Source organism: Berghia stephanieae, chromosome 10 (assembly GCF_034508935.2).
Source record: "Berghia stephanieae isolate SIO BIC M18660-M18661 chromosome 10, UCSD_Bste_1.3, whole genome shotgun sequence".
Classification (NCBI taxonomy): domain Eukaryota; kingdom Metazoa; phylum Mollusca; class Gastropoda; order Nudibranchia; family Aeolidiidae; genus Berghia; species Berghia stephanieae.
In genome coordinates, this window is record NC_088369.1 from 698,284 (window position 1) to 770,372 (window position 72,089).

General features: G+C 36.3%; 6 protein-coding genes across 6 annotated transcripts; 4 read left to right on the top strand and 2 right to left on the bottom strand.

Annotated features, from left to right (window-relative positions):
* Positions 1-5,592: 5,592 nt before the first annotated feature.
* On the bottom strand, positions 5,593-8,604 carry LOC144955965 (uncharacterized). Its single transcript, XM_078886228.1, has 2 exons — positions 8,105-8,604; positions 5,593-6,217 (listed from the first exon to the last, which is right to left on the bottom strand). Exons 1-2 carry the CDS (start codon positions 8,602-8,604, stop codon positions 5,593-5,595), a joined length of 1,125 nt encoding a protein of 374 aa, XP_078742354.1.
* Positions 8,605-21,134: 12,530 nt separating this feature from the next.
* LOC144955890 (uncharacterized) lies at positions 21,135-22,936 on the top strand. Its single transcript, XM_078886148.1, has 2 exons — positions 21,135-21,307; positions 21,626-22,936. Exon 2 carries the CDS (start codon positions 22,071-22,073, stop codon positions 22,896-22,898), a length of 828 nt encoding a protein of 275 aa, XP_078742274.1. The 5' UTR covers positions 21,135-21,307; positions 21,626-22,070; the 3' UTR covers positions 22,899-22,936.
* A 292-nt stretch (positions 22,937-23,228) lies between these two features.
* On the top strand, positions 23,229-24,862 carry LOC144955966 (uncharacterized). The gene is made up of 2 exons (XM_078886229.1): positions 23,229-23,663; positions 24,740-24,862. The coding sequence occupies exons 1-2, from the start codon at positions 23,229-23,231 to the stop codon at positions 24,860-24,862; spliced, it is 558 nt and encodes a 185-aa protein (XP_078742355.1).
* A 17,118-nt stretch (positions 24,863-41,980) lies between these two features.
* LOC144955967 (uncharacterized) lies at positions 41,981-46,017 on the bottom strand. Its single transcript, XM_078886230.1, has 3 exons — positions 44,718-46,017; positions 44,012-44,567; positions 41,981-43,850 (listed from the first exon to the last, which is right to left on the bottom strand). Exons 1-3 carry the CDS (start codon positions 46,015-46,017, stop codon positions 41,981-41,983), a joined length of 3,726 nt encoding a protein of 1,241 aa, XP_078742356.1.
* Positions 46,018-48,841: 2,824 nt separating this feature from the next.
* LOC144955888 (uncharacterized) lies at positions 48,842-51,539 on the top strand. Its single transcript, XM_078886146.1, has 2 exons — positions 48,842-50,292; positions 51,510-51,539. Exon 1 carries the CDS (start codon positions 48,952-48,954, stop codon positions 50,227-50,229), a length of 1,278 nt encoding a protein of 425 aa, XP_078742272.1. The 5' UTR covers positions 48,842-48,951; the 3' UTR covers positions 50,230-50,292; positions 51,510-51,539.
* A 5,401-nt stretch (positions 51,540-56,940) lies between these two features.
* On the top strand, positions 56,941-59,043 carry LOC144955968 (uncharacterized). Its single transcript, XM_078886231.1, has 3 exons — positions 56,941-57,809; positions 58,158-58,427; positions 58,944-59,043. Exons 1-3 carry the CDS (start codon positions 56,941-56,943, stop codon positions 59,041-59,043), a joined length of 1,239 nt encoding a protein of 412 aa, XP_078742357.1.
* Positions 59,044-72,089: the final 13,046 nt, after the last annotated feature.

A 72,089-nucleotide genomic window follows, 5' to 3' on the forward strand; every position in this document is an offset into this window, starting at 1 on the left:
GGAATTCAGTTAATTGAAATATTAAAACTAAAATGGTGTTATATAAAATGGTTGAGATCTGTTATGATATTATGCACAATAAAGACGATGTGTTTGAAATGCATTTGTCTAAAACGGAAAACCCTTTGAAGCATGACAAACATTGGATGTTGTAAAGAGGTAGGTGTTGGGTCACGAAATTCAGGTCAAAATGCCAAGTGAGTAAAAGGTGTAAATGTAAATTAGTGCCACAAAAGGTCATAAGCCGATATTTTCTGTTAACACAAATGAGATGTTTTGCATAAATCCTGTTCTTCATTGATGCATGGGCATTAAATCGTTATGCAAAACATAAGTAGATTTTTTGAAATCACGCCTTTCCGCCATGACATCATAATTTACCGTCGCCTTGCCATTCCACGAAGAAATAATATATATATTTCATCAAACAAGATGTCTGATGTCAATAGGAATCACCCATGTTGTCCAAGCGCGCAAACTGGGGGTTAATAATCTTGCCGAAGGAAAAAAAGAAAATACCTAACGAATTCCTTCAAAATGGATAAGCGGATATTTCCTAATTTTGATACTATAAACTTTAAATCATCGATGAGTTACGATCCTTACCAGTTATCGATTTTAATATATCTGTTATAAGCGAAATCCTTTCCTATTGTTTTACAATTAATGAAAAAATATTGTTTGATAAAGACAAATTGATTCAGAGGGTCATACAAACTTTTGCAGTTGTGCATTGAGGGACAGTTGAGAAAAAGAAGATAAACACGCGCCACTTATTAAAAATCTGACTATAGTATTTACCCCTAGCCCCTCGGCCTACCTTTTTTTCTACGCAACCACATTCCACAACACCACACCACACACAACACACACACACACACACACATACACACGCACACGGAATGAGAACACACTACATCATATCATTACACAACAACACTGATCACCGCTAAATCAACAACACAACGGAAGTAAGGACTCAAGAAATAAACATCGACCCCTCGAATGAAAAAGCACACGACGGACAATATGCCCACTGGCGACATGGAGATCATCGAAACATTTGTATTGGCCAAAAAAATGTGAGAGACTTTATATATATATATATATATTATATATATATATTATATATATATATATATATATATATATATATATATATATATATATATATATATATATATATTATCCTCACCTCATTTGGTTATTTCCTCCTACAACGCTGTTTCATACATCCGTTGTTATTTCGATGGATTCGTCAGGGAGGTATTCTGTTTAGTTATCTCCGGGAGGAATGCTGTTGTGATCAGTTGGCGAACATATTGTTTCCGGACGTAGGATTGTTGCGCATGTATGTGTGTGTGTGTGTGTGTGTGTGTATGTGTGTGTGCGTGTGTGTGTGTGTATGTGTGGTTTGTGTGATGTGGTGTTGGGGAGGCGGTGCTGGGGCTCGTGGGCTCTGGGGCTATGAATGCTTCATTGGGTTGTGTAATGTGTATTAGAAAGTAAGAATTTTCTTTTGTCCAAGCATGTGTTGAAAAGTTCTCCCTTTCTGTTTAGTGTGGCGTGTTGGGGTATTTACTATGTGAATTTTCTCTTCTCCGCGTAAGTTGCATTGTTTTGGTGTTTATTGAGTAACTTTTTTGTTTTGAGACGATGTCCCATGTGAAGTTGTATCGAGTCCTTTAATTTCCAGATGTTGTTCTCTCAATGTAGTCGGTGTTCTTTTTCTGTCGTGTATGAGGCTGAGGTGTGTTGATTGTACAGCGTTTTGAAGTGGCCCTCCGTGAGTCCGATGTAGTTTTCCTGTCTGTCTGTGTCGGTGCGTAGCCATCGTAAAGCTTATAGCCTGACACCGACCATATAATGACGTCAAAAGACCGCAAAAGAAAACAAAATCGTGAGTTGTAATCTAGAGATCAACCAATGGAATCACTTGATTCTTTGAGCACTATTAACGACAACTCACTTGTCGCTGCACAAACCTAAAACATGACGTCAAAATATAAATTCTAGTAGATTCTAGTGTCCGGCTCAAGTTAACGATGGCCATGGTTGGTGTGGGTGACGGTTGCTTTCTATACAATACATGATTGGAGGACAAGAATTTATTCCTGCAGTTGCCTTAATTTTTTTTTCTTGGGAGCGAGGGGTTGGGGGTGGGGTTATTCTGTTGGTTATGGATATTGTGGACGCTTTTGTTATAGAAAGTGTCGGAGTCTTTAAACGATTTAGATATACGTTGCACGATGTTACTGAAATATTTTATATGATCGAAAGGGGAGAGAGGGGGGTGGGTGGGTGGTTGCTATCTTTATTTATGTAGTTGATGACGTTGTTGGGTGTTCTGTAGGGTTTGTGATTGTCTGCAGTAAGGTCGAAGGTTACGTCGAGGAAGTCTATGATTTTCTTGTTTCAAGGAATTAAACCTAATTATCTTTCCCAAAGCAGATTGAATAACTTACAACGTCGTTGGACCAAGGTAGAGATAAGATTAGTTTCGTAAGCCAGACCGAGTGTGTGTTCGTGTGTGTGTGTGTGTATGTGTGTGTGATAGAGAGAGAGAATAATCAATGAAGAAGAACATCCGTTATTTGAAAATGGCATGATTTATAATGGATATACATAGACAACAACACATAGGTGTTAACTCGTCTCTGAATATTTTTCCTTATGTTTAGTTAGCGTTGTCTATTCTGAAATGAAACAAACTAAAAAATAAACAAGAAAACAAATCAAAAAAGGAAAAACCATCTCATTTTATTTGGTGAGTTAAAAATGTGATATGATGAAAAAAGAATTTAGTTGACCACTTCATCCAAGTTATAATACACCATTGTGTATGCCGAATTTCTTACGTGGGTGTCGACCATAGAGCCAGTGTCGAACTTAGATCAATTGTGAGTGAAAATTACACACCTAAAGAAATTCAAATGCAAACGTAAATAGAAAGATAGAATAGATAAATTGTATAAGTACTTAATATTTTAAAACCATCAAACCCACGTCAGTAACTTGAAAACAAAACAAGTGTCAATGTTTTAAACAAAGAACAATAAACCAAAGGCAAACAATGTCAATCATAGGGCACACTGCCTGAATATAATTTGAATAAAATACCAAAAAAATGATAACTCACTCCCCAATTAAATATTAAAGTATTCTATAACTATAATGTTTATGTAATAGAGTCAGAAAACCGGGTAGCTGATGAAAAGCGAGTGGAGTGGTAGACAACCGGGTAGTTGATGCCGGCGAGTGGAGTGGTAGACAACCGGATAGTTGATGCCGGCGAGTGGATAGGTAGACAACCGGGTAGCTGATGCCGGCGAGTGGAGTGGTAGACAACCGGATAGTTGATGCCGGCGAGTGGAGTGGTAAACAACCGGATAGTTGATGCCGGCGAGTGGAGTGGTAGACAACCGGATAGTTGATGCCGGCGAGTGGAGTGGTAGACAACCGGATAGTTGATGCCGGCGAGTGGAGTGGTAGACAACCGGATAGTTAATGCCGGCGAGTGGAGTGGTAGACAACCGGATAGTTGATGCCGGCGAGTGGAGTGGTAGACAACCGGGTAGCTGATGCCAGCGAGTGGAGTGGTAGACAACCGGATAGTTGATGCCGGCGAGTGAAGTGGTAGACAACCGGATAGTTGATGCCGGCGAGTGGAGTGGTAGACAACCGGATAGTTGATGCCGGCGAGTGGATAGGTAGACAACCGGGTAGCTGATGCCGGCGAGTGGAGTGGTAGACAACCGGGTAGCTGATGCCGGCGAGTGGAGTGGTAGTATTGGCAGAGTGTAGGGGCTGTGGGAGCGGATGGATTCGGTCCCAGGGTCGACTTAGGAGTTCCAGACTGTAACTGCGGCGGTGGTGCTCAAGTGAGGAAGGTTGAGATAATGAAGTGACAGTTTAGTACTATAATAGCGATAGTAGCATGACTTCATGTGTCAGAAGTAGAAGTAGGGAGTTGATTTCATGAGCGAAGAGCACACACCACAGTCCAGTCCAGAGATACCATAGTCTACCCGAGTCCTAGCCCATCCAGTCCACTCCAGGGTAGTGGAGGCGATCAAACAACAAAGGCCGGGATGTATAATGACAAAGTCTTTATTCAGAACAATGGAACAGATCATTCTTTTGTATCGTATTCTATAGACATGTGGCAATGAATGAATGAATCAATCAATGACATAATATTAGCTGTAGCAGTTAAAAATAGATTTAGCGCGGACCTCATGAGCTCAGAGGAAGCACCTACGTCACTGGTCCAGGTAAAGTGATGCATTCGACTGAAGTGAGTAAACCCGATCGAGTTGTGTGCATCTTCATGATTAAAACAAATTAATGCAAATAATATAGGACGTGTATGAAGGAACGAATTAGTCTAAACTAAAGTGTTATGGTACAGATCAACCATAGAAAATTGCAGACATAAAGAGTAAATGATTAGCTCGTAATTCTTAATCCAAGGCGTCAATGCTTTGGCTGTATGAAATATTTAAGTAACAATTATTAAGTATTCAGAAGAACAAAGTAGATTTCGACGAGGCAAGGAAGGTGTCTAAAAAGCTATGATTTGCCAGAATTAGTGATATAAATTTGTAAATTATCATAGTTATTAAAATGAAGTTATAATGATGTGAAGTAGTGAAAAAAAGCACACAAAAATATATTATCTTGCCAGAAGTTACACCCAGCCGAGGATAAAAATAGGTCCTACATTGAGAGACTACTGTGTAGTAAGGGCTTAACACACAAACACACAGCGTACTATTGGTCAGAGTAACACACACGGGTAAAGGAATGTTGATATCAACCACAGAGGCACACAGTCATGCATTACTTGCATACGATTAAAAAGTGATGGTAGCGACAAGTAGTAAAGAGTACATAATCAAATAACGTTAGATAGAATAGAATGGTCATTCTATTACATTTACATACGTTTTAAACCCCAGTGATCAAGCACTGAATAACACTGAACATGGATGGAGGAAAGTGTCTGCGTCATGAATAGGGTTTAACAGTCGTGACGTCACTTCCTCCGTAATTACGCATTCTAACTTAGTAACTAGTTCTAAACTATGGGAACAATGGCGGACGCCCTGATGAAATACTTCTCCGACGAGCATAAAAGTGTATCCAGAGGAGAAAACCATTACAATTCTGATCATGTTTTGACTTTTATACATTCTGATCACATGACATGTGAAAAAGTTCTAGCAAGCATGAAGAATAAAAAGTACCGATTTTCTTTGTTTAGAACCAAGCTACCCGTTGCTGGGCGGACGTGACATCAGCCCGTTATCGGAGGAATATATTATCCAAGCCTTTCAACTGCCTGGAAACGTAACCTGACGAACCTGACATTATATCATCATAAGTTACGTAATATATTCACATTTCTATTTGTAACTGCCACAATCACTATTTATCTCTTTTAATTAAAATTCATCTTTCTTTTATTTCATCTTTAAAAAATCGTTAATTGTTTTTCATTTATAGTAACTAGTAAATTCTGGGGCCTCATTCTACATATCTTTATGCATAGTCGAGTAGCTCTTTACTCACTTGAGACCATGACACATATCATTGATGTCCAAAATCTGTTGCAATAACAGCAATTATTCCAATTAAAATAAGACAACATGGGAAAAGAAATAAACAGTTCCAGCCCAGTGGAATTAGTATTTTCTCTAAGACTAAAGGCGTTACCAAAATCAGGATATTGCTCGATAAGAAAATAATCCCTAAATTGACTGCATAATGTGTCTTTCCAAACAGCTTTGCAACAGCAATGTTGTAAATAGAAAAGACAGCCCCCATCATACCAAAATACATAACAGTCAGAGTAGAAAACGCCCAAATGTCGACTGTTGCTGTATAAGGGTAGATCAATCCGATAATCGTGAATGAGCTGTTATAGAATAGAAAAAAATTCTTGATGCTGATATTGTCTTGTAAAATGCCCAGAAATATTGAGAGTATAAGTGTTGAAATTGTAGAAGCTGTGCCTACTCTGGCCAAGAAAAAATCATCGGCGATCAAGAGCTGTCCAAATTCTTTGTAGTAGTTGTTGATGGTGACGAGACTAGTGGAGGTGGTTGTGAGAATAAGACATACGGTGTAGAATTTCGGAGTGAATATCGTCTGACGTGGGCTTAAATTGGTGGATTGATTTACTGGTTGGTTTTCTTGGGACCTGTTGCACTGACTTCAATAGTCATGAAATCTTTAGAAAAACTTGTTCTTGTTAAAATTAGGAATCAGTTTATGCCATTGAGTGATAGTCATCAATTTGCTTACAAACCAGGACGTGGCGTAGAGGATGCCATTTTGCTGTTTACAAACAACATCTACAGGCATCTAGATCACGCTAGGAGCTATTGCAGATTGCTTTTTGAAGATTTTTCTTCAGCGTTCAATACAATGCAACCTCAGTTGGTTGTTCAAAAATTGACTAGTCTGAATTTAAACAAGTATATAATTGCTTGGGTGCTCGAATTTCTTACGGAGAGAGCACAATATGTTCAATTAGGGCAAAACAAATCTTCCTGTATAACTACAAATACTGGCGCTCCTCAAGGTTGTGTATTGTCCCCTGTATTATTCACAATATACACGAATGACTGTAGAAGTCAAAACCTGAGTGTACCTTTAATAAAGTTTGCAGATGACACCGCTCTTCAAGGCCTCATAACAAATGGCAACAAAGTGGCTTATAGGCAAGAAATTGATAGATTTGTGTCTTGGTGTGATGCCCACCACCTAGAGCTTAACATAAGCAAGACAAAGGAGCTAGTGATTGACTTTAGGAGAGTGAAGGAACCGATAGAACCGTTAAAATTAAAGGACCTATTCGTCCAGCGAGTTCCTCACTACAAATACCTTGGTGTAACGATTGATGACAGGCTCAAGTGGGATGAACACTTGAAAATAATTAGGCATAAGATGTGCATACGTACATATTTTTTTATCGAAACTCTCTCTGTTTAGAATAGATAAAACCCTCTGCACATTATTTTATAGAGCAGTAATCGAAAGTGTTTTGTCATTTTGTATAACAGCTTGGGGAGGCAATTGCTTAGCAGTGGAAAGGAACAAAATAAATTCAAATATTAAAAAATCCATTAAACGCTATATAAATGATGTTGACGATGTAGATCTTTTATACGAGAAATTTTGTATAAATAAAATAACTAAAATATTAAATGACCAGTATCATCCACTAAGACCATCAATTATTATGTCAGAAAGAAGTGGTCGCCCTTTATCTATTTCAACGAAAACAGAGAGACACCGAAAATCTTTTCTGCCGTCCAGTATTAGGCTTTATAACAACAAGCAATAATCATTTTATATAATTATTTCTCATTTTTAATTTTTAAAAATATAAATATTAATTTATTAATTTATTTGTTTTGCAATCTTTTCAATTTTCAATTTATAGTGACAGTTTTAACTATTTTACAGTGTTGAAATTATTCATATTATAAAGCGCAGCTCTGGTTATAGAGCTGCTCCTTTTTTATGTATATACATCCTATTTCCATTGTATTTTTATCTTATGTGTAAATTATAACACGTCTGTACAAAAAATTTCCTTTTTGGGATGCAATAAAGTATTATTATTATTATTATTATTATTATTATTATTATTATTATTATTATTATTATTATTATTATTATTATTATTATTATTATTATTATTATTATTATTATTATTATTATTATTATTATTATTATTATTATTATTATTATTATTATTATTATGTTATTATTATTATTATTATTATTATTATTATTATTATTATTATTATTATTATTATTATTATATATTGGTGAAGACAATAATGATGTTGATGATGTTGTAGATGAAGAGGAGGATATAGCGGATGATGATGATGATGATGATGATGATGATGATGATGATGATGATGATGATGATGATGATGATGATGATGATGATGATGATGATGATGATGATGATGACGACGATGATGATAACAGTGAATGATGAATTGTTGAAATTGACGGTGGTGATGACAGTCGCAGTGGAGATTTCGATGGTGAGTTTTGTTTTGTCTTTAGTAGCAAATACGAAGACAATGGTTTTTTTCCAGCCTGAGTGTTTGTCAGAATCTTGTTGCTCTCTTCATTAAGATCATTATCTTCAGCAGAACTTCTACGATTTTTCGAGTTCTGCTCCTCTTCCACTGGTCTGATTTTAACCAAGAAGTACCCTATGATTTGTAGAGTCAAACACAAGGTTCCTAGAATTACAAAAATGGATGGCATTTTATCTATAATATCCACCTGGGTAAAATATAGAACCCATCCAACTTTCTTGTCTGGAACCTTGTTATCTGGATTGACATACCACGTGACAATTAAGGTTGTAATAATCGCTTCTATGTCAACCCCTGTTCTTGCAATGGAAATATATGTTCCAGATTTATATCCAGCCCAATCAACAATGAGCTGCAAAGATGCTCTGACGACTAAACCACTTGAAACACCATTCAACATCCCGAAGGTAAAATTCATCAAAGCGTTAGACTTTTGGATGGCAAAGTAGGTGAGAAAATAGCTAGCACCCATTGTTATAACACCGGAAATGACGAGCGGTCTTGCGCCTATTCGTCGGACTGCAAAACCGGAAATTAAACCAGATACACAAACACTAATCAGCCTCAGCGTCATTAGCCAGGGACCTTGGGCTGTGGGAGGCATTCCAGTGTAGTGAACCAGGTAAGAATTTGTGTAGACCAACAGGCACTCGCACGTGCTGGTCAGTACTGACGAATTGGGTGCTGGCGCCTATTGGTCGGTATTGAACAAGTGCCACCCCACCACCCACAGACAACTCTCTTTGGTCTGTGCCACCGCCCGCCATTGATCAGCACTGACGACCATAGGGCTTGTTCGTCAGTGAAGACAAAGACCTCTTCGCACTTATTCGTCACTACCTAAATTGTTCCATTAAAAAAATTAAATCCCAGGCTCTCAGGCCAACTAGTAGTAGTTTCTTATGGCTACACCTCCAAGTGAACCGTTTCACTCCAGTCCAGGTATTTTTGTCCTCCTTGACGGACGGTATCATAGCCCCCTGGCACGGCTGTGGACGGGCAGTGCAGGACCAAGTGGTCCATATCTTGTTTGGCACCACCACATGCTGTGCACTTGGGCGAATCTCGGTATCCCCAGCGGTACAGGTTTGTCGCTGTCGTGCCGTGTCGGGATCTGATCCTGTTTGCATGTACCCACTCCTTTCTTGTCAGCTCGTGGAATCCCGGCAGTGGTTGGATAGAGGGGTCGTTGATTATTGCGCTACCCTTTGGCGGGCAGTCAATCCATTCCTTTCTCCAGGTCTCGGCGATATCGAAATCTTCTAATTTGGAGTCATAAAAAGGTTTCCTTGATTTAAGGCGTGAGGTTTTCGGTGCCATTTCCGTGACTTGTTTGAGCGGTGTTGTGTATGAGATGTTGTCAAGGCGCTCATGTTGTTTTTGTGTTGCTTCTTCTCTACGGAGGTGAGGGGGTGCAATGCCGCTTAAGGTTGGTAGCCATGCTATTGGTGTGAATTTTAGGGCTCCCGAGACGGTTCTCATAGTATCATTAAGTAGAGTGTCCACTTTATGTACATGGGCATTGCGAGTCCAAACCGGGGCACAGTATTCAGCGACGCTATAGCATACGGCTAGTGATGATGTTCTTAGGACTTTTGCAGGGGCTCCCCAGGATGTACCAGCGAGTTTCCGTATGATGTTGTTTCGTCGTTGTAGTTTATGTGCAGTGTTCTCCACATGGTGTTTATAGGTCAGTGACCTATCCAGAGTGACCCCTAGGTATTTTGGGTTTGCATCATATGGTAGAATGTTGTCATTTGTAGTTACTTTAAGTTGGTCCTTTGATTTTGCATTGTTGAGGTGGAACATGGTTGACACTGTTTTTGTAGTGTTCATCTTCAGGAACTATGTTTTGAAGTATTGGTGTAGAGTGTCTGAATCTTGACTAAGTACTGATTGTATTTCTTGTTTGTTCTTTGACTTCAAGGCAATGGCTATGTCATCTGCATATCCAAACTTCACGGATCTTGTTTCAGGAAGGTCGCTGATGTAGATGTTGAAGAGGCTCGGGGCGAGGACTGATCCCTGTGGGACGCCATTTCTAATCATCCTACATTTGCTGGTGTTATTACCTAGGCATACAGAGAAGCTTCTTTTTCTGGCCATTTTGTTCAGGTGTTTTTGTGTTTTTCTACAGTCTATTATTTTTGACAGTTTAAAGATGAGGCCTGTGTGCCAAACAGTATCATATGCAGCTGAGAGATCGATAAATACAGCCCCTGTCTTCATTTTCTGTTCAAATCCTGTTTCTATGTAGGATGTCAGTGCCAGCTCTTGTTCTGTAGTATCTCTGTTTGGTCTGAAGCCTGCTTGTTCTGGTGGGATGCTGTTGTCAAATTTAGGAGATAGTCTTGTGAGCATTATTCTCTCTAACAGTTGCGGTGATGATGAAGAGATCATAATATTATGATGATATCTAAATCTAATGGTGAGGGGACAGTGATCGTGAAATGGCCATGCCGTAATGGAAGTTGTAATGATGCCTCGCTTTCTTGGTCCTACGCGATGACAAGGCCAGATTTAGATATCAGGCCAACTTATCCGATGACACTCAGTAACACTTAGTCACTTAGATAAGTTTGATGTCTAACGCGTTAGATGCCCTTGGGGAAACGGAATGGCTCTCGTTGTTTCAAGCCACCATGACCTTCTTTTTACTTTATGTTGACCATTCTATTCCTTTGGGGTATTTTGTTTTTTGATTTAATTTTTTTAAATTATTTTTTAAAGGTTTTTTCTTTTGCTTTTGTATATTTTTGTTATTGCTTTATTTTTTTTAAAAGAGGAAAACATGTTATATCTATAATATTTCTTGTTACGAATCTTTTATAATACTTTGTCCATTCTATTGATGAGGGTTTAAATTTTTTTTTTTTTTTGTTATGCAAAAAGAATCACGGAAAGAAGGAGAAACTTGATCACGAATGGATTATTCCATTATTGGGCAGCGTGGCTCAGTGGTACAGTCTTTGCTTCGTACCCGAAAGGTACCGAGATCGATCACCCGCCGCTGCACTGCGTGGCCTTGAGCAAGTCACCTCGCCCTAGCTCGACTTGCGGCGCTGCATTGCGGCAGATACCTGGGTTATTCCAGCCTTCCCTTGGTATAGACCCTGGATACAAATTTCCTATGAATAAAGGGAAATTTATTTTATTTATTTATTATTATTATAAGAATATACTGAAAATAACTAAACTTGTGAACGCAGTTTTAAAGTACGGATTCTTCAATCGTAACACGGACTATAAGTATAAGACGTGGGTGGGCACTTCGTATTCATATTCATATTAGGATTGATTGAATTAATGCGTTGACGCTTCCACGTCTTCATATATTATTTCATTTCTGCCACTTTATCATTCATCGCTTAAACGTTTTCGCAGTCCTAGTGTCAGACTATATTACTGATGCTGTGCGTCAAGGTAAAGCGCTCACAAGATCCGCCAGCCGGATATAACGTACCAACACACAAAACTATGTGTAACTTTAAAATTTATAGTCTGACTGATATAATTTAGTGAGTAGTAATCATAAGAATTGCTGGCTAAAAACAATAACAGAGTCAATTTCGTTCCATCAACAAGTTAATGAAGGTTACGCGTTGATTGACTAAAAATAAATCAATCAATCAATCACAATTTCGGGCGACGGTCACGAAAAGTGAGGTGCCATTAGTCCTGCTCAAGCCAAGGAAGCAATACATAATCTCATTGTTCTATTGAATAATACAACTCTTTCTGGTGGTCATCGCGTAGGACCAAGAAAGCGAGGCATCATTACAACTTCCATTACGGCATGACCATTTCACGATCAGTGTCCCCTCACCATTAGATTTAGAAATCATCATCATATTATGATCTCTTCATCATCACCACAACTACACCATCATAAAAGGGAACAAACATGTGATGTTAAAAAAAACTGGTTCCAATCTCAATTGAAATGTAAAACAACTCATCCGGAGGATTGGGTACCAACCTTGTGTAATTGATTTTCTGGTTTCAGAGTCATGGCATTTTATTTTCTAAATAATCCTGGTCGCCAATCAAAGATTATAATCTATCCTCTTTTACGTCCCGTAATCCTCCGGTATATACATCCTGCTTCTAACTGAAACTTGGTTACATTTACATACACTTCTCGGGAGTTTGGAACAGGAAGAGTAGGTGTGACGTCACTACATCTCAGCCCTATTACGATCGCAACTATACTTTCTGTACCTATTACTGCCTCCGCCACCAATAAAGATTGCTACTACACACTAGCACTATCATACCGTAGGTCATGGCCGACTGGAGTAAGTAGGGCTATGCGTTAGGTGATTCCCTTAGCACAAGGACCAGCTCGCCCCTCCTTCCAGTGCATCCTAAATTTTGGCAAAAAGTGTTCTCAGAGGTCAGACTTTGCCTCAGTTGGACGGTGCCAGTGACAGGTTTTATTTCTTTCGACGACATAAAAATAATTGACAAAAGATGACAGATGTTGAGTGGACTTTAACATCTGCTTAGAAAGGAAAAATTCTAAGGGGATAGAATAAACAGCAAAATACCCCCCCCCCTCTCTTCAGAGAGGAAAACTTGTTGCCGACAGCGAGTTCCATCTGTACCTTTCTCCTGTCTCAGTGAGATGCGAGCAAGCCGAATTTTGAATGAATAACGACGGACGAAGAGATAAGACACAATGAAAGAGCTTTCACTTTCAGTTCTAGATCAAAACCTTGAAGGCGTCACGTATCAGTGAGCATGCGCGATGGAGACCAGGATGAACCGCAATACTGGGTTGCCAGTTTGGCGTTTCACCACTAAATTTGGTCTTTATCTCTGGATTGAAAAATTTTACTGGCTTAATTAATTGATAAATTTATTAAACAAATCTCACGTAAACCGACAAAACCTGTGACTAGTATGGGACAGGAAATATGGATTTATTTGTCGCAGAACAAGTTTTTTTTTAAATGTCATTTTCCCATAATTTTGGCATCGTCAGTACAAGCGCCAACGCCCGTGGATCGGCAGTACGACAGACCTCTCACTAATCTGTGGTCAGTACTGACCAATAGGCATTAACCAGTACCTATTGGTCAGTACTGACATCCGGGCGCTGGCGCCTGTTCATCAGTACTGATCAGCAGGTGCCAGCGCCCGGGGTTCAGTACTGACAAATAGTCATTCCGTTTGATATGTTAAATGAATAAATATGATTCAACAATTGAGGACAACCATGGACCATCACCTTAAGAACGTATTGTATTATTATATCGTGGTGAACGTGGTGCCAAATAGGGGAATTTCAATTGATTAAATAAGACCCCCAGAATTTTACTAGTTATTTTTTAAAAGAAAAAACACAGATGGCGGTTATTTATGATGATATGAATAGAAAGAAATGGGTCTTCATATAAATGAATGGTGATCACATTTACAATTAAAAATAGGATTATATTATTACGTATCTTATGCGATCTTGCTGAGATGATGATAATATTAGAAATTGCTCGAGGTTTTGTGGGGTTCCACTTCCGGTCTGAGAGTTGTTGCAGTTCTTCTTTTGATCGAGACTCAGATTTGATAAATTATTTACAGTTGTCGAGCTTGTAAAGGTGATAAAGAGAGCTCGAGTGTCTTGATGGCGGAAATAAAAAAAATGAAGTGCCCCACAAAGTACGGAGGGTAAGATATAAATATATAAAATATAGACAATATGAGGAGTTGAATAGTGTGGCCGTCAAAGCGTAATTTCTTGAGAGAAATGAAAGATGAATATTAATTAGTCGTTACGTGACAAAAGCTGAATAAAAAGTATTCACAAATTTGAAATGAATTAAAATAGAAAGTTAATAAAGGAATGATAATCTAATATTATAAGCTAAAGTTTGTCTAAGCTTACCGAAACATAATTGGAGTGAGATGAACTCCGTTTTCATGTATGAAATACTAAAATAAAAATTTAGAACATTAAGGTGAATCGATGTTACGTGACACTTACCACTTCTCAGATGCACATACTGAATAATGAGAGAACGTTCTTTTTGTGCCCAACATTCTGAACGACGACATTATACAGCTATAACCATGCTACGTGGCGTGCAGTAACAGGGCGCTTGTTGTCAATTCCCGACAGAATTTGTTATAACCTAAAATAAGCTATAGATTAAAATGATCATCACCTTAGCATGCCAAAAAGAGTTACACGAGGTTTAAGCAAAACAATCGTTGTCTTTAAGAAATGTCCAGCTTTAAGAACATTCAACCAGGTTAAAAGTAATCTTATTTTTTATGGATGTTAGAAGTAAAAACTATTTTGGTAAAAAAATGCTGAAGGATGTTTTGTCGGTTGGACACTAACATTGTGATAACGGAATCCATAAACGTTTATTAGTAAGAACAATGGGTCTAAAAATATTGAAACTAAACCGATGTATTCTGAAACTATGAACAATACAGACTGTTTTTAATATCCATTTGTCTAAAAAAAACAACCTCTGAAGCATAACAAAACATTGATGTTGTATAGACGTAAATGGACGCAATTCAGATCCAAATTATGTGAGTTAAAGGTGTAAATAAACTGTACATTAGGGCCACAAATGCTTATAAGATATCATCGCCTAGGCATTCCACGAAGGAATATGTGACCCTCCGGCTCGAAACGGTATTAAGTCGGATTTTTCAATTTTGGGTTTTTGGTACCCAATCATAGCTTATATTATGCTTAAAATTTTGATACCAAATTTATAAAATTCTGATTTTTCATTGCCCAACTATGACCGTTTGAAGTAGGGAGAGTGAAAAAAACAAGTTTTGAGAAAATCGACTTTGAAGTGAGGCACCGTTTTCACACATAATCAAATCAATGGGCAAAGATAACTCCTCAGATACGGGCATTGAAAATTTGACGAGAATAGTAAAATTTGCAGAGACGCCAAGTTTCAATTTGACTCACAGGAATTTCAGACACCACTAGGAGGAATTTCAATGCCGAAAGAGGAATTTATAATATATATATATATATATATATATATATATATATATATATATATATATATATATATATGTGTGTGTGTGTGTGTGTGTGTGTGTGTGTATGTTGAATCTTGTTATGATACAAATATGGTACAAATAGTGCTCTACATGTAACAATGGGGCGAATTATTATTATAATATTTACGACAATAATGGAGTCAGACTACATCGATGTTTCAGGACAATATATATATATTATATATATATATATATATATATATATATATATATATATATATATATATATATATAAAAGTGACAACCTTTATGGGTAACAAATTCTTCAGCCTATTACAAAATTGCTTCCGTCAAGGTCACGTTCTTCACCCAATCATAAACAAAACGCAATCAAAATAGGATACACTTGCATGCCAAAGAAACGAAAACTATCACAGCCAGCTCATCCCAACAACAACCTAGAGAAAAAATGGAACTGCAAGACCCAGACAACATGCCCACAAAATGGTAATTGCCTGACTCAAAAGGTTATTTACCAAGACACAATTGCACGCCCAGACACACCAAAACAAGAAACATACATAGACCTCACTGCGTGTTCATTCAAAACCGGATACAACCTGCATAGTGCTCGACATGTAACAATGGGGCGAATTAATAATTTACCACAATAATGGAGTCAGTCTACCTGCATAGTGCTCGACATGTAACAAGGGGGTGAATTAATAATTTACCACAATAATGGAGTCAGTCTACCTGCATAGTGCTCGACATGTAACAAGGGGGCGAATTAATAATTTACCACAATAATGGAGTCAGTCTACCTGCATAGTGCACGACATGTAACAATGGGGCGAATTATTATTATAATATTTACCGCAATAATGGAGTCGATCTACATCGATGTTTCAGGACAATATATATATATATATATATATATATATATATTATATATATATATATATATATATATATATATATATATATATGTATATATATAAACATACTCAAACGACATTCTACTACACTTAGCGAACATAGGAACCTGAAATAAGAAAGCATACAATATATATATATATATATATATATATATATATATATATATATATATATTATCCTCACCACATTTGGTTATTTCGTTCTATGCTCTGTTTCATACATCCGTTGGTATTTTGATGGATTCTTCAAAGAGGTATTCTGTATTCCTCAAGGAGGAATGCTGTTGTGTTCAGTTGACGCTCATATTGTTTCCTGATGTAGGTTTGTTGCTCATATATATGTGTGCGTTTATATGTGCGTGTGTGCGCATATGTGAATGTGTGTGTATGTGTGGTGTGGTTTTGGTGAGGCGCGGCTAGGGCTCGTGGGCTCTGGGGCTATGGATGCTTCATTGGGGTGTGGAATGTGTATTGGACAGTAAGAATTTTCTTCTGTCCAAGTATGTGTTGAAAATCGATTTCTTTCTGTTAAGTGTGGCGTGTTGTTTTTTTTTACTATGTGAAATTTCTCTTCTCGACATAAGTTGAATTCTTTTTAGGTGTTTACTGAGTAACCTTTTTGGTTTTGAGACGATGTCCCATGTGAAGTTATATCGGGTGTTTGAGTCCTTTAATTTCCAGATGTTGTTCTCTCAATGTAGTCGGTGTTCATTTTCTGTCTTGTTTGGAGGTTGAGATTGTGTTGATTATACCGCGTTTTGAATTGGCCCTCTGTCTGTCCGATGTAGATTTCCTGTCTGTCTGTGTTGGTGCGTAGCCATCGTAAAACTTATAGCCTGACACCGACCATATAATGACGTCAAAAGATAAGTCTTTGACAGCAAAAGGAAACAAATCGTGAGTTGTATTCAATAGATCAACCAATGGCATCACTTGATTCTTTGAGCTCTATTAACGGCAACTCACTTGGCGCTGCATAAACCTAAAATATGACGTCATAATATAAGTTCTAGTAGTAGTAGTCAGTGGTGCCAATAACTACTACAAAGAATTTGGACAGCTCTTGATCGCCGATGATTTATTCTTGGCCAGAGTAGGCACAGCTTCTACAATTTCAACACTTATACTCTCAATATTTCTGGGCATTTTACAAGATAATATCAGCATCAAGAATTTCTTTCTATTCTATAACAGCTCATTCACGATTATCGGATTGATCTACCCTTTTACAGCAACAGTCGACATTTGGGCGTTTTCTACTCTTGACTGTTATTTATTTTGGAATAACGGGGGCTGTCTTTCCTATTCATAACATTGCTGATGCAAAGCTGTTTCGAAAGACACATTATACAATCAATGTTGGGATTTTTTCTTTTCGGGTAGTATACTGAATTTGGTAACGCCTTTTTTCGTGGAGGAAATACTGATTCAACTGAGCTGGAACTATTTATTTCTTTTCCCAGGCTGTCTTAATTTCTTTGGAATAATTGCTGTTATCGCAACAGATTTTGGACATCAATGATATGAAATAAACTGTAAATTAGTCTAAAATATATTTTTGAAACAATGGACTATGTCATAATAATTTTCACGAATGACCAGATAAATGTATTCTTACAAATAAAATCCTCCTGTATGAATAATATACATACCAAACAATTAGTTCTCATAATAATCGGATATAATTATCTGAAACTTTTATTAATGTGAACTAGACGAGCATATTTGCAGGTTTGATATCTGAATCCATTTTGTCATAAACATCTTCTGTCATTAAGATAATAATGGCTTTCTACATCTCCACGCTGGGAGTTTCCAGCCAGTTTTTGAATTCATCTCTGCAGTTGAGGACAGCCTCGAAACCTCTCACCATGTAGAATATCTGTATCACGGGCCAGTGGAGTCGGCTGACTCCCTCAGACCCCATCGATGCATGTTTGCAGCAGTCCAGCCGTGGCCTGTCAGTTGTCGGTTTGATGCGACCCACTGTTTCCCACTGATATTCCTGAAGCCTGGCATAAGTTCTAACGGGTCTTTGATTACCTCACCTGTTTTGGGCATGATATTTGTCCAGTATTCCTCCAGGCTTCCCCAATCTGGAAGTTTTTTAGTTCTGAATGGTAGAAGGGCATTCTGGATTTGAGTCTTGATTTTCTGGGAGTTTCATTTATGATTGTTATTGAAGGGGTAATTTGGGTGAGTTTTTCAATTTGTGGGTTAATTGTTTGAATTCCCTCTTCTCGCCTGAGTTCTGGTGATGCTATAGCGCTTTTAGTTGGAAGCCAAGGGGTTGGTATGGTGTTAATTTGAGGCATCCTGTTATTATGCGTATGGATTATCTGAGTTTGATGTGGAGAATTTTCGTGTGGGGGATTCTTGTTTAAACAGGAGCACAATATTATCCGACGCTGTAGAATAGTGCTAATGCTGAAGTTCTTGGGACTTGTGTTGCTCCCCAGGTGGTCCCCGCTAATTTTCTAAGCAGACAAACGTTATTAAGTTATTCTTCCGTTATACTTTTTAAAGATTAAAATTTACAAAACATTTCGTATATCTGTACACTTTTGTCCAGTTTAATAGTACGATTCTTATACCTCAAGTAAAAATTTTGACGATAGCAATTACTAGAATATTTGTTTAGACGATTTTAGTGTGTTGTAATTCACAACGCAGACAACACTTTTCTCCATCCATGGTCAGTGTTATTTAGTGCTTGATCACTGGGTTTTAAAACGTATGTACTTACTCATTATAGTTATAACATACTTCTGTCATAGCAAAATATGGTGATGTGCATTGCGGCCGATAAATATGCAATTTTTTTGCACATGTTTGCAAATTTTCGAGATTTTGCAAAAAAAAAAAAAAAAAAAAAAGTTTTAACATTTTTGTGGGGACCAGTGATGATAATCTTCCGCGGAATTTTTCATAAATGCTACGTTCTTTTTTGTCATGTCAAACATTTTCTGCTAAGTGGTAGTTCATGAAAAAATATGCCTTCTATCATTTTTTGACACCTCTGCTCAGTTGCATGAATTTTGGTGACACTCCTTTATTTATGACGTTAGTCTAGACACACTGGCGCCAAATGTCAAAAGTAGCACAAGACACATGGTGGCCATGGATGAGAAGATGATCGAAAGGGAAGGGGATGGAGCAAATGGGTGTAAATATTTATGTACCTTTTCGCTGTAGCATTATAGTACATTTGGCGATTTTATAAGTTTTATAAGCCTGACTTTTTTTTCTCCCTTTTTGATTTTTTTTGTTTTGTTTTTGTTTGATTGTCCTGAATTTGTTAATAGTATTCAATACAACTTGTGTCTAATTATAAAACAATTTAAAAATAATAAATTCATCAATTCTCTCTCTCTCTCTCTCTCTCTCTCTCTCTCTCTCTCTCTCATATCCATTTTCTCTCTCAACCACCCTTCTATCTTCCTATTATGTTTATAGGTATCATTTGGTAATAGAGAGATATTAAGTTAGGCTGATCGATTTAAGTAATGATTGTTTAAAGGCTAATTTAAATTTGATTTGTTGATGGAATATGTTTTGCAATTAATTAAATATTCTTATTTATAAGCTGCATCATCACAATGTTGCAATAATACAGACACTAACCGGGTTTGTTATGTACAAATACCTCCTGGTCTTTTGGCCAAAAGTTTATCATAATCTCCTGATATGGAGGGCGACATTATAGGCCTCTAAAATGTTTAATTGGAAATGACAATTCATTAAATTATATTTGCAAAAGGTCAGGATGTGACTAATGATCAGAAGTGCTTTAGGACTAATAATATATTAAATAACTATGAATAGCGATGTTATATTTGCATTAGACTGACGGGCCGGTAGGTTTTCCTCCTTTTTGACAAATTTTCATTGTCATCACTGGGGGACCTGTGCTTGTGTCAGGATGAAACGGTTAGATAATCTCAAAATAAGTACACTGATAGAGTGTTCTTCCTTTTCTTAGGTACTTTAATTGTAATTCTAGAATTTTTTTACTAGATCCCATTTTCTTCCTTTTTGCTGGCGCTGAAATGACTTTCCATTTGTTGCAAGCGCCGTGAAACCCTTAAAAACAAACAAATACTTTTCTCTTTCATGAACGAACTATGGGTTTTTAGGAAAATTAATCGCAACTTTTAGCAAAATTTTTGCAAATTTTGCTGTTTTTAGCTTGCAAAATTGGGGATTTTTTTTCAAAAAACGGCCATGTTTTATATATATATATATTATATATATATATATATATATATATATATATATATATATTAGACGGTCTAACCTTGATTAGAATACCACAATTACCAGCTGTTGAATTTTACAGCTTGTATAAATTGCAGAACAAGTCTGCAAAATTAATTATCCACAAATCTACTTAGGGGAGCGAAGTGGCCGAGTGGTTAAGGCATTGCACTGTGACCCGCATGGTCCCGTATGGTTCGAGCCCCACTTCAGGCGCTTTCGTGTTTTTTCCTTGGGCAATAATCTTAACCCCCAATTTGTCACTTGAAGAACATGGGTGTTTCCTGAAGACATCAGACATCTTGTTTGATGAATTAACTATAATATTCCTTCGTGGAATGCCTAGGCGATGATATTTTATAGGCATTTGTGGCGCTAATGTACAGTTTATTTACACCTTTAACCCACATAATTTGGATCTGAATTGCGTCCATTTACGTCTATACAACATCAATGTTTTGTTATGCTTCAGAGGTTGTTTTTTTTTAGACAAATGGATATTAAAACAGTCTGTATTGTTCATAATATCAGAATAGAAATGTAAATCAACCATTTCAGGTAACATCGGTTTAGTTTCGATATTGTAATTACCTGCATTCCCGACCCATTGTTCTTGCTAATAAACGCAATAGTCACTTTTATGGATTCCGTTATCACTCTGTTAGTGTCATCCGACAAAACATCCATCATCATTTTTGACAAAAATAGTTTTTGATTCTAACATCCATGAAAAATAAGATTACTTTTAACCTCGTTAAGAAAAAAGATAACAATGTTTGTTTTTAAACTTCGTGTAAGACTTTTTGGCATGTTAAGGTGATGATTATTTAATTTATAGCTTTTTTTTAGGATATAACAAATTCTGTCGGGAATTGACAACAAGCGCCTTGTTACTGCACGCCACGTAGCATGGTTATAGCTGTATAATGTCGTAGTTCAGAATGTTGGTCACATAAAGAAAACTTTCTCTCATTATTCAGTAAGTGCATCAGAGAAGTGGTAAGTGTCACGTAACATCGATTCACCTTAATGTTCTAAATTTTTATTTTAGTATTTCATACATGAAAACGGAGTTCATCTCACTCTAATTATGTTTCGGTAGGCTTAGACAAACTTTAGCTTATAATATTAGATTATCATTCCTTTATTAACTTTCTATTTGAATTCATTTCAAATTTGTGAATACTTTTTATTCAGCTTTTGTCAAGTAACCACTAATTATAAATGCTGATGGATTTAATCTCCATTTTTCATTTCTCTCAAGAACTTACGCTTTGACGGCCACTATTCAACTCCTCATATTGTCTATATTTATAGATTTACATCTTACTCTCCGTACTTTGTGGACCACAAGACGCTCGAGCTCTCTTTATCACCTTTACAACTGTCAATAATTTATCAAGTCCGAGACTCGATCAAAAGAAGAACTGCAACGTCTCTCCGATCTGAAGTGGAACCTCACAAGACCTCAAGCAATTTCTAATATTATCATCTCAGCAAGGTCGCATAAGATTCGTAATAATATCATCAAATTCTTTTTTGTAAGTGTGATCACCATTCATTTATATGAAGACTCAATTCTTTCCAGTCGTATCATCTTAAACAACCGTCATCTGTTCTTTCTTTTAAAAAGTAACTAGTAATTTTTAGGGGTCTTATCTAATCAATTAAATTCATTTAATATATTAAAAATTTATTAAGACTATCTTTCTATTCCAATTCTCTTCATTCTTCCATGTTCGAACTATTTTAAATTCCCGTCATGAAGTCAGGAAAAAGTCTCCATTTTACCAATGGGTGGCTAACGATTATCGGTTGTTTTCTCCTTATTTTCCCTTACGGACATTCATACTTCTGGGGCAATTTATTGATCTACACAAATTCTTACATGGTTCACTACACTGGAATGCACCCAACAGCCCAAGGTCCCTGGCTAATGACGTTGAGATTAATTAGTGGTTGTGTATTTATTTTCATTTCCGGTTTTGCAATCCGACGAACAGGCGCAAAACTGCTTCTCATTTTCGGAATTATAACAACGAGTGCCAGCTACTTTCTTACCTATTTTGCCATCCAAAAGTCAAATGCATTGATGATTTTTACCTTCGGGGTTTTGAATGGTGTTGGAGATGGGGCTGTAGTCTGTGTATGCATGCAGCTCATTGTCAATCGGGCTGGGAATAAAACTGGAAAATGTATGGTTATTGCCAGAACGGGCTTTTTTATAGGAGGCATTATTACAACCTTAATTGTCACGTGGTATGTCAATCCCGATAACAAGGTTCCAGACAAGAAAGTTGGATGGGTTCTATATTTTACCAAGGTGGATATTATAGATAAAGTGCCATCAGTTTTTGTAATTCTAGAAACCTTGTGTTTGACTCTACAAATCATAGGGTACTTCTTGGTTAAAATCAGACCAGTGGAAGAGGAGCAGAACTCGAAAAGTTGTAGAAGTCATGCTGAAGAAAATTATCGTAATGAAGAGAGCAACAAAAATTTGACAAACATTCAGGCTGGAACAAAACCATTGTCTTCATATTTATCACTAAAAACAACACAAAAATCACCATCGAAATCTCCACTCTGACTCTCATCACCACCGTCAATTTCAACAATTCATCATTCATTGTTAGCATCATCCATCATCATCATTCATCATCATCATCATCATCATCATCATCATCATCATCATCATCATCATCATCATCATTCATCATCGTCATCATCATGGTCTTCGTCGTCATCATTATCTCCACCAACAGCATCTCAAGTGACTCCAAACAAATTTCAGATTTCCTGGTTGGCATCATCATTATCCTCCTCTTCATCTACAACATCATCAACATCATTATTGTCTTCACCAATATCCCAAGAAAACCAACCAGTAAATCAATCCACCAATTTAAGCCCACGTCAGATGATATTCACTCCGAAATTCTACACCGTATGTCTTATTCTCACAACCACCTCGTCTAGTCTCGTCACCATCAACAACTACTACAAAGAATTTGGACAGCTCTTGATCGCCGATGATTTTTTCTTGGCCAGAGTAGGCACAGCCTCTACAATTTCAACACTTATACTCTCAATATTTCTGGGCATTTTACAAGACAATATCAGCATCAAGAATTTCTTTCTATTCTATAACAGCTCATTCACGATTATCGGATTGATCTACCCTTTTACAGCAACAGTCGACATTTGGGCGTTTTCTACTCTGACTGTTATGTATTTTGATATGATGGGGTCTGTCTTCTCTATTTATTACATTGCTGTTGCAAAGCTGTTTGGAAAGACACATTTTGCAAGCAATATAGGGATTATTGTCATTTCAGGTAGTATCCTGAATTTGGTAATGTCTTTAGTCTTGGAAGAAATACTCATTCAACTGGGCTGGAATTATTTATTTCTTTTCCCAGGTTGTCTTAATTTCTTTGGAATTATTGCTGTTATAGCAACAGATTTTGGGCATCAATGAATCAAAATGAACTGTAAAAAGATCTAAATATATATTTTTAACAATCAAGTACATGTTATTATAATGTTTATCATTCAACATACAGAAGAGATGTTAGAAGTAAATGCCTCGTGGATGAAAATATTCACACCCAACTGAGAGTTTTCATGATAATCAGGAATGATTATCTAAATACTTTATTAATTGTGACTTAGGTGTGCATATTTCCAGGTCTTGTATCCGAACGCAATTGTGGGTTTGATTTAACATTGTTGTAATCGATTTATTAAATTTGGATTGACAGTATTTCCCGTTTCAACAATGAGCCCAGAACAATTGGGACTATCAGACCTGAAAATAAGTACACGTCGATTGTGACACAATCGTCTCAAAGTGATGTTTGATATTTGTCCCTTCGAGATACTGTGTCAATTTTCTTAAACACATGGCAACTTAAACCATATTTTATATTATTTCTTCTAATATAAGAATAATGGACGAACTCAGACATTGAAATAGCGTTGTTTGAATAGTCTCTCAGACCACAGACATTTTCAAGATATGTCTGTATTTAGAGAAGTGTGTCTAAGACCCATAACATTCCAATGAGCTGGTTTTTAAAAATATATTATTCAGAGTAACACATACCTTTTGTGGTTCAAATACGATAAGTGTATGGCAGAAAATGATAATACACATTTATACAGCGCTCATTCTTGTGTAAAACACAAGCTCTAGGCACTTTACACTATAAATTATCAATTTTGAGTGAAAAAAATGCAATGCAATGAATTCATAGCCAAATCAAGGATTCATAGCGTCAATAAAAGCAAATACAGTAAAGATGTGTCTTGAGATTCTGTTTAAAGGCAGGTAAAGACTTGCACTCCCTCAGACCAGAAAAGAGTCACACATTGGACTACAACCTGGCATCGAGTGATAGCAATAATTTTGTGATTAAATTTCTTCAGTTATCATGTCAATCCTCTGTTAGATTGTTTTTGAGATTAACATATACCAAAACTTTCGTATACCTGGATAAGTTTTGCGAGTTCGCCCCCAAGAAAGAAAAATTAAGGCAACTGCAGGAATAAATTCTTGTCCTCGAATCATGTATTGTATAGAAAGCAACCGTCACCCACACCAACCATGGCCATCGTTAACTTGAGCCGGACACTAGAATCTACTAGGAATTATATTTTGACGTCATGTTTTAGGTTTGTGCAGCGACAAGTGAGTTGTCGTTAATAGTGCTCAAAGAATCAAGTGATTCCATTGGTTGATCTCTAGATTACAACTCACGATTTGTTTTCTTTTGCGGTCTTTTGACGTCATTATATGGTCGGTGTCAGGCTATCAGTTTTACGATGGCTACGCACCAACACAGACAGACAGGAAAACTACATCGGACTCACGGAGGGCCGCTTCAAAACGCTGTACAATCAACACATCTCAGCCTCCAAACACGAAAGAAAAAGAACACCGACTACATTGAGAGAACAACATCTGGAAATTAAAGGACTCAAACACCCGATACAACTTCACATGGGACATCGTCTCAAAACAAAAAAGTTACTCAATAAACACCAAAACAATGCGAATTAGACGGAGAAGAGAAAATTCACATAGTAAATACCCCCAACACGCCACACTAAACAGAAAGAGAGAGCTTTTCAACACTTGCTTGGACAGAAGAAAACTCTTTCTGTCTAATACACATTACACAACCGAATAAAGCATTCATAGCCCCAGAGCCCACGAGCCCCAGCACCGCCTCCCCAACACCACACCACACAAACCACACACACACACACACACACACACACACACACACACATGCGCAAAAATCCTACGTCCGGAAACAAAATGCTCACCAACTGAACACAACAGCATTCCTCCCGGAGATAACTAAACAGAATACCTCCCTGACGAATCCATCAAAATACCAACGAATGTATGAAACAGCGTTGTAGTTGTAGGAGGAAATAACCAAATGAGGTGAGGATAATATATATATATATATATATATATATATATATATATATATATATATATATATATATATATATATATATATATATATATAAAGTCACTCACATTTTTTTGGCCAATACAAATGTTTCGATGATCTTCATGTCGCCGGTGGCATATTGTCCGTCGTGTGCTTTTTCATTCGAGGGGTCGATGTTTATTTCTTGAGTCCTTTCTTCCGTTGTGTTGTTGATTTAGCGGTGATGAGTGTTGTTGTGTAATGATATGATGTAGTGTGTTCTCATTGCGTATGTGTGTGTGTGTGTTGTGTTGTGTTGTGTTGGGTGTTGTGTTGTGGAATGTGGTTGCGTGGGAAAAAAGGGAGGGCGAGGGGCTAGGGATTGCTACTATAGTCAGATTTTTAATAAGTGGCGCGTGTTTATCTTCTTTTTCTCAACTGTCCCTCAATGCACAGCTGCAAAAGTTTGTATGACCCTCTGAATCAATTTGTCTTTATCAAACAATATTTTTTCATTAATTGTAAAACAATAGGAAAGGATTTCGCTTATAACAGATATATTAAAATTGATAACTGGTAAGGATCGTAACTCATCGATGATTTACAGTTTATAGTATCAAAATTATGAAATTTCCGCTTATCCATTTTGAAGGAATTCGTTAGGTATTTTCTTTTTTTCCTTGGGCAAGATTATTATCCCCCAGTTTACTCGCTTGGACAACGTTGGTGATTCCTATTGACATCAGACATCTTGTTTGATGAAATATACATATTATTCCTTCGTGGAATGGCAAGACGACAATAAATTATGATGTCGTGACGGAAAGGCGTGATTTAAAAAAAAATCTACTTATGTTTTGTGTCATGGTCTCAAGTGAGTAAAGAGCTACTCGACTATGCATAAAGATATATGTGTCATGGTCTCAAGTGAGTAAAGAGCTACTCGACTATGCATAAAGATATATGTAGAATGAGGCCCCAGAATTTACTAGTTACTATAAATGAAAAACAATTAACGATTTGTTTACAATGAAATAAAAATAATGATGAAATTTAATTAAAAGAGATAAACAGTGATCGTGGTAGTTACAAATAGATATATGAATACTTTACGTAACTTATGATAATATATCAGGTTCATAAGTTTACGTTTCCAGGCAGTTGATGGGCTTGGATGATCTATTCCTCTGATAACAGGATTGGACGCGTAAAATTCCACTTCCAGGCAATTGGTAAGAAGTTATTGTGTAGTCCTTGACAGCGGGCTTGGGTTTGATCCTTGAAGATTATACAATCAAAGTTAAAAGCTCCGACGTCTTAATGGTGTAGATATAATATCTACAAAGTCCCAAAAGATAAAAATCTGCCAGTATATATATAGGAATAGAGGGACTGGCCGTCCGGCATAGATTTAGGAGAGAAAGTGAGTGTCAAATGTTAGACCTATCAGCTTTTATAATAAGTGGCTACGTGACAGAATGTAGAACGAAAAGTATTCACTAATTAGAAATTAATTCGAGGGAAGGCTATAAAAGGAAAGACGATCTAATATTAGAAGGTAAAGTTTATCTAAGCCTACCGAAATATAACTGGAGTGAGATGAATTCAGTTCTTAATAAAATAAAATTTAATAAGATAATTGTGAACAATCTTTACTGTGACACCCCCCACCCACGTTTAAAATATACTCTTTAACCATTATGGGAAAGATAGATTTTACAAACGGAAGTAAATTTACTATCATGATACTCTAGCATTAATCCATTGTTATGATTTGTGCTACAATTAAATTATTTATTAACTAGACATGGAAATGTTTATATTAACGTAGGTATATGAATGGGTGACAATAACAATGAAAGATTGTGATTACAAATCATTGTGATGAACAACATGATGGCAATGTGATTACAAATCATTGTGATAAACAATAGTGATGGCAATGGAGCATGGTTTAAGTCGATGATATGAAGGTATTTTACTGAATGAAATGAATGAAAATGTAAATGGGATATTGACATTTCAATTATTAATCATAAATGAGTGAAAATTCATAACAATAATAGATAAAGAGAAGATTTCCCAAATCATGAATGGGTATGGTATATATATCCAAACAATACTCAATGTTACATTAAGTTGGGTCATCATGTTTACAAATAAAATTATCGAAATTGTGCGTTCTGATTTGGCATAGTTTGCGAGGTAACTAACAGTATGCATGGGAGGTTAAGTTATACCCTTCTCACGTGTTTATACTAATCGAGAAAGTAGGTCGGCGTGAATATTTTCACAGCCTGGTATGTGAGAGATACTGAAAGTGTAATTTTGCAAAAATAGACTCCACCTTAGTACTCTATTATTCATTTTGTTATTTCTTATGTACGTGAGTGGTTTATGGTCCGTTTCGACCACAAACTCTTTTAGCAGTAGATATCTGCTTAATGTCTTTAAAGCAAAGACGATGGCCAGTCCTTCACGCTCTATTACAGAGTATCGTGATTCTCTGTCCAATAATTTTTTGCTTGCATATAAGCAAGGCATTAGAGTTCCCTCATGTTCCTGTAATAGTACACCTGCGATGCCCTTATCAGACGCGTCAGTTCTTACAACAAATTCTTTTGATATGTCGGGTAATTTAAGAATTGGTTCTGAACAGAGTAATGCCTTTAAATGGTTAAAGCTATTCTGACACGCTTCTGTCCAAACAATTTTGTTCGGTGACCCATTCTTTGTCAGATTTGTTAGCGGTGTCGCGATGTGCGCGAAGTTGTAAATGTATTTCCTGTAAAAATTTAGGAGCCCAAGTACTTTGCGTACTTCTTTTTTTGTCTTAGGTGGTTGCAATTGTGCGATTTTTGTTTGTTTTTTCTGTCTCGGGTGTCTGTGTCCCATGACCAACGGTATGATTAATCCTGCATTTGAAGCTTCGATATTAGTAAACATAGGTTGCGACTCTGTGTCTCTATCAAAATATTTTTTTAGCATATTTGCATGGAATGTCTTTGTTGTGTTGTTAATTTTAATCTCGTAATTAACATTAGATTTTATTGCTGTTATTTTGAATGGTCCTTTCCATGTAGCTAAAAGTTTACTCGAGTCATCGGGTAAGAGTATTAGTACTTTGTCACCAATCTCAAATTTTCTTGACTTGCTTTTTCGATCGGAGTATTCCTTGTATTTCTCTGCTTTTTTAGTGACGGATTCCTGTGCTAGCTTACATGTATCCTCTATTCTGTCTTTCAGGTTTCTTACATATTCGTAAGCAAACATAATTTCGTTATTGTCCTCCTCATTCCCTTTACAAATTTCGGCTACTATATTGATCGGGCCGCGAGGTGATCGTCCATACATCAACTCAAATGGGGAGTAGTCTGTAGATTCTTGGGGTATTTCTCTATATGCAAATAGGATTGCTGGTAAGTATCTGTCCCAATCATCTGGTTTTTCTGCTGACACTTTTCTTAACATATTCTTTAGAGTGCCATTAAATCTTTCACAAAGACCATTTGCTTGGGGGTGGTAGGGGGTTGTGAATGAGTGTTGGATTCCCATGAGTTTCATGGTTTCATGCATCATATGTGATGTAAATTGGGGTCCACTGTCCGACAGTATCTCATTTGGTATGCCTATTCTAGTAAAAATTGTCATCAATGCTTCAGCTATGTGATCCGATGTAGTTGATTTCAATGCTATCGCTTCTGGCCACCTGGTTGCGTAATCGACTAGTGTTAGTATGTGTGTATGGTTTCTATCTGATTTTGTTAAAGGGCCTATAATGTCAATTGCAACTTTTTGAAAAACTTTTTCAATAACTGGGGTTGTCTCTAATGGCAATCTCGGTATTCTGCCTTTTGCGACTCTTTATTGGCATGTGTCACAAGATTTCACATATTCTCGGACGTCTTTAGTAATTCCAGGCCATGTGAAATTCTCGGATATTCTCTTCAATGTGGAAGAGCTCCCAAGATGTCCAGAAGTTATTGAATCGTGCGCTATTCCAAGGATTTTGTTTCTGCAAATACTCGGCGTGACCAGTTGTTTAGCTATTTTGTTTCTTTTCCTATGTAACCTGAACAGAATATCTTTTTCAATGATGTATTCAACTTTTGATTTCGTCCCTTTGTTTGCGATATTGAAATATGAAGTTAAAGTCGGGTCCTTTTTCTGTTTTTCAATGAACGTGTTCCTGTCAAATTGTTGTGGTTCAAGAGAAATAGTCATTGGCTTCTCTGTTGTCTTAGTCATCTTTCTTGTTTCTGCTAGACAAGCTGTTTCTTGGGTTAATGACCATTCTTTTACATCTGTTGGGTTGTCTTTAAGACCTTTTATATTGCCAACAATAACATCAGCGACGGGGTTGGGAAGTATACAGCATTCCACTATTCCTGTATAGTATGGGGTTTCTATGTACACGTTAGCTGTTTCAAAGGTTTCGACTGTGCCACTGAATGTGATGCATTGTACCGTTTTTTCCAGTTTTGTCTTCGTCATTGATCAAAGATGCTTTTATTCCTACTGTATTGCATCCTGTGTCTCTCAATATTTTGCAATCAGTTCCATTAGCTTTGCCTTCACAAAAAAATAGCGATCCTGATTTGTGAGTTTGTGTTAAAAGTGACATACCTTTCACGCAATACACATTTATATTTTCTCCTGACATTACTCGTGTCTGATTATTTACACTGGTTTGGAGTGATGCATTTGCAGTTTCTTTCGGATATCCCACGATTTTGTAACATTTGTCTGCTGTGTGGCCTTTCATTCCACAATATTGACATTTAATTATAGGTTTGTTGGTTTCCTTATACTCAGTATTATTGTCAGTGCTATTTCTTGTTTTGTTTTGATAGGGTCGGCTATGGTCTCTATTGAACTGTTTGTTCCATGGTTTGTTACTATGATCATCTTGTTTCACTTGCGTGTTCCGAGTGATTGATCGGCTCGTTCTATTTGAGTACTGAACTTTAGGTGTACCTGGACTCTGAGCAGCGGCAGCGTAGTATGGTTCCTTCAATGTTCTGCTAAGGGGTGTCAATGGATGTGCCCTGTTAAAGTTTTCTGCGTAGATTTTTAATTTGTCCAAGTTTTCTGGCTTTCTCTCTTTAAAGAATGCGACTAAATCTGGGTTGCAAGCTTGATAGATTCGATTCTTCAGCGTGAGATAGTAAAGGCCTGCAAAGTCGTCTTGTTTTACGTTTGCCAACTCAAGCCACCGATTTAGAAATTGAGTAATTCGGTTCACGAATGTATTAAAGTCTTCTCCACTTTCCGGTTTTGCAGTGTGAAACCTTTCCTGGTAACCATCTTCCGTTAATCTAAATCTTTTTAGTAGAGCGTCTTTAATTTTACCATAATCATCTGCATCTTCATTTGTTAAGGTATAGAAAACTTTTAGCGGTTCTCCAGATAAGCAGTTAATCAAGGCTGTGGCCCATTTGCTTTCTGGCCAACGATAACCTTTAGCCTGAACTTCGAATCGGTGTAAGAAGGATTCTAGGCAGTCTGAGCGTTCATCGTATGTTGGCATGCGTGGAAGTTTCACGAAAAATTCATCACTATTATTATGTTTTCTTTCATGACCGGTTTTTGTTTTTTCAATTTCCAGCATCATTTGGGTCCTTTTGGTTTCTTCTTCTGCTAAAGCTATTTGTCTTTTTAGTTCCCTTTCTTGGACTCTTTCTTCTCGTTCTTCTCTACGAATTCTTTCTTCATTTTCTTCTCTACGAATTCTTTCTTCGTGTTCTTTTTCTTCTTTACGAATTCTTTCTTCATTTTCTTCTCTACGAATTCTTTCTTCATGTTCTTTTTCTTCTTTACGAATTCTTTCTTCATTTTCTTCTCTACGAATTCTTTCTTCATGTTCTTTTTCTCTTTTACTTTCTCTTCGCACCATGAAAATATTCTTTCCTGGGGTATTTCTAAGTCCTTTGCCAGACTTAAGTATCTTTTATATGCTTTCATGTTGCAATAAATTAGTTACGATGTTTTATATATATTATATTGACAGGATACTGTTACTGACTGTTTTATTTATTTACACTTACTGGAATGAACTGTTCTATTTTTAGAAATCTCTCTCTCTTATTTCAACTTATTATGTATGTTTAATTTGATGCCTTTTATCGTTATATCTTATAAAGCAATGTGTCAATACAATGCGGAGTTATTATGACTTGTGTCAATAACAATGTGTCAATCGCGTGTACTCTAAACTATGTTACTACGAAAAATGTATCACCAATGTGTGTGACTCGTCGTTAGTTTGTGTACAATTATTCGTAATGACGCTAATATACTAGAGTGTGATAACAATAATAGGATGCCAAAATAATCCCAAGTTATCTATCACTAAATATAACACGACGGCTAGTAGACTCCTTTTATTATTATTTAGTTTTTAAAGACTCACTTTTCAGAACATAATATATAAGTGGTTTTCGGTAACAGTAATATGCCAAAAATGCATTTAAAACAAATCACTATGCAAAACAAATCACGATGTCTATAGTTACTATGTGATGCCCAACTCATGTAAAAGAGAATAATGAAGGATATATCTACCAACTCAGTTCGTGGCTGGGACCTCTCTCTTGTTCAATGGTTGTTCAACAATTGTAATTAGGCATTGAAGAGTGTTTAACAGTGATGTCTGAAATACAAAACAATAAAATATCGTAAGATTTACAATAGTTACAAAATGTGTTCACAACACTGAGTGATTGGATGACAGGTGAATGAATCGTTATGGAATGTAAACATATTGAAAACAATTCATGAATGGGGCAAACAACAAAATGAAATGAGTGATATAATAACAAAGTGGACAAGGAATGAATGAATGAATGAAAAACTGAGTGAATAGATGAATGAATGAATGGATAATGTATGAATGAAAGAATGAAGGGAGGAATAAATGTATGAATGATTGGATAAATGAGTGAATAAACGAATGAATGGATGAATGAATGAATGAATGAATAAATAAATGAATGAACAATGAATGACTGAATGATTTATAAATGAATAAATGGATGAAGGAATGAATCAATAAAATGCTATTCAATTTGAATGAAAGAATGAATGGATAAATTGCTATTCCATTTAAATGAAGAAATGAAAAAGAAAAAAAATTTAATCCTGTAAATAGGGAGTTCAATTAAAATATGATCAAGTGGGGCAATTAAGAGTTTTACAATTTAAACTTTAAAGTTAGATAAAATAGATATAAGTAACTAAATAAATTCAATTCATTATATGTGTCCCCTCCAAAATGTCATGGTCTCAAGTGAGTAAAGAGCTACTCGACTATGCATAAAGATATATGTAGAATGAGGCCCCAGAATTTACTAGTTACTATAAATGAAAAACAATTAACGATTTGTTTACAATGAAATAAAAATAATGATGAAATTTAATTAAAAGAGATAAACAGTGATCGTGGTAGTTACAAATAGAGATATGAATACTTTACGTAACTTATGATAATATATCAGGTTCATAAGTTTACGTTTCCAGGCAGTTGATGGGCTTGGATGATCTATTCCTCTGATAACAGGATTGGACTCGTAAAATTCCACTTCCAGGCAATTGGTAAGAAGTTATTGTGTAGTCCTTGACAGCGGGCTTGGGTTTGATCCTTGAAGATAATACAATCAAAGTTAAAAGCTCCGGCGTCTTAATGGTGTAGATATAATATCTACAAAGTCCCAAAAGATAAAAATCTTCCAGTATATATATAGGAATAGAGCGACTGGCCGTCCGGCATAGATTGTGGAGAGAAAGTGAGTGTCAAATGTTAGACCTATCAGCTTTTATAATAAGTGGCTACGTGACAGAATGTAGAACGAAAAGTATTCACTAATTAGAAATTAATTCGAGGGAAGGCTATAAAAGGAAAGACGATCTAATATTAGAAGGTAAAGTTTATCTAAGCCTACCGAAATATAACTGGAGTGAGATGAATTCAGTTCTTAATAAAATAAAATTTAATAAGATAATTGTGAACAACCTTTACTGTGACACCCCCCACCCACGTTTAAAATATACTCTTTAACCATTATGGAAAGATAGATTTTACAAACGGAAGTAAATTTACTATCATGATACTCTAGCATTAATCCATTGTTATGATTTGTGCTACAATTAAATTATTTATTAACTAGACATGGAAATGTTTATATTAACGTAGGTATATGAATGGGTGACAATAACAATGAAAGATTGTGATTACAAATCATTGTGATGAACAACATGATGGCAATGTGATTACAAATCATTGTGATAAACAATAGTGATGGCAATGAAGCATGATTTAAGTCGATGATATGAAGGTAATTTACTGAATGAAATGAATGAAAATGTAAATGGAATATTGACATTTCAATTATTAATCATAAATGAGTGAAAATTCATAACAATAATAGTAAAGAGAAGATTTCCCAAATCATGAATGGGTATGGTATATATATCCAAACAATACTCAATGTTACATTAAGTTGGGTCATCATGTTTACAAATAAAATTATCGAAATTGTGCTTTCTGATTTGGCATAGTTTGCGAGGTAACTAACAGTATGCATGGGAGGTTAAGTTATACCCTTCTCACGTGTTTATACTAATCGAGAAAGTAGGTCGGCGTGAATATTTTCACAGCCTGGTATGTGAGAGATACTGAAAGTGTAATTTTGCAAAAATAGACTCCACCTTAGTACTCTACTATTATTCATTTTGTTATTTCTTATGTACGTGAGTGGTTTATGGTCCGTTTCGACCACAAACTCTTTTACAGTAGATATCTGCTGAATGTCTTTAAAGCAAAGACGATGGCCAGTCCTTCACGCTCTATTACAGAGTATCGTGATTCTCTGTCCAATAATTTTCTGCTTGCATATAAGCAAGGCATTAGAGTTCCCTCATGCTCCTGTAATAGTACACCTGCGATGCCCTTATCAGACGCGTCAGTTCTTACAACAAATTCTTTTGATATGTCGGGTAATTTAAGAATTGGTTCTGAACAGAGTAATGCCTTTAATTGTTTAAAGCTATTCTGACACGCTTCTGTCCAAACAATTTTGTTCGGTGACCCATTCTTTGTCAGATTTGTTAGCGGTGTCGCGATGTGCGCGAAGTTGTAAATGTATTTCCTGTAAAAATTTAGGAGCCCAAGTACTTTGCGTACTTCTTTTTTTGTCTTAGGTGGTTGCAATTGTGCGATTTTTGTTTGTTTTTCTGTCTCGGGTGTCTGTGTCCCATGACCAACGGTATGACTAATCCTGCATTTGAAGCTTCGATATTAGTAAACATAGGTTGCGACTCTGTGTCTCTATCGAAATATTTTTTTAGCATATTTGCATGGAATGTCTTTGTTGTGTTGTTAATTTTAATCTCGTAATTAACATTAGATTTTACTGCTGTTATTTTGAATGGTCTTTTCCATGTAGCTAAAAGTTTACTCGAGTCATCGGGTAAGAGTATTAGTACTTTGTCACCAATCTCAAATTTTCTTGATTTGCTTTTGCGATCAGAGTATTCCTTGTATTTCTCTGCTTTTTTAGTGACGGATTCCTGTGCTAGCTTACACGTGTCCTCTATTCTGTCTTTCAGGTTTCTTACATATTCGTAAGCAAACATAATTTCGTTATTGTCCTCCTCATTCCCTTTACAAATGTCGGCTACTATATTGATCGGGCCGCAAGGTGATCGTCCATACATCAACTCAAATGGGGAGTAGCCTGTAGATTCTTGGAGTATTTCTCTATATGCAAATAGGATTGCTGGTAAGTATCTGTCCCAATCATCTGGTTTTTCTGCTGACACTTTTCTTAACATATTCTTTAGAGTGCCATTAAATCTTTCACAAAGACCATTTGCTTGGGGGTGGTAGGGAGTTGTGAATGAGTGTTGGATTCCCATGAGTTTCATGGTTTCATGCATCATATGTGATGTAAATTGGGGTCCATTGTCCGACAGTATCTCATTTGGTATGCCTATTCTAGTAAAAATTGTCATCAATGCTTCAGCTATGTGATCCGATGTAGTTGATTTCAATGCTATCGCTTCTGGCCACCTGGTTGCGTAATCGACTAGTGTTAGTATGTGTGTATGGTTTCTATCTGATTTTGTTAAAGGGCCTATAATGTCAATTGCAACTTTTGAAAAACTTTTTCAATAACTGGGGTTGTCTCTAATGGCAATCTCGGTATTCTGCCTTTTGCGACTCTTCTTTGGCATGTGTCACACGATTTCACATATTCTCGGACGTCTTTAGTAATTCCAGGCCATGTGAAATTCTCGGATATTCTCTTCAATGTGGAAGAGCTCCCAAGATGTCCAGAAGTTATTGAATCGTGCGCTATTCCAAGGATTTTGTTTCTGTAAATACTCGGCGTGACCAGTTGTTTAGCTATTTTGTTTCTTTTCCTATGTAACCTGAACAGAATATCTTTTTCAATGATGTATTCAACTTTTGATTTCGTCCCTTTGTTTGCGATATTGAAATATGAAGTTAAAGTCGGGTCCTTTTTCTGTTCTTCAATGAACGTGTTCCTGTCAAATTGTTGTGGTTCAAGAGAAATAGTCATTGGCTTCTCTGTTGTCTTAGTCATCTTTCTTGTTTCTGCTAGACAAGCTGTTTTTTGGGTTAATGACCATTCTTTTACATCTGTTGGGTTGTCTTTAAGACCTTTTATATTGCCAACAATAACATCAGCGACGGGGTTGGGAAGTATACAGCATTCCACTATTCCTGTATAGTATGGGGTTTCTATGTACACGTTAGCTGTTTCAAAGGTTTCGACTGTGCCACTGAATGTGATGCATTGTACCGTTTTTCCAGTTTTGTCTTCGTCATTGATCAAAGATGCTTTTATTCCTACTGTACTGCATCCTGTGTCTCTCAATATTTTGCAATCAGTTCCATTAGCTTTGCCTTCACAAAAAAAAAGCGATCCTGACTTGTGAGTTTGTGTTAAAAGTGACATACCTTTCACGCAATACACATTTATATTTTCTCCTGACATTACTCGTGTCTGATTATTTACACTAGTTTGGAGTGATGCATTTGCAGTTTCTTTTGGATATCCCACGATTTTGTAACATCTGTCTGCTGTGTGGCCTTTCATTCCACAATATTGACATTTAATTATAGGTTTGTTGGTTTTCTTATACTCAGTATTATTGTCAGTGCTATTTCTTGTTTTGTTTTGATAGGGTCGGCTATGGTCTCTATTGAACTGTTTGTTCCATGGTTTGTTACTATGTCATCTGTTTCACTTGCGTGTTCCGAGTGATTGATCGGCTCGTTCTATTTGAGTACTGAACTTTAGGTGTACCTGGACTCTGAGCAGCAGCAGCGTAGTATGGTTCCTTCAATGTTCTGCTAAGGGGTGTCAATGGATGTGCGCTGTTAAAGGTTTCTGCGTAGATTTTTAATTTGTCCAAGTTTTCTGGCTTTCTCTCTTTAAAGAATGCGACTAAATCTGGGTTGCAAGCTTGATAGATTCGATTCTTCAGCGTGAGATAGTAAAGGCCTGCAAAGTCGTCTTGTTTTACGTTTGCCAACTCAAGCCACCGATTTAGAAATTGAGTAATTCGGTTCACGAATGTATTAAAGTCTTCTCCACTTTCCGGTTTTGCAGTGTGAAACCTTTCCTGGTAACCATCTTCCGTTAATCTAAATCTTTTTAGTAGAGCGTCTTTAATTTTACCATAATCATCTGCATCTTCAGTTGTTAAGGTATAGAAAACTTTTAGCGGTTCTCCAGATAAGCAGTTAATCAAGGCTGTGGCCCATTTGCTTTCTGGCCAACGATAACCTTTAGCCTGAACTTCGAATCGGTGTAAGAAGGATTCTAGACAGTCTGAGCGTTCATCGTATGTTGGCATGCGTGGAAGTTTCACGAAAAATTCATCACTATTATTATGTTTTCTTTCATGACCGGTTTTTGTTTTTTCAATTTCCAACATCATTTGGGTCCTTTTGGTTTCTTCTTCTGCTAAAGCTATTTGTCTTTTTAGTTCCCTTTCTTGGACTCTTTCTTCTCGTTCTTCTCTACGTATTCTTTCTTCATTTTCTTCTTTACGAATTCTTTCTTCTTTTTCTTCTTTTATTTTCTCTTCGCACCATGAAAATATTCTTTCCTGGGTATTTCTAAGTCCTTTGCGAGACTTAAGTATCTTTTATATGCTTCCATTTTTGCAATAAATTAGTTACGATATTTTATATATATTATATTGACAGGATACTGTTACTGACTGTTTTATTTATTTACACTTACTGGAATGAACTGTTCTATTTTTAGAAATCTCTCTTTCTTATTTCAACTTATTATGTATGTTGAATTTGATGCCTTTTATCGTTATATCTTATAAAGCAATGTGTCAAAATACAATGCGGAGTTATTATTACTTGAGTCAATAACAATGTGTCAATCGCGTGTACTCTAAACTATGTTACTACGAAAAATGTATCACCAATGTTTGTGACTCGTCGCTAGTTTGTGTACAATTATTCGCAATGACGCTAATATACTAGAGTGTGATAACAATAATAGGATACCAAAATAATCCCAAGTTATCTATCACTAAATATAACACGACGGCTAGTAGACTCCTTTTATTTATTTTTTTTTAAAGACTCACTTTTCAGAACATAATATATAAGTGGTTTTCGGTAACAGTAATATGCCAAAAATGTATTTAAAACAAATCACTATGCAAAACAAATTACGATGTCTATAGTTACTATGTGATGCCCAACTCATGTAAAAGAGAATAATGAAGGATATATTTACCAACTCAGTTCGTGGCTGGGACCTCTCTCTTGTTCAATGGTTGTTCAACAATTGTAATTAGGCATTGAAGAGTGTTTAACAGTGATGTCTGAAATACAAAACAATAAAATATCGTAAGATTTACAATAGTTACAAAATGTGTTCACAACACTGAGTGATTGGATGATAGGTGAATGAATCGTTATGGAATGTAAACATATTGAAAACAATTCATGAATGAGGCAAACAACAAAATGAAATGAGTGATATAATAACAAAGTGGACAAGGAATGAATGAATGAATGAAAAACTGAGTGAATAGATGAATGAATGAATGGATAATGTATGAATGAAAGAATGAAGGGAGGAATAAATGTATGAATGATTGGATAAATGAGTAAATAAACGAATGAATGGATGAATGAATGAATGAATGAATGAATAAAATAAATGAATGAACAATGAATGAATGAATGATTTATAAATGAATAAATGGATGAAGGAATGAATCAATAAAATGCTATTCAATTTGAATGAAAGAATGAATGGATAAATTGCTATTCCATTTAAATGAAGAAATGAAAAAGAAAAAAATTTAATCCTGTAAATAGGGAGTTCAATTAAAATATGATCAAGTGGGGCAATTAAGAGTTTTACAATTTAAACTTTAAAGTTAGATGAAATAGATATAAGTAACTAAATAAATTCAATTCTTTATATGTGTCCCCTCCAAAATGTCATGGTCTCAAGTGAGTAAAGAGCTACTCGACTATGCATAAAGATATATGTAGAATGAGGCCCCAGAATTTACTAGTTACTATAAATAAAAAACAATTAACGATTTGTTTACAATGAAATAAAAATAATGATGAAATTTAATTAAAAGAGATAAACAGTGATCGTGGCAGTTACAAATAGAGATATGAATATTTTACGTAACTTATGATAATATGTCAGGTTCATAAGTTTACGTTTCCAGGCAGTTGATGGGCTTGGATGATCTATTCCTCTGATAACAGGATCGGCCTCGTAAAATTCCACTTCCAGGCAATTGGTAATGGTTTAATATGTAATCCTTTGACAGCGGGCTCGGGTTTGATCCTTGAAGATTATACAATCAAAGTTAAAAGCTCCGGCGTCTTAATGGTGTAGATATAATATCTACAAAGTCCCAAAAGATAAAAATCTTACAGTATATATATATAGGAATAGAGCGACTGGCCGTCCGGCATAGATTGTGGAGAGAAAGTGAGTGTCAAATGTTAGACCTATCAGCTTTATAATAAGTGGCTACGTGACAGAATGTAGAACGAAAAGTATTCACTAATTAGAAATTAATTCGAGGAAGGCTATAAAAGGAAAGACGATCTAATATTAGAAGGTAAAGTTTATCTAAGCCTACCGAAATATAACTGGAGTGAGATGAATTCAGTTCTTAATAAAATAAAATTTAATAAGATAATTGTGAACAACCTTTACTGTGACATTTTGCATAACGATTTTAATGCCCATGCATCAATGAAGAACAGGATTTATGCAAAACATCTCATGTGTGTTAACAGAAAATATCGGCTTATGACCTTTTGTGGCGCTAATTTACATTTACACCTTTTACTCACTTGGCATTTTGACCTGAATTGCGTGACCCAACACCTACCTCTTTACAACATCCAATGTTTGTCATGCTTCAAAGGGTTTTCCGTTTTAGACAAATGCATTTCAAACACATCGTCTTTATTGTGCATAATATCATAACAGATCTCAACCATTTTATATAACACCATTTTAGTTTTAATATTTCAATTAACTGAATTCCCAACGCATTGTTATTGCTAATTAACGCAATAGTCATTTTTATGGATTCCATTATCACTCGATAGATAGTGTGCGCTTGGCTATGAAGCTGACAACACTGCATCCGGCAGTATAACGGACCAACACACAAAACATGTGTAGCCATGAACGTTATTACTCTGGTTAATACAGTTTAATGATGCCTAGTCATAAATGTGGATGGTAACAATGCAATAACAAAAGCATGAATGTCGTCAATTTCGTTATACAGTGGACTCCGGATAAGACGATGCCCAGGGGAACCGTGAAAAAAATCGACTTAACCGAAAATCAACATAACCTGAGTGTAACCAAATGAGCAAAAGTGCATGTGAACAAAGCAAGCCAATCTAGAATATGTCCCTTCATGTCGCGCTTTTCGCTGACGTTGCTTGGTTGCGTTGAATTGACCAGAGAAGTAGAGGTCATGTAGTGGTCATCAGAGGCTCCAAGAAGGAATCAGAATACATAAAAAGCGGAATTTGAGATAAAAAAGCGGACTCAACTTACTGTTGTTGACTATGACATGCTTTGCAACAGAAAATGTAATAGACAATCCCAAAGTACTCGAATGATAAAATATAAAATGTGTAAAAAGGTGCAGATTATGTAAAGAGTAAAAAGGGGGTCAAATAATAATAGAGGACACACAGGTCCTGGCAGTCTCAGAGCAAAGCATTGAATGGATGGATTTAACCTTGTCAGGACCCTCTTACCCCCTCCCCTCAACACACACCTAATCAAACAAGAGCGCGTGCCGGCACACAAGTACACAGGGCTAAAAGTAAATAGGGAAAGAATCTGACTGTACTCAATAATATTACCGATTGGAGCCAACATATAATATTACCTAGGTCATTGACCTCATACATTGGAGTCAACTCAATAATAATACTTCGGTCAACCCCCCTGTCATGTTCTTTATTTTACATGATTAACAAATTTGAACAAGATGTAGTTCGATTTCACAATGATACTTTATTCTTTGACTTTTACATAGGCTGTCTATTTTGGGAACCGGGAACGGATCCTAGTTTCGCTTTCGTACGGGACAATAACAATAACATCTTCCATACACTAATTTGGTATATCTAATTATTATCGTGAATGCTTACATTTTCAGGTATAGGAATTATATGACATCCCTCTTCTTTAAGATAAAGATTTACATTTACTATAACTCAAAGTAGGCTTTAATCTAAGCTGCTCTTAACAACAACATACAGTTATAACTGTGCACCCATACTGATCCATATTTTCATTCTCGATAATGAAAAAAAAAATAATTATTTGACTTAGTATGGCTAACAATATTAATGACTTATCTCTATTCTATTTAATTATTCTCGACAGTAAATTAGGTATATAATCCATATATTGTTCTGGTTGGTAGTCCTGTAATCAAAAATGTTTCTGGTAACTGGTAGGTAATCCATTCGAAAAGGTTTGTGTTTGTTGTCTAACTAACCACAATCTATGAAATATGTACAGCTACTGCACATATGCATAGCTCTAGCAGCTTTAACTAGTGTCTAATGGACCTAGTGTGGTTTTTTTTTTTGCAAATTGGGTGTGGACGTCGATTTTTATTTCATTTTCCTTAACAATGGCCATGCCTATGATGTGTATTTTGAAGGTTTTATAACAGTACGTCCACTTCTAGTAGTGTATGGATGTGGTTTAAAGGGGTGTTCCTGTGGAGACACGTTGTCTCCACGAACAGGCGTGCGTTCGTGCACTGGCTGTTCTCGCGAAGGTGAGCATGGGGGCTCGACCATCGCATTTGGAGGTTTCTCATGTAGTTTGTCTTGTGGGTCGTTGAGAGGCATATTGTTACCGTTCGTTTTTGGCTTGTTGAAGAATGGAACGTCTCTAAGCTGGTTTCTGTTTCGACGAATATTTTGTCCAGTGTTTGATTGGACAATGTATGATCTGGGGTGTTTATGTTTGTGTACTATCTTCCCCGGTATCCATCTCTTTTTGGATTGGTCTTGGTAAACAATCGGTTGTTCGTTGTCGAGAGCTGTTAATGGGCGTGCAGCTCTATTGTAGTAGTGAGCTTGTTGTTGTTGCCTTTGTTCCAGTGCTTTGGTTGTGGAATTGAAGTTGTTTGGTTTTGTTGGTCGTCGTGGAAGACCATCACTCAGGGTTCGATTGAGTAGAGTTTGTGCGGGCGATGGGGTGTTATTATCGATAGGGGTATTGCGTAGTGCAATCATTGACAGATCTGGGTCTGAGTTTGATTCCATAGCTTTCAGTAAAGTTCTTTTTACAATCTTTACTTGACTCTCGATGATCCCATTACTTTGTGGGTAGTGTGGGGTGCTTGTTTCGTGTCGGATGTTGTAGCTGTTGATTAGGTCTTTGTATGCGTTGCCGATGAAGTGAGGGCCATTGTCTGATCGGATGACGGCTGGTATTCCATGTTCGCTAATTATCTGCTTTGTGAGAGTTGCCACCTTTTGGCTCGTGCTTTGGCCTCTGGGTATTTTCCTAACAAAGGGAAATTTGGAGAAGTAGTCAGACACCAGTAAGTATTCTTCCCCTTTCAGGTAGAATAAGTCTGTTCCTATGGTGTGCCATGGCCCTGTGGGTATTTCAGTCTGTACCAGGGGTTCTTTTTGTTGGGCTGGTTGGAGGGATTGGCAGGTGTTGCATGCCTTGGTGATCTCTTCGATATCTCGGTTGATGTTTCTCCAGTAGACTGAGTCCCGGGCGCGCAGTTTTGTCTTCTCAATTCCGAGATGTGGTTCATGCAGTTTCTGGAGTATCTCTTTTTTCATGGATGTGGGTATGATTACTCTGCGATTTTTCATGAGGATCCCCTCTTCCAGACCGATCTCGTCGCGGTAATTCCAGTAAGGTTTCGTGAGAACGGAGGTCTCATGTATTTTCTCAGGCCATCCCGTGAAGACGATCTCCTTGAGCGCATTCAGCTCATGGTCCTTGGCTGTCTCCTCCCGGATTCTCTGCAAGATGTTTTTGCTGAATTGAGGCATTACTTCGTGGATGTTTACATCCATGTCTTTAATTTGATCATTTTTCTCTAGTGACAGCCTGGATAAAGCATCTGCAATTTGCATGTCTTTCCCGGGGATGTAGATGATGTTAAGATCATATGGCTGTATCCTTAACAGCATGCGTTGTAGTCTAGGGGGTGCTGCTTTCAGGTGCTTTAATTGGATCGTTGTGAGTGGCTTATGGTCAGTTTCAACAGTAAATTGTTGTCCATATACGTACGTGTGAAACCGTTCACACCCGTAGACAACTGCGAGTAGCTCTCTCTCTATGTTCGCGTACCTTGTCTCTTCGTCTGTTAATGCTTTGCTGGCGAAGGCGACTGGCTGGCCATCTTGTAGGAGTGTGGCACCCAGTCCCTTCAGTGAGCTGTCGACCTGTAATGTTATCGGCTTTTTACTGTCGAAATATGCCAGTGTTGTGTGACTTGAGATTGCTTCTTTGATTTTCCTGAAAGCGTCATCGTGGCTGGCATTCCAATCAAAGTTGTGCCCCTTTTTTATAAGATCCCTGAGGGTGCGGTGAGGTCACTAGCTCCTTTGATGAAGGTACTCATGTATGTTGTGAGTCCAAGGAATGATTGCAGCTCCTGAGTGTTTGTCGGAGGTGCCATGTTTTGCAGTGCTGACACTTTGTCTGGATCTGGTTTTACCCCGTCTTCGGTGCATATTATTCCGTAGAATTTAATCTCTTTCTGTTTGATTTTGCATTTTTCGGGGTTCAATTTGAGACCGGTTTCTTGGCATTTGTTTATCATTCTCTTCAGGTTGTTATCATGTTCTGTTTCTGTCTTCCCGCAAACAACGATGTCATCTGAAATTCCGACGACTCCGGGGCAGCCTTCGAACGTCTGGTCGATTTTCATTTGGAAGATATCCTGACTCATCTTTAAACCGAAAGGACATCGTAAGAAACGATATCTGCCGAAAGGAGTGTTAAAGGTGGTGAGGTAGCTGGATTCTTCTTCGAGTTCAATATTCCAATATCCGCATTTTGCGTCGAGAATCGAGAAATATTTTGCCCCGGACAGTTTCGGTAGGATCTCTTCGAGTGTTGGGGTGACATAATGTTCTCTTCTTATCGCTTTATTGAGGTCCTTTGGGTCCAGGCATAATCTCAACCTGCCGTTGCTTTTCTCCCGGTATACAAGACTGTTGACCCATTTTGTTGGTTCACCTTCACGTACTTTGGTAATTATTTCATTTTCGCACATTTCATCCAATTCCTTCTTTATTTTGTCTTTTAGCGTGATGGGTACTTTTCTTTGAGCATGTATCACCGGAGGGACATTTGGATCGACGTGTATCTTATATTTCCCCTCGAATTTGCCAATACCATCGAAAGTTTCTGGAAAGTTCTGGATCAGATTTTCTTTGGAGTCAGTTTTATTTTCCTGTATCTGGCAGTTTAGAGTAACAAGATTCAATTTCTCTGCTGATGGTAACCCCATTATTGCTGCTCCTTCATCTTCTGTGACATAGAATGTTGCTGAATGCTTTATTTTGTTGTACTGACATTCAATTTGGCATGTTCCAAACTGTCTGATCTTATGGCCACCATAGCCAGTCAATATTTTGTGAGATGGAGTGAGTGAGGTTGGTTTCCCATCTTTGTCGATGTCGTCGGGGAACATTTGTTTGAAAAGTCTCAAGGGCAGTGCATTTCCTTGAGCGCCTGTGTCTACCTTGACTTTGAGTGTAGTTTTTGTTGTCTTGTATTGTGGTAAGTCGATTTGTATATATGCGAATGCTTCATCCCTCTTCTTTTTAGTTGAGTCTATTGTCTGGAATTCGATGCAATCGAACATTACTTCTTCACCAGAATCGGACTGCTCACGAACTTCGTGTACGGATTTTGATTTTGTTTGGTTGTATTTTAGCTTCTTGCAGACTTTGGCAAAATGGTTCGGTTTTTTGCAGTAGTTGCATGTTTTGTTTCGAGCAGGGCATTTCGTCGGATGGTGAGCCGTGCCACCACAGTTGAGGCAGTGAGAGAAGTTTGGTTTGGTTTGGTGAGTGGGTGCTTTGGTACCTTTTCGGTGTCCGACAGGACGGTGTCGTGAGTCTTTTCTGAAGGTATTTATATCAACATGATTGACTTGCGGCGCGTTTTGAATGCTAGATAACTGATGACCTGTTGCCTCAATTGATCGTGCTATGTCTAACGCTTTGTCCAGTTGAATGTCCTCATCTTGAAGCAACCGTTCACGTATTTTGTCGTTTTTCGTCCCGAATATGATTCTATCTCGGATGAGGAAGTTTTTTATTTCGCCATAATCACATTCTTTTGCGATCAGTCGTAATTCGGTGACAAACTGGTCTATTGTCTCATTCTCTTTTTGGAGGCGGGAGTTGAAACGATATCTGGCCATGATTGTGTTCTTTTTAGGTTGGCAGTATTCACTGAATTTGTCAAACAGCGTCTGTACTGGAGTGTCTGTTGCCAATGACCAGGTATTATAAATATCACGTCCTGCTTGTCCAATGTAAAGTAGAAAGTAGCTCGATTTTTGCTCATCTTTCTTTTCGGCTAACGGACCCGTTAGAAGAAGTTTCATATGTTGGCTCCAAGATCGCCAGTTTTCTGCGATATTGCTGCTTTCAAAATCCATGGATGGCGGTTTAAGTGCAATCATTGTGCTTCGAATGAATGAACTTGATTTTCTGACCTGACTGTTACGATAACCTTGAGTTTCTGTACTGACTGAGACTTGATTTTCTGTTCAGATCGAGATTCGATTTTCAGCGATTTTCCTACGCAATATCAATAAATAACAGTGTAAATGTACTTATAAACTTGCCTAACACCATGTCATGTTCTTTATTTTACATGATTAACAAATTTGAACAAGATGTAGTTCGATTTCACAATGATACTTTATTCTTTGACTTTTACATAGGCTGTCTATTTTGGGAACCGGAAACGGATCCTAGTTTCGCTTTCGTACGGGACAATAACAATAACATCTTCCATACACTAATTTGGTATATCTAATTATTATCGTGAATGCTTACATTTTTCAGGTATAGGAATTATATGACACCCCCTCCCAAGAATATAATATTATCTGGCATCAGCTGCACACTCTTTGAAGGGACTAATCAGACACACAAAATGTGTGTTGATTGACCATAGGAGATGCTGATGAAATAAGCCATAGCTCACTTTTTTTAACTAGAGATTTAAAAAAAATAATTTTCGGTCGATTGGAAAGCTGAAAAGCGGAATGTTTGCCTTGAATGCGGAATGTAGACCAATTAAGTTGAATTATTCCGCGAAAATCGGAAGGGTAGGAGCCTCTAGGTCAAGGTCATGCTTCTTGTATATCGTCGAGACAGAAATAGCTGGTATGCCAATTTCTTCTGCGATGATTTTCTGTCGCATGCCAGACTTTTCAAATGCATCGATAAGCTGGATCTTCCTTTTCAGCGATAGGTTTGCCATTGTAGTTGTAGACTTGAATTCTTGATAAAGTTGATACTGATTAAGAGGACCAGTACATAGGATGGCCTGGGATTAGAACTAAAACAAAAAATAATAAAAAATCTTGAACTTGAAGTTGCGACGATGTAAAAAGTGAGATGGAGAAATCAAAGTTATTCGATACTGCTTATGTACATAGAACACGGACGTCAGGCAAAGCACCTACATCACATCGGTGTGCGCCAATTGTTCGCGGATATTCTTAACTATTGAAAATTATTACTGGTAGATTTTTTAACCAATGGAAATTCTTGTTTATTTGTGATTTTATTGTGGTCATGAGTGATAAGAACATCGACTTAAACGACATCGACTTATGTGGAGTTTTTCGGTTTTTTTACTAATGTTATATAGGAAGAAGGGGAGGGACCAAGAAAAAAAATGGGCTTGGGTAAAAATCTACCTAAGCAACGTCGACGTATCCAGAGTGCACTGTATCTGTTAAAGTCATCCGACAATACATCCTTTATCATTTTGGGCCACAATAGTTTGTACTTGGAACATCAATGAAAAACAAGTTTACTTTTAACCTTGTTGAATGTTCTTAAAGCTGGGAATTTCTTAAAGAAATGGAATACAACTATGTTTTTGGAAGTCTCATGTTAATTCTTTTTGGCATGTTAAGGGATGATCATTTTAATTCATAGCTTTTATTTTAGGTTTTAACTAATTCTGGGGAAATGGACAAAAATTGTCTTGTTACTGCACGCCACGTAGTATGGTTATAGTCGTATAATTACGGGTACATAAAAAAACAACTTTCTCTCATTATTCAGTATGTGTATCTGAGGAGTGGTAAGTGTCACGTAACATTGATTCACCGTGATTTTTCTAAATGTTTATTTTAGTAATACATGCATGAGAACGGAGTTCATCAAACTCTATGTACATAACGGTAGGTTTAGTAAAACTTTAGCTTCTAATATTAGATTATCATCCCTTTAACTTTAATAGCCTTCTCTTTTTTAATAAAAATAATAATAATAATATAATAATAATAATAATAATAATAATAATAATAATAATAATAATAATAATAATAATAATAGTAATAATAACAACAAATAATAGTAATAATAATAATAATAATAATAATAATAATAATAATAAATAATAATAATAATAATAATAATAATAATAATAATAATAATAATAATAAATAATAATAATAATAATAATAATAATAACAATCTTTATTGTCCAAATAGGCATTTTCTTTGAATTCATTTCAAAGTTGTGAATACTTTTATGTCAGCCTTTGTCACGTAACCACTTATTATAACAGCTGATTGATTTAATCTTAATTTTTCACTTCTCTCAAGAACTTACGCTTTGACGGCCACACTATCCAACTCCTCACATTGTCTAGATTTTCGATATTAATATCCTATTCTCTGTACTTTGTATGGCACTTCATTAGATTTTTTTCCCGCCATCAAGATGCCGGAGCTTCCTTAATCACCTTTACAAGTTCGACAACTGTCAATAATTTATCAAGTCCGAAACTCGATCTAAAGAAGAACTGCAACGACGTTCAGACCGGAAGTGGAACCCCACAAGACCCCGAGCAATTTCTAATATTATCATCATCTCAGCAAGATCGCATAAGATTCGTAATAATATCATCATATTTTTATTTGTGAATGTGATCACCATTCATTTAGATGAAGACTCATTTCTTTCAATTCAAATCATCATAAACAACCGTCATCTGTTCTTTTTTTTTTTAAAAGTAACCAGTAAATGTTGGGGATCTTATTTAATCAGTTGAAATTCCCTCTTTTTGGCATCACGTTCATCACGATATAATAATACAATACCTTCTCAAGGTGATGGGCCATGGCTGGCCTCAATTGTTGAATCAAATTCATTCATTTAATATATTATACAATTAATAAGACTGTCTTTCTATTCCAATTCTCTTCATTCTTCCAGGTTCGAACTATTTTAAATTCCCGTCATGAAGTCAGGAAAAAGTCTCCATTTTACCAATGAGTGGCTAACGATTATCGGTTGTTTTCTCCTTATTTTCCCTTACGGACATTCATACTTCTGGGGCAATTTATTGATCTACACAAATTCTTACATGGTTCACTACATTGGAATGCCTCCAACAGCCCAAGGTCCCTGGCTAATGACGTTGAGGTTAAGTAGTGCTTGTGTATCTAGTTTCATTTCCGGTTTTGCAATCCGACGAACAGGTGCAAAACCGCTTGTCATTTTCGGAATTATAACAACGAGTGCCAGCTATTTTCTCACCTACTTTGCCATCCAAAAGTCAAATGCATTGATGAATTTTACCTTCGGGGTTTTGAGTGGTGTTGGAGAAGGGGCTGCAATCTGTGTATGCATGCAGCTCATTGTCAATCGGGCTGGGAATAAAACTGGAAAATGTATGGTTCTTGCCAGAATGGGCTTTTTTATAGGAGCCATTATTACAACCTTAATTGTCACGTGGTATGTCAATCCAGATAACAAGGTTCCAGAAAAGAAAGTTGGATGGGTTCTATATTTTACCCAGGTGGATATTATCGATAAAGTCCCATCAGTTTTTGTAATTCTAGGAACCTTGTGTTTGACTCTACAAATCATAGGGTACTTCTTGGTTAAAATCAGACCAGTGGAAGAGGAAAACAACTCGAAAAATTGTAGAAGTTATGCTGGAGATAATGATCTTAATGAAGAGAGCAACAAGAATTTGACAAACATTCAGGTTGGAACAAAACCATTGTCCTCATATTTGTCACTAAAAACAACACAAAAATCACCATCGCAATCTCCACTGCGACTCTCATCACCACCGTCAATTTCAACAATTCATCATTCATTGTTAGCATCATCATCATCATCATCATCATCATCATCATCATCATCATCATCATCATCATCATCATCATCATCATCATCATCGTCATCATCATGGTCTTCGTCGTCATCATTATCTCCACCAACAGCATCTCAAGTGGCTCCAAACAAATTTCAGATTTCCTGGTTGGCATCATCATTATCCTCCTCTTCATCTACAACATCATCAACACCATTATTGTCTTCACCAATATCCCAAGAAAACCAACCAGTAAATCAATCCACCAATTTAAGCCCACGTCAGATGATATTCATTCCGAAATTCTACACCGTATGTCTTATTCTCACAACCACCTCCACTAGTCTCGTCACCATCAACAACTACTACAAAGAATTTGGACAGCTCTTGATCGCCGATGATTTATTCTTGGCCAGAGTAGGCACAGCCTCTACAATTTCAACACTTATACTCTCAATATTTCTGGCATTTTACAAGACAATATCAGCATCAAGAATTTCTTTCTATTCTATAACAGCTCATTCACGATTATCGGATTGATCTACCCTTTTACAGCAACAATCGACATTTGGGCGTTTTCTACTCTGACTGCTATGTATTTTGGTATGATGGGGTCTGTCTTCTCTATTTATTACATTGCTGTTGCAAAGCTGTTTGGAAAGACACATTTTGCAAGCAATATAGGGATTATTGTCATTTCAGGTAGTATCCTGAATTTGGTAATGCCTTTAGTCTTGGAAGAAATACTCATTCAACTGGGCTGGAATTATTTATTTCTTTTCCCAGGTTGTCTTAATTTCTTTGGAATTATTGCTGTTATAGCAACAGATTTTGGGCATCAATGAATCAAAATGAACTGTAAAAAGATCTAAAATATATATTTTTAACAATCAAGTACATGTTATTATAATGTTTATCATTCAACATACAGAAGAGATGTTAGAAGTAAATGCCTCGTGGATGAAAATATACACACCCAACTGATAGTTTTCATGATAATCAGGAATGATTATCTAAATACTTTATTAATTGTGACTTAGGTGTGCATATTTCCAGGTCTTGTATCCGAACGCAATTGTGGGTTTGATTTAACATTGTTGTAATCGATTTATTAAATTTGGATTGACAGTATTTCCCGTTTCAACAATGAGCCCAGAACAATTGGGACTATCAGACCTGAAAATAAGTACACGTCGATTGTGACACAATCGTCTCAAAGTGATGTTTGATATATGTCCCTTCGAGTTACGGTGTCAATTTTCCTAAACACATTGCAATTTAAGCCATATTTTTATATTATACCTTCTAATATAAGAATAATGGACGAACTCAGACATTGAAATAGCGTTGTTTGAATAGTCTCTCAGACCACAGACATTTTCAAGATATATCTGTATTTAGAGAAGTGTGTTTAAGAACCATAACATTCCAATGAGCGGGTTTTTTAAAATATATTATTCAGAGTAACACAGACCTTCTGTGGTTCAAATACGATAAGTGTATGGCAGAAAATGATAATACACATTTATACAGCGCTCATTCTCGTGTAAAACACAAGCTCTGGGCACTTTACACTATAAATTATCAATTTTGAGTGAAAAAAATGCAATGCAATGAATTCATAGCCAAATCAAAAATTCATAGCGTCAATAAAAGCAAATACAGTAAAGATGTGTCTTGAGATTCTTTTTAAAGGCAGGTAAAGACTTGCACTCACTCAGACCAGAAAAGAGTCACACATTGGACTACAACCTGGCATCGAGTGATAGCAATAATTTTGTGATGAAATTTCTTCAGTTATCATGTCAATCCTCTGTTAGATTGTTTTTGAGATCAACATTTACCAAAACTTTCGTATACCTGTATAAGTTTTGCGAGTTCGCCCCCAAGAAAAAAAAATTAAGGCAATTGCAGGAATAAATTCTTGTCCTCGAATCATGTATTGTATAGAAAGCAACCGTCACCCACACCAACCATGGCCATCGTTAACTTGAGCCGGACACTAGAATCTACTAGGAATTATATTTTGACGTCATGTTTTAGGTTTGTGCAGCGACAAGTGAGTTGTCGTTAATAGTGCTCAAAGAATCAAGTGATTCCATTGGTTGATCTCTAGATTACAACTCACGATTTGTTTTCTTTTGCGGTCTTTTGACGTCATTATATGGTCGGTGTCAGGCTATCAGTTTTACGATGGCTACGCACCAACACAGACAGACAGGAAAACTACATCGGACTCACGGAGGGCCACTTCAAAACGCTGTACAATCAACACATCTCAGCCTCCAAACACGACAGAAAATGAACACCGACTGGAAATTAAAGGACTCAAACACACGATACAACTTCACATGGGACATCGTCTCAAAACAAAAAAGTTACTCAATAAACACCAAAACAATGCGACTTACACGGAGAAGAGAAAATTCATATAGTAAATACCCCCAACACGCCACACTAAACAGAAAGAGAGAACTTTTCAACACATGCTTGGACAGAAGAAAACTCTTACTGTCTAATACACATTACGCAACCGAATAAAGCATTCATAGCCCCAGAGCCCATGAGCCCCAGCACCGCCTCCCCAACACCACACCACACAAACCACACACACACACACACACACACACACACACACACACACATGCGCAACAATCCTACGTCCGGAAACAAAATGCTCGCCAACTGAACACAACAGCATTCCTCCCGGAGATAACTAAACAGAATACCTCCCTGACGAATCCCATCAAAATACCAACGAATGTATGAAACAGCGTTGTAGTTGTAGGAGGAAATAACCAAATGAGGTGAGGATAATATATATATATATATATATATATATATATATATATATATATATATATATATATATATATATATATATATAAAGTCACTCACATTTTTTTGGCCAATACAAATGTTTCGATGATCTTCATGTCGCCGGTGGGCATATTGTCCGTCGTGTGCTTTTTCATTCGAGGGGTCGATGTTTATTTCTTGAGTCCTTTCTTCCGTTGTGTTGTTGATTTAGCGGTGATGAGTGTTGTTGTGTAATGATATGATGTAGTGTGTTCTCATTGCGTATGTGTGTGTGTGTGTGTTGTGTTGTGTTGTGTTGTGTGGGGTGTTGTGTTGTGGAATGTGGTTGCGTGGGAAAAAAGGGAGGGCGAGGGGCTAGGGATTGATAATATAGTCAGATTTTTAATAAGTGGCGCGTGTTTATCTTCTTTTTCTCAACTGTCCCTCAATGCACAGCTGCAAAAGTTTGTATGACCCTCTGAATCAATTTGTCTTTATCAAACAATATCTTTTCATTAATTGTAAAACAATAGGAAAGGATTTCGCTTATAACAGATATATTAAAATTGATAACTGGTAAGGATCGTAACTCATCGATGATTTACAGTTTATAGTTTCAAAATTATGAAATTTCCGCTTATCCATTTTGAAGGAATTCGTTAGGTATTTTCTTTTTTTTCCTTGGGCAAGATTATTATCCCCCAGTTTGCTCGCTTGGACAACGTGGGTGATTCCTATTGACGTCAGACATCTTGTTTGATGAAATATACATATTATTCCTTCGTGGAATGGCAAGGCGACGATAAATTATGATGTCGTGACGGAAAGGCGTGATTTTAAAAAATCTACTTATGTTTTGCATAACGATTTAATGCCCATGCATCAATGAAGAACAGGATTTATGCAAAACATCTCATTTGTGTTAACAGAAAATATCGGCTTATGACCTTTTGTGGCGCTAATTTACATTTACACCTTTTACTCACTTGGCATTTTGACCTGAATTGCGTGACCCAACACCTACCTCTTTACAACATCCAATGTTTGTCATGCTTCAAAGGGTTTTCCGTTTTAGACAAATGCATTTCAAACACATCGTCTTTATTGTGCATAATATCATAACAGATCTCAACCATTTTATATAACACCATTTTAGTTTTAATATTTCAATTAACTGAATTCCCAACGCATTGTTATTGCTAATTAACGCAATAGTCATTTTTATGGATTCCATTATCACTCGATAGATAGTGTGCGCTTGGCTATGAAGCTGACAACACTGCATCCGGCAGTATAACGGACCAACACACAAAACATGTGTAGCCATGAACGTTATTACTCTGGTTAATACAGTTTAATGATGCCTAGTCATAAATGTGGATGGTAACAATGCAATAACAAAAGCATGAATGTCGTCAATTTCGTTATACAGTGGACTCCGGATAAGACGATGCCCAGGGGAACCGTGAAAAAAATCGACTTAACCGAAAATCAACATAACCTGAGTGTAACCAAATGAGCAAAAGTGCATGTGAACAAAGCAAGCCAATTTTAGAATATGTCCCTTCATGTCGCGCTTTTCGCTGACGTTGCTTGGTTGCGTTGAATTGACCTGAGAAGTAGAGGTAATGTAGTGGTCATCAGAGGCTCCAAAGAGGAATCAGAATACATAAAAAGCGGAATTTGAGATCAAAAAGCGGACTCAACTTACTGTTGTTGACTATGACATGCTTTGCAACAGAAAATGTAATAGACAATCCCAAAGTACTCGAATGATAAAATATAAAATGTGTAAAAAGGTGCAGATTATGTAAAGAGTAAAAAGGGGGTCAAAATATAATAGAGGACACACAGGTTCTGGCAGTCTCAGAGCAAAGCATTGAATGGTTGGATTTAACCTTGTCAGGACCCTCTTACCCCCTCCCCTCAACACACACCTAATCAAACAAGAGCGCGTGCCGGCACACAAGTACACAGGGCTAAAAGTAAATAGGGAAAGAATCTGACTGTACTCAATAATATTACCGATTGGAGCCAACATATAATATTACCTAGGTCATTGACCTCATACATTGGAGTCAACTCAATAATAATACTTCGGTCAACCCCCCTCCCAAGAATATAATATTATCTGGCATCAGCTGCACACTCTTTGAAGGGACTAATCAGACACACAAAATGTGTGTTGATTAACCATAGGAGATGCTGATGAAATAAGCCATAGCTCACTTTTTTTAACTAGAGATTTAAAAAAAATAATTTTCGGTCGATTGGAAAGCTGAAAAGCGGAATGTTTGCCTTGAATGCGGAATGTAGACCAATTAAGTTGAATTATTCCGCGAAAATCGGAAGGGTAGGAGCCTCTAGGTCAAGGTCATGCTTCTTGTATATCGTCGAGACAGAAATAGCTGGTATGCCAATTTCTTCTGCGATGATTTTCTGTCGCATGCCAGACTTTTCAAATGCATCGATAAGCTGGATCTTCCTTTTCAGCGATAGGTTTGCCATTGTAGTTGTAGACTTGAATTCTTGATAAAGTTGATACTGATTAAGAGGACCAGTACATAGGATGGCCTGGGATTAGAACTAAAACAAAAAATAATAAAAAATCTTGAACTTGAAGTTGCGACGATGTAAAAAGTGAGATGGAGAAATCAAAGTTATTCGATACTGCTTATGTACATTGAACACGGACGTCAGGCAAAGCACCTACATCACATCGGTGTGCGCCAATTGTTCGCGGATATTCTTAACTATTGAAAATTATTACTGGTAGCTTTTTTAACCAATGGAAATTCTTGTTTATTTGTGATTTTATTGTGGTCATTAGTGATAAGAATATCGACTTAAACGACATCGACTTATGTGGAGTTTTTCGGTTTTTTTTACTAATGTTATATAGGAAGAAGGGGGAGGGACCAAGAAAAAAAATGGGCTTGGGTAAAAATCGACCTAAGCAACGTCGACGTACCCAGAGTGCACTGTATCTGTTAAAGTCATCCGACAATACATCCTTTATCATTTTGGGCCACAATAGTTTGTACTTGGAACATCAATGAAAAACAAGTTTACTTTTAACCTTGTTGAATGTTCTTAAAGCTGGGAATTTCTTAATGAAATGGAATACAACTATGTTTTTGGAAGTCTCATGTTAATTCTTTTTGGCATGTTAAGGGATGATCATTTTAATTCATAGCTTTTATTTTAGGTTTTAACTAATTCTGGGGAAAATGGACAAAAATTGTCTTGTTACTGCACGCCACGTAGTATGGTTATAGTCGTATAATTACGGGTACATAAAAAAACAACTTTCTCTCATTATTCAGTATGTGTATCTGAGGAGTGGTAAGTGTCACGTAACATTGATTCACCGTGATTTTTCTAAATGTTTATTTTAGTAATACATGCATGAGAACGGAGTTCATCAAACTCTATGTACATAACGGTAGGTTTAGTAAAACTTTAGCTTCTAATATTAGATTATCATCCCTTTAACTTTAATAGCCTTCTCTTTTTTAATAAAAATAATAATAATAATAATAATAATAATAATAATAGTAATAATAACAACAACAATAGAATAAAATAATAATAATAAATAAAATAATAATAATAATAATAATATATAAAATAATAATATAATAATAATAATAATAATAATAATAATAATAATAATAATAACAATCTTTATTGTCCAAATAGGCATTTTCTTTGAATTCATTTCAAATTTGTGAATACTTTTATGTCAGCCTTTGTCACGTAACCACTTATTATAAAAGCTGATTGATTTAATCTTTATTTTTCACTTCTCTCAAGAACTTACGCTTTGACGGCCACATTATCCAACTCCTCACATTGTCTAGATTTTCGATATTAATATCCTATTCTCCGTACGTTGTATGGCACTTCATTAGATTTTTTTTTCCGCCATCAAGATGCCGGAGCTTCCTTTATCACCTTTACAAGTTCGACAACTGTCAATAATTTATCAAGTCCGAAACTCGATCTAAAGAAGAACTGCAACGACGTTCAGACCGGAAGTGGAACCCCACAAGACCTCGAGCAATTTCTTATATTATCATCATCTCAGCAAGATCGCATAAGATTCGTAATAATATCATCATATTCTTATTTGTGAATGTGATCACCATTCATTTATATGAAGACTCATTTCTTTCAATTCAAATCATCATAAACAACCGTCATCTGTTCTTTTTTTTTTAAGTAACTAGTAATTGTTGGGGATCTTATTTAATCAGTTGAAATTCCCCCTTTTTGGCATCACGTTCATCACGATATAATAATACAATACCTTCTCAAGGTGATGGGCCATGGCTGGCCTCAATTGTTGAATCAAATTCATTCATTTAATATATTATACAATTAATAAGACTGTCTTTCTATTCCAATTCTCTTCATTCTTCCAGGTTCGAACTATTTTAAATTCCCGTCATGAAGTCAGGAAAAAGTCTCCATTTTACCAATGAGTGGCTAACGATTATCGGTTGTTTTCTCCTTATTTTCCCTTACGGACATTCATACTTCTGGGGCAATTTATTGATCTACACAAATTCTTACATGGTTCACTACATTGGAATGCCTCCAACAGCCCAAGGTCCCTGGCTAATGACGTTGAGGTTAAGTAGTGCTTGTGTATCTAGTTTCATTTCCGGTTTTGCAATCCGACGAACAGGTGCAAAACCGCTTGTCATTTTCGGAATTATAACAACGAGTGCCAGCTATTTTCTCACCTACTTTGCCATCCAAAAGTCAAATGCATTGATGAATTTTACCTTCGGGGTTTTGAATGGTGTTGGAGGTGGGGCTGCAATCTGTGTATGCATGCAGCTCATTGTCAATCGGGCTGGGAATAAAACTGGAAAATGTATGGTTATTGCCAGAATGGGCTTTTTTATAGGAGCCATTATTACAACCTTAATTGTCACGTGGTATGTCAATCCCGATAACAAGGTTCCAGACAAGAAAGTTGGATGGGTTCTATATTTTACCCAGGTGGATATTATCGATAAAGTCCCATCAGTTTTTGTAATTCTAGGAACCTTGTGTTTGACTCTACAAATCATAGGGTACTTCTTGGTTAAAATCAGACCAGTGGAAGAGGAAAACAACTCGAAAAATTGTAGAAGTTATGCTGGAGATAATGATCTTAATGAAGAGAGCAACAAGAATTTGACAAATATTCAGGCTGGAACAAAACCATTATCTTCATATTTGTCACTAAAAACAACACAAAAATCACCATCGAAATCTCCACTGCGACTCTCATCACCACCGTCAATTTCAACAATTCATCATTTATTGTTAGCATCATCACCACCACCATCATCATCATCATCATCATCATCATCATCATCATCATCATCATCATCATCATCATCATCATCATCATCGTCATCATCATGGTCTTCGTCGTCATCATTATCTCCACCAACAGCATCTCAAGTGACTCCAAACAAATTTCAGATTTCCTGGTTGGCATCATCATTATCCTCCTCTTCATCTACAACATCATCAACATCATTATTGTCTTCACCAATATCCCAAGAAAACCAACCAGTAAATCAATCCACCAATTTAAGCCCACGTCAGATGATATTCACTCCGAAATTCTACACCGTATGTCTTATTCTCACAACCACCTCCACTAGTCTCGTCACCATCAACAACTACTACAAAGAATTTGGACAGCTCTTGATCGCCGATGATTTATTCTTGGCCAGAGTAGGCACAGCCTCTACAATTTCAACACTTATACTCTCAATATTTCTGGGCATTTTACAAGACAATATCAGCATCAAGAATTTCTTTCTATTCTATAACAGCTCATTCACGATTATCGGATTGATCTACCCTTTTACAGCAACAATCGACGTTTGGGCGTTTTCTACTCTGACTGTTATGTATTTTGGTATGATGGGGTCTGTCTTCTCTATTATTACATTGCTGTTGCAAAGCTGTTTGGAAAGACACATTTTGCAAGCAATATAGGGATTATTGTCATTTCAGGTAGTATCCTGAATTTGGTAATGCCTTTAGTCTTGGAAGAAATACTCATTCAACTGGGCTGGAATTATTTATTTCTTTTCCCAGGTTGTCTTAATTTCTTTGGAATTATTGCTGTTATAGCAACAGATTTTGGTCATCAATGAATCAAAATGAACTGTAAAAAGATCTAAAATATATTTTTTTAACAATCAAGTACATGTTATTATAATGTTTATCATTCAACATACAGAAGAGATGTTAGAAGTAAATGCCTCGTGGATGAAAATATACACACCCAACTGATAGTTTTCATAATAATCAGGAATGATTATCTAAATACTTTATCAATTGTGACTTAGGTGTGCATATTTCCAGGTCTTGTATCCCGAACGCAATTGTGGGTTTGATTTAACATTGTTGTAATCGATTTATTAAATTTGGATTGACAGTATTTCCCGTTTCAACAATGAGCCCAGAACAATTGGGACTATCAGACCTGAAAATAAGTACACGTCGATTGTGACACAATCGTCTCAAAGTGATGTTTGATATTTGTCCCTTCGAGATACTGTGTCAATTTTCCTAAACACATGGCAACTTAAACCATATTTTATATTATTTCTCCTAATATAAAAATAATGGACGAACTCAGACATTGAAATAGCGTTGTTTGAATAATCTCTCAGACCACAGACATTTTCAAGATATGTCTGTATTTAGAGAAGTGTGTCTAAGACCCATAACATTCCAATGAGTGGGTTTTTAAAAATATATTATTCAGAGTAACACAGACCTTTTGTGGTTCAAATACGATAAGTGTATGGCAGAAAATGATAATACACATTTATACAGCGCTCATTCTCGTGTAAAACACAAGCTCTGGGCACTTTACAATAAATATTATCAATTTTGAGTGAAAAAAATGCAATGCAATGAATTCATAGCCAAATCAAGGATTCATAGCGTCAATAAAAGCAAATACAGTAAAGATGTGTCTTGCGATTCTTTTTAAAGGCAGGTAAAGACTTGCACTCCCTCAGACCAGAAAAGAGTAACACATTGGACTACAAACTGGCATCGAGTGATAGCAATAATTTAGTTATGAAATTTCTTCAGTTATCATGTCAATCCTCTGTTAGATTGTTTTTGAGATCAACATTTACCAAACATTTCGTATACCTGGATAAGTTTTGCGAGTTTGATAGAACGAACCCTTTTGCTTCACTTATATTTTTGACGATCGTGACTACTAGAATGTTTTGCTGGATGATTATTATTGTTGTAATTGACGTGCACTTATTCACACATGCTCCTATCTCAGACCGCTCACTTTTCATTGTGAATAATAGAAAGAATAACCATAAATAATAATATGTGGTTGTTTGGTGGCAAAAGAGGCACATTCTTATAAATATTCGATCACGTATCAAATACTGTCATGAACTACTGAATGTCATCAAAAGGAGGAAACTCAGTTCCTTCGGTCACATATGCCAAAACGGATGCACCCTAATGAAAAATGTAGTACAGGGAAAATGGAGGGCAAATGAGAAAGAGGAAGACTGTAATGTGGTATTTCAGGTGGAGGTAAACTTTTGTTTAAGAGAAGAAAAGCGATAATTTCCAAACTACTCAAGCATTTAAATAGGTAGCCATCTTAAGCACTCACAGAATCGTCCTATTAATTAAGATTAATTATATAGAGGTCTGCAAATCCTATGATTTCCCCGTTACATATTACATGAAAATAGTAAACAGCAATGATTAATGTCTCTTACAGTTGTTTAAGGATATAACCATCACAATCAAATAAGTAATGAATAAAAAACCAGTACCAGGCCCACATATATTTGACAATAAAAGTAAGTCTGATTTATTCTGTTTTATAATATTAATGTACGCATTTACAGATTTTTATTGCTTAGTTTACATCATTGGGCACTTAACAAAAACCACATTTTTTGCTTACGTTTGCGAATCTTATATTTGAGGTGCTTAGCCGTTCTGGCCGTCTCTCAGGTTTTGAATATGGGTTGCCGGTTGATGCAATGGTGTGAGGTTGGACTACTCCTCCTATATCCATGCAATGCAGTGATTGAAATCTGGTTTGATATGATAAATTCAATATTCACAAGACGTCAGATTTGTTGCTGCGGGACTTGTGTGCCCTCAGAAAGTGGTATATATGGTAAACATGGTACAGGTAATGAGGGTAATGATATAGGTAATGATTTACAGTACAGGTAATGAAGCCATATTCTTATAATATGAATAAGGTTTACTCAAGACTGGTCTAAATTCAAACCTACTAATATAACATGTTCAAATAGTACAAACGGTTAAACAAGCCTAATACTAATAATATTTTAGTAAAATAGTCTACTACGTGAACTTTATACGTATAGACCAAGGGCAACTATACTGAAAGGACTTAAATATGGAATCTTCAGCCCCCGCTAGTGGGGGCCAACTAAAAATGTAGAAATTTTAAACCAAAATAACAACAGGGGCATTATATAGCAAGATCTACCTTTTTAGTGAATGATTGTGAATTCTGGGTCCAAAAATATATTTAATGATTATTATTATCAGCAGTGAATAAGAGTAGCCAAGAAACGGAAAGGATAAGTAGTTAGATATTCTAAAAACTGATCTTACAGTGATTGATTCAGGATGATTTTTTAGAAGCTTGATTAATGAATGTACATGTAAAGTGATGATGAGGATGAGGGTGAACAAATAGATGAATGGGAAAGGAGATGTACAATATCAACAAAGGAAGGTAATCTTTGGAGGATGATCCCAAGAAAAATATGAATACCAATATATCTACTATGGGATGCGCTACCTATATCGTAGTTGTAATTAGGATCTCTCGAATTTATAAATTTTTAAAAACTTTTGAACACTATTTCATCCCTATAAGGGACGATCGGTCTGCCAGGTAGAACACCTGCAGACCAATGTCTTTCACAAATAACAAATTCTGTCGGTTGTGGTTCAATATCATCATGAGGAGGGAGTTTGTTAAACCATGTTTCCCATTCTGGTTCCTCTTTAGGCAATCTGAACACCAACATGTGTTGGCTTTATTGTAGTTACCAGTGCAATTGGCAACACCACAATTTTCCCCATCTTGAATTTGCTCACAAATCACATCCATGAACGTCAGACCCACCAGAGGCAAAAGTTCATGTGAGGCAAAAGTTCATGTGAGGCAAAACATTCGGAGTACTGGTTCATTCCATATAGTCAATGGAGTAGCATAAGGTTCATAGTTCCATTCCATTCCATAGTCACAGAGTTAATTAATAAAGTAACATATCAGATCAATGAGACAGAACTATATATTCAGAGTACAATAGTCGGATTTTAAGGGGCGCGCCTATTTCTTCTTTTTCTCAGCTGTTCACAGTGTACAGCTGCAAAAATTTGTATAAACCTCTGGATCATTTTGTCTAAATAAAAAATATTTTTTCACGAATTTTAAAACAAAAGGAAAGTATTTCGCTTATTACAGCTATATAAAATCGATAACTGGTAAGGATCGGAACCCAAATATGATTATAGTGTCAAAAATATGACTTTCCGCTTATTCATTTTGAAAGAATTTGTTAAAATGGAATGTTCAGTTAATTGAAACTTATATCATTTAATTGAAACTTATATGATGCTCGTACAGAATCCGAATATGAAGGAACGACAGGCATGTTTACATTTTATTTTTATAACAATCAATATACGTTATTGATGAATACAAATGAAAGTGAACATTACGCGCTTCCAACATTATTTTGATATCAATTTTTTGAGAAATAGCTTGTTATTTATGCCAAAGAGGATTACATAAATTTAATGTAGACCAGTCAAAAGTAGAAATTCATCAATTTATGTTACAGTGTTTTCACAAATGTGTGCTTGTGTTCAACAACAACGTGACAACAATAACATGCGAAACTCAGGGTTGATTGTGAAATTCCAATTTCATAGCTGTCCTCTTTAAATGGCTTATCGATAGATACAAGTAGACTTCTTTTCGCAATTTACAAGAGAGGAACCGATAGATATTCCGTATCAAATCATATTGTTTAAGAGCTTATAGATTTAAAAGAAAACTTAAAATGCTGTGTGAAACGTTCATGCATAGATACAATTTTTCAAAGTTAAATATAAACATTCATTGTTAATTTGACAATTTTGAGTATCTAATCACTAGTTCAAATGAGTTAAAGCTAGAGATTCATATCAGTCTTCGGTAATTGCGACGTGATGTAAATAAAAAGCAATAAATTACAAAGTCAATATTGGATGCAAACTACATAAGTTGTTACTTTATAACAGTTAATGTGTGTTGCTTTTATTCGGAAAATAGTATGATGTGAACTCATAACCACTAGATAGATAGCTTGAAACCGTGTCACAATATTATTTTGAAAATGATGAATTCATCTTAGTTTGTGGTGCGAAAATGTTTACATTTTTAGCAGTGTAAAATCTCTATTTTTATGAAATGACAGCGCTTTTAAAGTTAGCTTTTTATGTAGGTCGTGAAGAAGAAATATTTTTTGTGATACGGCATCACAATACGGGTCAAAATCTTTATTCAGTTATTATCTTTATTCATAAATTGATTTCAAGGTTGACACAAAGTTTTACAACTTTTGATAGAGGGATATCTGAGAAAAACTAGAAAAACATGCGCCATTCATAAAAACATTAACTACTACGACTTTAAGTTCATTCCTTACAATCAACGAGTAGCATCAGAATCAGATCCATAGTTCCCTCCCTTCCATGTACTCATAGAGTTAATTAACAGAGTTACATCTCAGATCATTGAGACAAAATTATATATTCGGACTATTAGTTCATTCCTTTCAGTCAATGGAGTAGCATCAGATCCATAATTCCCTCCCATAGTCACAGAGATAATTAGAGTGAGTGAGTTGAGTGAGTGTAACTGTACTGTAACAGTAACATCTCAGATCAATGAGGCAAAACTATATATTCAGAGTACTAGTCCCATTCGATTGACAGTCATATCAGCAACACCAGATCCATGTAATGGGCATAACTATATATTCGGAGTCCAAGTTCCATCATATATGGTAATATCAGACCCACTAACTATTCTAGCAATCTAGCAATTTATTGGCAATAGCAATGACTAGCAACTGCTGTAAGTAGTAGAAAGGACTGTTCAGGTTGTGAAGTTGACGTGGCGAGCAAAGGGACCTCTAGACTTATACACTAGACTAATACAATAAAGTCAATATTTATCAGTTAACCATATAGAAAAAAAAAGATATAAATATAAAGCCACAGGCCATAATAAAATAAGAAACAGTAAAAGTAAATCTGAATCAGGATGTCGGAGTCTGATCACCATATCTGTGCGACTCGACAGAGCAAGCACGACAATGAGTCCAACTATCGTCTGCAGGAACTACAGCCAGATGCTAATTCTAAACATTTCTTAAATAATAATTATTACGCAATTATTATTGGTACTTACCACTTTTCGAAGATTCTGGTTCGATAAATTAGCCATAGTTATTAAAAGGAATTGAAAGCAGATTCGTACTTTCGATTTTAAACAAACCCAATCACTCAGTTTGTAAGAGGGCGTCATAAAAAATAGTTCATACTTTCCTGTAAAATTGTTGATAGTTCACTACTTTTTGTATATTTTCATATCATTCAAGAAATAAGAAATATTATTTAAAACTTATGGTCGCCAATTAACCAATTTCCTACAAAGTACCGAAATTATAAGAACAGAATCAATTACAGTATTGCGCATTCAAGGAAATTGTACCAAAGCAGAAAAGTAGTAGTTTTGCTTGAAATCGTCATCCAACCAATGGCCCCAATTAACGGGAGCTGAAGATTCAATATGAATATCCTTTCGGTATAGTAGTCCTTGGTAAAGACTCATGAATATTTTAAGTAACATAATTTTATGCAAACTTCCAGATAGAGTATGGGTTATACAAACGATAGGTACTCCGGCCTCATGAATTACAAGTCTTCACTAGTTTAGATAAACAATAATATTGTAACGTATAATCAAATTACATGTAACCACGTCATAAAACCATGCATATCGAAATCATAGGTATACGAATAGAGGTAAGAGTAGGCAGATGAGGTTGTTGATACATAGTCTGTAGATCAGAAAGGATTTTAAGAAAATAAAATCAATGTATTCCACTCACCCCTTATTGTTAATATTACACCACTGAACGGAATAAAATCGACGTCCTTTCCTGGAAGACATTTTGTGGAAGAGAATGATTCGATGCAAGGTGTGGTTTTTATAATGCTTGGGCGACTAGAGTCCGATTCCTAAGTGTCTTTGTTTCGAACATAGGGTGGTGGTGGGCGGGTCGTTCCAGATGCCTAACACCTAATTTTCCATTGTCCGTTATTGTCTGAGTGTGAGCAACGCGGGTGGATTAGGGTTTTTTTCCCCCACGCACATATATTATATGTGAAGTGTCATTTAGGCAAGGGAGATAAATGCGTGGCTTATCCATTTACCAGATGGCTGCTGACAGCGTTATGTTCGGTAATGTGCCATGCCGAAATTCCACTTGTGACAAAGACCAGGATCTAGCTATATAAAAAATATCGTAGAATGGACAGATATGAAAGGAAGAGATTTGTAAGATACCGTCAATAGACGGGAAGAATGGGCAGACATTTGTCATCGCAGAGTGCGGGCAGCCAATGTCAATGAGGACGACGCTGGATAGTAAGTGAGTAAGTAAGTTTTGAATTTGAAGCATGTGGTTCTATAATGGGCTGAGTGTAGAAAAAAATACTAGAGAGAGAGAGAGAGAGAGAGAGAGAGAGAGAGAGAGAGAGAGAGAGAGAGAAAGAAAGAGAGATATAGTAGAGAGGAATAGGGAGAAAGATATATATATATATATATATATATATATATATATATAGATATATAGATAGCGAGATAGATGGATAGATAGATAGATAGATAGAGATAGAGAGAGAGAGAGAGAGAGAGAGAGAGAGAGGTGGGGGGGGGGAGAGATGAGAGGGTTATAAATGTGTTGTGCATAGGGTCAAATTTTTTAATGCGCGTTTTCCCCAAGTACAGCAGTATAATCAATCTTTCCTGTAAATAGCAGAGCAGCCGTGACGTCACCTTTAACCATTCTGGTTGCAAAATCCTTGGAAGTGTGTATGTAACCAGTCCTTCGGAGGACTAATGTTGAATAGGTTACATATTAAATCAAAAGGTAGCATAACTATTTTAGTAGCAGGATGTATAGGCAATTCTATCTGATTATAGGACGTAATTAGAGCGAGGGTGGATGGTCTTTATTGATGAATGAATAATATATTTAGACTGGCAAATAAGATGCCGTCACTCTGAAGACAAAGGATCACTTGCATAAGGTATGTATTCAGCCCTCCGGGTGAGTAGTTTTACACTTGAAAGGAGATTAGAGCCAGTATTTTAACACCACAATTTTGTTCCATATTAGAGTCTCATAATTGTATTACGGATTCATCAAACAGCAGCTGCATCACTTCAATATATTATTATTATTACCGTTTAAAGTCAGTGAGTTACAAATGTCATATCATTAATCTATTCTATATTAATATTACTCGTCTTTTGTGAATGGCATTTTTGCCTTTCTCTGTAAAAAATAGTTTTAGAAATTTTGGCCATATAACTCGTCCTTCAAATATCGACTGATTAAAATGACCCTCGTCTTATCAAAAACTCTCAAATATGTAACTTTATGGAAGTCCCAGGTTGGAGAATGTTTTCACCAGATGGGGGTCATTAAAATCGATCGATATTGGGATGACGAGTTTTCCGGCTAAAATTTTTTTTAACGTGTTGTTTCGTTCATAGTCGGCAGTGAGGTTGGCTGACACGGAGATAATAATAGGCTTAGATAACATTGTAATATATAAATATATATATTATATATATATATATATATATATATATATATATATATATATATATATATAAATGTAAAAATATATTACAGCATTTTTTAATAGGAATTCTGTGACATTAACTACTATTACTATTCAATAAAACAGGAAACCTTTATAGAATTCGACCATAAAACAGGAGCATGAATTTTAACATGAAATTTTGTGTATCACAATATTATATCCATTACACATGCTCAAATAGCAAACATCAACACTTCACACGTAGGATGAGAGAGTCATGATGTCTGAATGGCGCTAAGTAGTATACTTTTTAGAAACCGACAATGCTGTTTCCAGCCCATTACTCCGTTCATGTTTTTGAACGCGGTACGAGAACATGAAAATAATCCTTCTTCTTCTTCTTCTTCTTCTTCTTCTTCTTCTTCTTCTTCTTCTTCTTCTTCTTCTTCTTCTTTTTCTTCTTCTTCTTCTTCTTCTTCTTCTTCTTCTTCTTCTTCTTCTTCTTCTTCTTCTTCGATGGCAAATTTCTGCTGAATTTTGTTGTACAAAGTTTTTCCTTTAGCTGAAAGCATTTTCACAAATCATGTTAAGAAAGGGGGAGTACGGTGGTAAAATTCGATAGTATGATATTCCGACAAAGGAATGTTTGGGGCATTCCGATGTGCTGGTGCATTGCCAAACATGAAACATGCCGAGTCCGTTCTATATTGTCCGCTTGCCTCTTGCAGGAAATTGTTGAATCGTTCACAAGTCAGGCCACATTCCAGTAATTTATGGTGAATAAGTCCACACCTACTACTTACTGCAAACACCATCGTGTTTTCCCCTCGTCTGCCACTGACCACACAGACAGCCCGAGAACCTCTTTGAGAACGACTCCGTGTTCTTCTTGTCCACGAGTTGATTCCCGCTTCGTCAACATAAATAAAATCGTTTACTACAATCTGCATCAACCATGTCGCAAATTCATACCGTAAATTTTTGGTGTTTTCTGTATTTCTCTCTTGTGGTACGTCTTCCAGTTTCTTCAGGGTCAGCAGCATTCCATTCATAATGATAATGCTGCTAATTGTACTGCTACAGACATGAGGTGCTGTTGGGAGACGATGCCTTAGTTCATTATTTATTTGCTTTATAGTAAATCCTGGATGATTGTTCACGATATCCTCAACTACTAAATTCATGGCGACGTCAACCTTTCCAGCCCGTTATCTACCACCCCGAGCCTTCGCTATCACTCCATTGTTATCAAAACATCGCTTCACGATATGATAGTGATAGTGATAGTGATAGTGATAGTCATAGTGAGAGGCAGAGGATAGTTTTATTTCAAATGCTTTGCCAATATCTAGATAACTCTCACCTCTTTCATATGCTTCGATAAGCCTTCTTTTGTCATTCAATGGGATCTTGGAATATTTATTTACCATGTTTTCTTCTTAACTCGTGGTCAAAACAAAAACAGACCCAAACGACAATTTTCAAAGTCTCTCCCCTCCTAAACCCCCTACTAGACTTCTTTTAAAAAAAAGTTTCCCCCCTCCCAAACCCCCAAAATTATTTGGGTCCCCGAGTTTGCGGTAGTACCAGAAGTTTGAGAAATTGCTTTCACAATGCCGCATTTGAATTCGCCATTGTCTTTTGTGTCTATTTATAGTGCGCTCTCACATTCACGAGCAGCCAATTAAATTGCACGTCTAAATAGAATTCTCTATGCCGAAGTTGCGTTTTCTCTTTGTACATTTGTCCTCTTAAAATAAAATAAAAATAAATAAATAAAAATAAATAAATGATTAAATAATAATAATAATAATAATAATAATAATAATAATAATAATAATAATAATAATAATAATAATAATAATAATAATAATAATAATAATAATAATAATAATAATAATAATAATAATAATAATAATAACAATAATAATAATAATAATAATAATAATAATAATAATAATAATAATAATAATAATAATAATAATAATAATTGTCTGGAAGAATGGAAATTCATTTTGGTTTACACTGATGCCAATATAAAATACAATTAGTTTGTGTTTAGTGGGCATATCACACCCCACACTCACGTATGCTACACACACGTGATGATAATAATAATGATGATGGTGATGATGATGATGATGATGCCGAATGTGGTGAAGCATTTTATTATGATGAAGCTAATATATTTGTTATCTAAAATTAACGTTGATTATTGTGGTGGCGATGATGAGGATGGCCGTATAGACGATGATACTTTCCATTGTTAATTGAAGAGACAAATAATAACTGGGACGCTGTTTAGTTTCCATACTTTTCAGCATAGTTTCCGACAGTAAATGGATAGACAATAATGGCAATAAAGATGTGTGACAAACGAATTTCACCATATATACATCTGTTGTAAAGCCAGCAATGTTGTATGGATTAGAGACAGCAGCTACGTCAAGAAACAAGATAAAGAAGTTGAGGTGGCAGAAATGAGAATGTTGAGTTGGTCACTTGGCTGGACAAGAAAGGATAAAGTGAGAAATGAATTCGAAGGTTGACTGAAGTGAAGAATGTATCAATAAAGATGAGAGAAAATATATTATGGAAATGGTTCGGACATGTTAAGAGATCAAAGAAGGAGTAAGTAGGAAATAAAGTATTGAATATACAATTAGCGGGAAAGAGAAAAAAAGGGACGGCCGAAGACTAGATGGATAGATAGGGTAAAGGACGATATGAAAATACTAGGCCTGGAGAAAGATGATGCTATTAGTAATGCAATGAACCGAGCTGCATGGAGTTGTGGCATTCATTACTGCAACCCTGTAAAATTCGGGATATGTTGAAAGAAGAAGAAGAAGGAGAAGAAGAAGAAGAAGAAGAAGAAGAAGAAGAAGAAGAAGAAGAAGAAGAAGAAGAAGAAGAAGAAGAAGAAGAAGAAGAAGAAGAAGGAGAAGAAGAAGAAGAAGAAGAAGAAGTAGAAGAAGAAAGAAGAAGAAGAAGAAGAAGAAGAAGAAGAAGAAGAAGAAGAAGAAGAAGAAGAAGAAGAAGAAGAAGAAGAAGAAGAAGAAGAAGAAGAAGAAGAAGAAGAAGAAGAAGAAGAAGAAGAAGAAGAAGAAGAAGAAGAAGAAGAAGAAGAAGAAGAAGAAGAAGAAGAAGAAGGAGGAGGAGGAGGAGGAAAGAAAACATATGTAATTCATTGTCTCAGACTGGTCGTGCCAGAGTGAAAGATACGCAGTGAGGGCTCAACGTACCTCAGCGGTACAGTCTTTGCTTTGTACCCGATAGATACCGAGTTCGAAACCCGCTGCGCTATGTGGTCTTGAGCAAGTCACCTCGCCCTGGTTCAATTTTCGGCGCCGCAATCCGACTGACGCCTGGGTTATTCCAGTCTTCTCTTGGAATATACACTGAACCCAAATTTCCCCTATGGGATGAATAAAGAGAATTTTATTTATTTCTTTTCTTATGCTTAGGAGTCAAAAATGAGCGAAATTCTAAATAATGATGAATTGTTTTTTTGGGGGGTTTTTATTTTGTTTTTGTTTTTTGTTTTTGGTTTTATTCATTTGCATTTAATGAAACAATGTTTATTTCCGTCAATACAGTGTACAAAATAACTTTATATTTCCGATATTGGACTAACTAAAGATAAATGATCTATGACATTTATACAGCGTTTTAGCCAGTAGATGACAGTCGTTATATATATATATATATATATATATATATATATATATATATATATATATATATATAAATGGCTTACCATGTAATGAAATTTATATATAATTATATGCCTTTTCCGCCACGACATCATAAGATATCGTCGCCTAGGCATTCCACGAAGGAATATAGATAACTCATCAAACAAGATGTCTGATGTCAACAGGAATCACCCATGTTGTCCAAGTGAGCAAATTGGGGGTTAGTAATCTTGCTCAATGAAAAAAACGAAAGTGCCTGAAGCGGGGCTCGAACCCGGGTTCTTCAGGGTCACCGTGCATTGCCTTATCCACTCGGCCACTTCACCCCCCCCCCATGTATATATGTATATGTGTGTGTGTGTGTGTGTGTGTGTGTGTGTGTAAACATTATATTAATGTACATCTAAATCTGTTTTCATCAAAGGTTATCTTTCCCAAAGCAGAGTGAATTACTTACAACGTCCTTAGACCAAGGTAGAGATAGGATCCGTTTCGTAATAGGGTTCCTGATGAGATAGGAATATGGAGTTCGTTGCAAAATCAGATTACCGGAATTAGCATTATAGATTGGAATCAATATTCTGGTTTATGTGTCAGGTCTTTGTTGCTTATGATTGATTCTACCAATCCATTAATTTCAAATAGTGATTATATACTCTAAATTGTCAAATTAACAATGAATGTTGTTTATCTAACAATAATTTAATAATTATCTTCTTGGTGCTTCAGTTGCACATAAGGCCGACACAGTAGATCTCCAACCATCTCAATTTGCTGCCATCTTTGATATATCTCCCAACGTCCCCTTTTGGGTCTTCATGTCACGCTCCAGGTTCCTTCTCCAAGTCTCCAATGGTCTCCCCTCTCCTTCTTGTACCATATGGGATCCATCTGAAGGCGATCCTTGGTATAGCATCATGTTTCATCCGCAGGACATGGCCATGGCAGCCCACCCCTATCTTATTCTCATTACGTGCGGCGATGTGGTCGAGTGGTATGACACTCGCTTTCGGATCGGAAGGTCCTGGGTTCGAGCCTCGCTCGGCGCATAGTTGAGTCCTTGGAGAAGGTTCTTTACTCCACATTCTCTCACCGTACTCAGATGTAAAATGAGTACTTGGACGTAAACAGCGTTGTCTCTGTCCGAAAAAAATTGTAACATCACCTAACAGGCGTCATGTCCCGTCCTAAATGTTAAATTTTGCTGTTGGCCAGGGGCCCCTTGTCAAGCGCTTTGATCACATTTAGTGGATATTGCGCTATATAAAAGCTCAAAATCTCAATTACAAAAAGAGACACAGGCTCTAGCCCTGTTCTCTTCATCAAGTCGCTGACCATAATAACTAATTTTCAAAAATCCAATAAATTGTATTTATACATGAAACACTGAGAAGGAAGGCTCTGCGATGGACACCCAAGGAAATAGGAAGCAAGGCTGCCCCAAGGACACTTGGAGATGTACCCCAGAGAGGGACCTAAAACAGAGAAGTCTGCGCCTCGAGATGGGCCCAAGAATAGCTGCTGGACCTAAAGTGCCAGCAGGCCCGGAGAGGATACGCGGATACAGTGAGTGAGTAATTGTTAAAAGTTTCACAGAGCATAATTTAAAGGTTTTTAAGCCTATTAGCTCTTAACTCTCTCCTCGCTGACCATTTCCCAGATTTTCCTCAAAACGTCATTTTCACACAACATAATATAGAATTGTAAATCTCTAACTCAAAGGGAATAAGAACATGCTATATATTTTGTTTAGTACTTACAACTATAACAACAATATTCTTCAAGTTGTGTGATGTACAAAAGACCTCTGAATGAAAAAAAAAGTTGGTTGTATCGTAACGAGGATGACGATTTTCCTATGGTTTGTAAGGAGAGGGTTAAATAATACAATCAGATACGAATTCCTATTTTGATACAAAGTTCACAATTAGCTAGCAACGGACTTTGTAACCA

Bases quoted from the DNA above. Each gene is read 5' to 3' on its own strand.
- LOC144955965 (XM_078886228.1), bottom strand. From the start codon at position 8,604: ATGGGTGCTAGCTATTTTCTCACCTACTTTGCCATCCAAAAGTCTAAC. The intron at 6,218-8,104 runs GTATTTGCTACT...TGACTATTGAAG, and splicing joins GGAAAAAAACCATTGTCTTC to TCAGTGCAACAGGTCCCAAG.
- LOC144955890 (XM_078886148.1), top strand. From the start codon at position 22,071: ATGAAGTCAGGAAAAAGTCTCCATTTTACCAATGGGTGGCTAACGATT.
- LOC144955966 (XM_078886229.1), top strand. From the start codon at position 23,229: ATGATATTCACTCCGAAATTCTACACCGTATGTCTTATTCTCACAACC. The intron at 23,664-24,739 runs GTAATGTCTTTA...AAATTTCTTCAG, and splicing joins CAGGTAGTATCCTGAATTTG to TTATCATGTCAATCCTCTGT.
- LOC144955967 (XM_078886230.1), bottom strand. From the start codon at position 46,017: ATGATTGCACTTAAACCGCCATCCATGGATTTTGAAAGCAGCAATATC. The intron at 44,568-44,717 runs GTATTGGCAAAT...TAATTACCAAAG, and splicing joins CTTTCCAGAAACTTTCGATG to TACGTGAAGGTGAACCAACA. The intron at 43,851-44,011 runs GTCAGCACTGCA...TTGGAATGCCAG, and splicing joins AAACCAGATCCAGACAAAGT to CCACGATGACGCTTTCAGGA.
- LOC144955888 (XM_078886146.1), top strand. From the start codon at position 48,952: ATGGTTCACTACATTGGAATGCCTCCAACAGCCCAAGGTCCCTGGCTA.
- LOC144955968 (XM_078886231.1), top strand. From the start codon at position 56,941: ATGAAGTCAGGAAAAAGTCTCCATTTTACCAATGAGTGGCTAACGATT. The intron at 57,810-58,157 runs GTTAGCATCATC...CACCTCCACTAG, and splicing joins TCAACAATTCATCATTTATT to TCTCGTCACCATCAACAACT. The intron at 58,428-58,943 runs GTCTGTCTTCTC...TTGGATTGACAG, and splicing joins ATGTATTTTGGTATGATGGG to TATTTCCCGTTTCAACAATG.